Below are 72,089 nucleotides of genomic sequence, written 5' to 3'. Positions count from 1 at the left end.
GAACAGAGGTGTGTGTGTGTCCATATGTGTGTGCTTGTGTGTGTGTGTGTGTGATTAGTAGTCCAGCCACAAAATGGCTTCCTACACAGATAGGCTAAGAATCAGATATACAGAGTTAGCAAATTGACATGAGCCATCGGCCACCAGCCAAAACTTTTTTAATGGCAATTAGAATGAAATATACATGCAAATTTGTATGTACACAAATACACAAATTTCACCACAGAAATCAACATAAAAAACAACTAATTTAGAGTCATTGAATTTAGCTGATTGAATTAAAGACATTTTCAGACTTTTTCAGGACCTGCAGACACATATCAGGAAAGGTCCTGGTCTAGGATTTGTCTCTTAATGAGTGTTGACTCTCTGGTTTCCAGGTTGGGGAAACCAGTTCATAGGAACAATACATGGGCCAAGATCATAGGAACAATACATGGGCTTAAAGTTTTAGGGTGTTTTCCCGTTTAATTAGATTACAGGTTGAGTTTTGGATGCTCCATCTACAGCTTTGACTGGATGGAAATGTTAGCTTCCCACCTCCATGCTGTACTAATACTACTACAATACTAATACTAGTCATACTATTAACAATAATCAGAAGTAGATCTACATTTCTCCCTCTCTCTTTCTGTCTCTCTCCATCTCTTTCTCATTCCTCTAATTGCAGCAGTAATCCGTAGCCAGATTACAGGGATGTGCAGTGTGTTTGTGTTTGCGTGTGTACACGTGTGTGTGTGGTCTGATTGTACGATGCATGGATCTCTCTGAGATTACTCTATCCCTATCATCATCACCCGGGTTGAAACTGACAAGAATCCAAATCCAATTTACTCTCCGAGTGCATTTGCTCGTAGCGGGAATCTGATCCGGAGGCTTCACTGCTAGTCTGGTTACAAGTTCATCTATCAGCTCTAGTATCTGTTGTGGTTTATGATGGCTCTGATTTGAATACTTACACCAAAATATATTTACTGATTGTACTGCAGCTAGATTAGAAAAGTCTAATTCAGAAATGCTGTATATTCATTTGGAGACATATTAGCTATCAGTGACTGGGTTCTGGCTTTCCTTTAATAACCTGCTATCTCTTTAATACAGGTTGGCCTGGTAGGAGCGGGGACTTCTGGCAAATGTTTGAACCTAAAAATAGCAGCGCCTTCCCTCCCTTTCTCTCTTTCTCTCTCTTCCTCCCTGCTGCCCTATGTGACCTGGTTGTCATGTTCCTTCATTTGCATCTATTTCTGACTGATGGTTAACCGTAATTAACCGGGCTGTCTTTTGTTATGGCTTTAACAAGAGGACACAGCGCACCTGAACGTCATTAGTTACTAAATAAGAAAGCAGTCTTCCTCAAAGCTATTGCTATTTTGTAAGAAATGGCCTTGGGTTGATATATAACATCAATGGTATTCCATACTTTGTTTGTTTCCATACTTTCATTTGTTTATTTTGGGTGAGCAGTAAGCCCAGAGGATGAATTGTCTTTGCCGTTACATTTTCCTCGCAGTGGGGGAGCACAGCTGCTAAATACAGATAGGAGACACACTGCCAAATAAATGCAAGGATAGCCAAATAAATAACTGGAGCTTAAAGGGGAATACCTCTCCATTTGAACAATGGAGTGTGTCTTTGCTGTGTGGAGCAATTGGAGTAATTCTGTCTGCATTGGTCAACATTGGAAAAAGAGAGAAGGGTTTGTATTAGAGAACATTAACTACTGTCTCCCAGAGCCAGAAACAATACAGACAGTTTCAGCCTCTTAATCTGTCACACTGATGTACAGACCCATAGAGAAAAGATGGAATTTAAAAAAAAAAAAAAGCTTTTATGATCCTGGGGGGAAATTGGGTCATTGCACCAGAGTGTAAAATATAGATAAGAGTAAAACAAATAGAATGTATTGAAGATGAAGATACATCATCAAGATAACACAGACAACTCCTATGGGCTTGGAAAAATTCCTGCTATGTTGACTGCAGACAGATTTGCATGTTAACAGATGCTTGCACTTTGCAGATAGAAAGCATTTATGCAGGGTGGGCAAATGTGCATTGTTGGCTCTGCACATGTACAGGAATGGCTATTTAGCTATTCACATTATCAGATCATATTTGCAGGTGGGAGTAATATGTGCACAGAGATGGCTCCAGAAATACTGTATGTGCCAGCTCTTGTACAGAGATATGTGGAGAAATATACAAGTCATGTGCATGAACACAGTAATCCAGAGCAGATATGTATGATTTTCTGGGGGTAAAGGCACATTTTCCAGTTCAGAGAAGATGCCACCGTAAAAGCTCATTTGAGTGTAAAAGGCAGATGACCTTTCATTTATGGTTTCATTTGGTTTCAGTTGTAAACATCAAAGAAATTCAGACAATTCTACTTCCGAAGAATATACTTGAAGCTCGCCTGTTTTTTGGAGGCATTAGACTCTCTCGGTCAACTTGTCTGACGTTCAGATAAACAAGGTTGTGCTGTTATGTAGGTACATACCATGCTTATGATGGGCTGGGTTGGAATCTGACTCAGCCATGTTGCCTCCCCTCCCTCTGTCTCTCATGTCACTCGCCACTGTATGTTTTATGTACAGTTTATAACCAAAAAATAATCATCTTAAAAAGTTAAATCCACATGTAGGGTCAATGTTACTAGTTTGAAGCTAAGACAAGACTTTTATCCTGTCATCCCCTTCCTCTTCCCTCCTGTCCTGTTTCTCTCCACTGTGTGCTGCTGTCTAGTGTAGCTGTGATAAGATAAAAATATAAATAAGAATGAGTTGTTCAGTTAGAGAAATACACTGGCTTAGCAGTCAAAATGTTGCGTTGGCTGCTGGCAAAGACCAAAATATTCTTTTTCCATCTTGTGATCAAAACCAAAGCACAATAGATCTTTGTCTATCCAAACTCCTCTGGAGGAGGAGAAGGAATGACTTTACAATGCAAATTTTCTCCTCACGTGGATTCTAGTTTTTGAAGTTCTCAGCGCCACTGAAGTGGTGATGAAAACTAGCTTGGCGTCTTAAATGCCGTGACACAATGCAACCTCACTGTGGTCGTATCTGTCCTTCAATAAACCACAGGTATAGAGTGCTTCTGAGGAGGTTTATCCAAAAATTAGATATCCAACATTTGAAAAAAGTGACACTTGCTCTTGCAAAATTATGAAAAACATAATATATATAGCACTATCTTAAAGGATAGTAACTTAAGCAATGTTTTTTTTTTTTACAAAATACAAAGTTTTTACAGACTAAATCCTATTGAATTATGAACTTCTGGTAATATTTGTTTGCCCAAAATGGATTTATAACATTTTGAACTCATTTAAGATAAACTCATCTTAACTACAAGATAAAGATGCATATTTGGACAACAACCTTGATGTTGCTGCATCATTCTCTTATTACATTGGGCAACTGGATGTTTTAATACTGCACTGTATACTGCATTGCCTTATGATTTGGGTCAGCAATAAGAAGGATTTTCAATAAGCAGGGACACACCGTTCTCAGTAATAAATGGTTAAGACAGCCTGTCATATCAGAGAAGTTACATCTCAGCGAGTCATGTTGGAATGGACATTTATCTGTCTGGCTGGATAGACGGCTGACTGTCTCAGTGCTATGTACCCGTAATTTTGTCTGGCTGGCCCCCACCTTCTCTCTCTCTCTCTCTCTCTCTCTCTCTCTCTCCCCTGCTCTCTGTCAATCAGTACTGGACATCTATTAAATAGTAACAGCTATAAAAACAGAAGAGGTTTTGGATTGATTATTAAACATTTGAAAACGTCACACTCCTCCTGGAGCAAAGTGCAACTTTATATCGTAGTTGCGGACAGTTCAATGGGTAGAGAGTCACGCTCGGTTAGAGGTTACAGTCCTACGAGGGCGAGCTGCAGTACAGTCAAAAATTGACAGTGTCCCCCCCACCGTAATGTATGCAAGGCTTTTGGATTGCTTTGTTGTGTGTTGTTTTTATGTTATTTCCTCGGTCCAATTCCAGTCCAATTTTTCATTTCACTCTCTATCACCAATTGATTTTTCGACTCCCCAGTTCAAAACACTCAGTCTTTCCTTGGAAAAATCCTCTGCTGCACAAAGTTTTCGCATTTTACGTTCATGGAAGGAACAACAGAAATTTAATCTAAATATATTATATTACTGGAATAAATATACAAACTGAGGAGTTAGCAGGAATACTGATATCTCTACTACTACTACTACTAGTACTACTAATAATTGTAACACTAATGCTAATACTTAAACTAATACTTACACAAATACTCATCATGTTACTACTACTAATACTATAGTAATAATAACACAAATACTAATAATAAAGCTAACATGAATGCTAATGCTAATACTCCTCCTTCTACTACCACTACCCATACTAATGCTAATGCTAATCCTCCTCCTCCTCCTCCCCCTACTACCACTAATACCAAAACCGATACCAATAGGCTACAGATACCAATACTAACAGCAGTACTGACACTGCTCCCTCTAACATTACCACTACCGCAGTACCACTAGTACAGTGACATTCCAAAGGCCATGTTTTACGTGGTTATCTCCCACATTGTTTATACGTAGCAGAGTGCTGTTTTGGGTTAAACAAGAAACTACGCTGCATTAATCATGGAGCTGTAACCCCCAACAGCAGCGGCAAAAGCCACCGAGAGACATTTAGGCTCAAACCCGGCTCGGTTTGGCTTTTACCGCTGCAGGGCTGGCGTCAGCGCAGCGTGGGAGGTCGATTTCCCAGAGACTCCAGCCTCGCAAATGCTTCATTCACAAATGAGCATGTAAACACAACCTCGAAATGTGTGTGTGTGTGTGTGTGTGTGTGTTTGAAAAGAAGGTGTGGCCTTTTGCAGATGTGAGGTTAAGAAACAGGTTGTGTGTATAGGATAAACATGGAAAGGTTTCTCTTCTACACACACACACACACACATACACACACACACACAGACACACCTAAGGGTTTTCTCAACTCCCTTTCTCCCTCTCACAACCCCCCCCCCCCCCCCCCGAATTGAATTCAGATGAACTGTAATGGATTCAATTTGAATTTCTATTCAATTCAATTCACAGTGTGCTTTCTTGGCATGACACACCCTCTACATACTGCCAAAGCAGCGACAAAATGACTTGCATTCATTATATAACAATTAGAACAATCCCAGTAGAGATTTACTCCTGTCTTGCTTCCTCTTTCTAGCTCTCTTGCTGTCTGGTTTGTTTTTCCCTCGTCTCCTCATCTTTCTCTATTGTTTTCACTTTATTCTTTTTCTCCAAATTAATTTCCCTCTCTTCCCCTTCCTCTTTTATAATCTTTCTCCACCCTCCCTTTTCTCTCTCTACCCCCTCTCTCCTCATTTTTGTATCCCCCTCCCCCTCTCTCTCTCTCTCTCTCTCTGTCTCTGCACAGACTAGTGACCATAAACAGACAGACAGTTTACTACAAACACGCTTCAGCTAACTGCCCATCCAGCCAACAAGGACAACCCTTCCTCCCCAGAGTGTGAATGAACAGGAAGGTTGCACTTCCTGGTTGCATCACGGTCATGTGTTGTCCTTCGGCGCAGCTAAGATGGCTGCCATAGATCAGTGATAACATTGTGACTGAATTGAGCATTGTCTCATGTGCACAATGAGACTCACGGCTTTCTGCGTCTCCTGCACCAATGTTCACACACTATAACGTTATCAAATATTCTCTGTATATGGAATTCACTTTTTGTGTAGCAGCCTAATGGCCAGTCACAAATTTCAAATTGAATGGGTTTTCCCACTTTATCTGTTCAAGGGCATTCGACCCACATTGCTCAACCATTCATTAAAATATCTGTTGATCTTTATTATTTTGCTTTAGTTCTGTTTCAAGCACAAGTCAACTTAGGTTTCAGATTTTGGGGGCTATCCTGTTTCCTTTCAATTTGTCTTAAAGTATCAGTTGAACCAATCAGAGAAGTATTTCGGGTCTATTTCCTGGTTGAAGTGAAACCCAGATCTTCTGTGCATGGAACATGCATGCTTAGGGGTCTTAAACCCTTCTAGTCCACATGGGGACTCAAATGGGAAAGTTCTGTCTCTCGGTCTGGGAGCCATGCTCATTAAAATGAATTACTCCAGTTGCCATGCAGGGACCAGCAGGCAGTACAGGCCCGGGACCCTTCGGAGGTCACACTGCTCTCTGCTGTAGAACGATAGTCTGCTTCTGTCTCCAGCAATATGAATCCACGATAAACACACTATGATTTAATGTGAAACTTTGTGTATGCTCTGGTTCCCATGGCCACAGCTGCTGTCCTTGAGCTGTGAATGAAATTGTACTGCACTTTTCCTGGCATACAGTCCTTTATGTTCTACTTTTTGCTTTCATTTCTCTCTCTCTTTCTCCCTCTCCCTCTCTCTCTCTCTCTCTCTCTCTCTCTCTCTCTCTCTCTCTCTCTCTCTCTCTGCACTTATAATGAAGCATGATTAGAACTAAAGACATTCCATTCCTGCTCTTTTGACTTTTCCTGAGGTGGAAATACTTCAGAATCAATTACAAGGTGGTTTTTACAGAGTGTACAGGGTGGGCTGACCTGAGAGAGAGAGAGGGAGGGAGATAGAGAGATAGAGAGAGCTGCAAGCTCAGTGGATTCTCTTCCCATGCATTCCACACGTTATCTTTGCTATGAGCAACAGTTTTGTCCAATCTCTTTATCCCAAGCCCTCATGGGAAAAAGTCAGTCCCAGTTTTTATCGGCTTTTCGCCTTTTCTTTTTCGATCGTTGTTATGGAAATGTCGCGTTGAGCTCAAGGCAATCAGTCACCTGCAGAACTGGACTTTCACCTTTCTAACTCTGTCTTTATCTCTCTCTGTCTGTGTCTATCTGTCTCTTTCTCTCTCTCTCTCTCTCTCTCTCTCTCTCTCTCGCACTCCATTCACTATTCCACTATCTTGTCTTTTCCCGTTCCTCTCTGTTTGGACTGTAAACTACACACACACGCACGCACACACACACACACACACACAGACGCACACACTCGGGGGGGAGGGTTCGGTTGTCCATACGACCTACCTGCTGCGGGTGAAGGTTGAAGAGCTAAGTGAAGGAGAGGAAGGGAGGGAGGGGAGAGGATAGGAAGAAAGAGGAAGAGGGGGAAAGTGAGCAAAAGTGAGAGGGAGGGAGGAGGGGAAGCGACGAGGAGAGCGGAACAGGGAAGTGAGCGAGACGAAGGCTCAGAAACCTTCGGCTCAGCACCTCCCCTCTCTCTCTCCCTCCCTCGATCCCCTCCCTCCCCTCCCCCCCTTCTCCCTCCACCACTCACCTGTCCCATTTCAGCCCCTAAGCTCCTCCTCGCAGGGCAGGTGAGCCTGTTTGGGGTATAAAGGTATGCTAATGTGAAGCAACCCATCTGCTCTGCTCCGGGGAGTGAGGAAGACACAGTGAGAGAGAGAGAGGCAGAGAAAGATAGAGAGAGAGAGAGAGAGAGAGAGAGAGGGACAGAGGCAGAGAGAGAGAGTGGGAGAGGCGGAGTAGAAAAGTTGCAATTTAAAAAGACAATTGGATTGACTGTTCTCCCCAGACTTGAACTGCAACCATGGGGCTGGGAGTAAGTATTGGCACTTTCTCCAGTGTTTTGGCTTGATTCCTAAGAGTATTTAGATCGGTATTTAAATCAAGATTAGACTAGTTTTAGTTTAGACCACGTTTTACGTCACAAGTTATTGGTTAAGCATGACAGTTGGGGATTGCCTGTAGTACTTTGTACCTTTATTTCGAAATCTGCTGTGCGAGTATAGCTTTTTTTCTACAGTGTTTGGTGTTTCAGGATTCTTCAGACTGTCAAAGAGGAGATTTTGATGAGTAGCACAAGAATAATTTAGAGCAGTGACAACAATGATTTCAGTAGTTGTGCAGCCTATCTATAAATCCGAGTTTACAGTCTGTTTTCTGTCTTCACTCGAACAAATGGGGAAGTTTCAGTGTCATCTCCCCACATTACCAAGTTTGCAGTCTTCTTCTGCAGAGGACAACCAGCTTATTTTGTCTCACTCTCTCCAAACCAGAAAGGGAAAGATGATTATAAGCTGGCGGCGACCTCGGACGATGGAGGCAAGAAGGGCAAGAAGGGGAAGAAGGATAAGAAGGATATGGATGAACTGAAAAAAGAAGTGGACCTGGTGAGTACACAAACAAAAAATGTCTTTACTGTTTGAATTGGGCAAGTTCAGTCTGACAAGATGTGACTTATCGACTCAAATATTACTTCCTGAACTGGAATTGTGCATACACATTGCCTCACACTTAATGACAAACTTATTCCGTTACACTCTTGGTCACAGCAATGATAGAGTCACAGCAGGGACAAACAACTTCACCGTTAGTCACTTTAGAAATAACTGTCTGACCAGCACTTCTTAAACACTGCTACTTATATCACTGCATGCACCGTCTCATGTCATTAAGCAGCTCACAGTTATTATACTTCACTCCTAACTCCTACTTATCTAAATAGGTTTTCAGCTCTGAGATATTGGGTGAGACGCTGTGGAGTCATTGCAGACTCCTCAGTTGTTGTTTATTTGAGGTCCTTTTACCTCATTTACCCCTAAAGTGTCCCACTGAAGAAAGACTCCATGCTGTAGAAGTAGGTTAGTGACACAAATAGGGTTTGTAGTGTGGTTTCCAGACAAGGGCCTACACATACTAAACATATGCACTATTCTCTCACAGGCTTCTAATTTCCTTGAAATCGCTCCGATCACGTGTAGTTTAATCAGCGGGGCAAGGCTGATTCATTTTCCCTCTGGCGATGATCACTCACAAACTAAAGTCACATCACTGTGCTCAGCCACTTCGGATTTGCAGAACTGTGAAGTCGGATGTGTGCAAGTTAAGTTGGATTTGAAAGTCCAGTTTCCGTTGGGATCTTTCTTTCTTGAATCTGGATGTATAGCTGGCCAAGGTCATTTCACAAAGTCACTGAGGTGCTTTAGGTTCATCTCAAAGTCCAAGAAAAGGGCTAATAAAACTCTTCCACACCATCAACTCTATCTTTAAATGTACTTTAATGGCGTCTTATACAGAAATAAATCTATATTAAATGGAATACTTTGACACGTTGAGACTTCAATTCTCCAGGGCCAAAAGTTATCTTTCTTTGACAAAACTTGTAAGAAAACAGTAACTACCCTGAAAATGGCTTGCTTTTATTGTTAAAATTCAAAATGCCATAGCTGCAGCTTTAAGTAACTTAAGATACGTACCGGTTAGTGTCCTTCACAAGGTCACTGAGTAAGATTCAGGCCTCATGCTCATCTCAAAGTCCAAATAAAACTTCAGTAACAACTCCATGATTAAATGCACAAATAAGTGTATTTTATATGGAATAACGCAGTATAAAGTTACATTAGATATACACCGGTCGCTGTCTTTCACAAGGTCATCAAGTACGGCTGTCAGCCTCCTGCAGACACCTTGTATATTCCACAAGGTTAACTTTTCAGAAACAAGTAAGAAAGTAGAAGAGAGAAGTAAGACTTATTACACAGTTTCAATGCACATGCATGAACGGAGTGGCTTGGTTGTAGTTTTTTTAAACTTTAACGATGGTTTTCAGGAAACTGGCGACATTGCCTGGCCAATGTCATCCACAAAGTCACAGAGCGAGGCTGCGGTCTCGTGTTCAGCCTGGCCCATTAGGTAATAAAATCATGCCTAGGTGACATATTAATGATTATTGTCCCCCATACTACTTAACTATATCTCAAAGTCCTGCCGCCGCTGAAGGACATTCGTATAGCATAGCAACCGTATCATCAGCGTAATTAACAGCGGGCAATGTCTCCCATGTGTGGAAAACATTATAATGAATCAAAGATCGAGCCAAACTGCTGAAAGTGTATTGTGAGTTTTTCTCAGTTCCTCAAAAAAGTTGACTTTTGGAAATACAAACATATTGCACGTGTATTGATGATCTAAAAGGTTCAGAATTTGATAATGTATAAAAATGACAACATGTTGGTCAGTACTAAGGCAGTAGTAAGAGTAATAGTTTCTATGTGGCCCATCTCGTTGACATGTTAATGATTATTGCACCATCGCACAATTGAAAGAGACATCAAAGTCCAGCCAAAGACAAAGGAAACGACTCCCATGGCAACAGCAAGCAGCTGGCGGCTTGTTAAAATGTAACAAAGTCCAAAGGAAACCGCTATAATATAGAAACATATTCACTTTGAAGGAGTCAGGGAACAAGGGCGTGAGCATTCCCCTCAAGAAGAATTTCGTAAGCTGTGTTTCAGGAGTGTGTCCCTGGCCGCATGATTAGAGTGTGTGTCAGCGAGCCTGGGTGTCACAGCCAGGGCCGACATTTCCTCTCCACACTGCAGAAGAAACTGCTGACTAACAGTTAAAAAAAAGAACCAGGAGTTGGGGGCATGTGATAGCACATTATGCATGGCACATTTGGCGTGGCACATTTCGCCTGCATCATTATAATGCAAAGTTGTGGTAAGGCAAGCGGAACCTCGCAGTCACACCCAGTTTCTCCACCAACCGTTGGATAGAGAGAACACATCAGGCTCAAGAGACACACTTTATCCTTCGGCGGTCGAACTAAACTCAGAGAATTCAAATGTAGTTCAAAGTGGCCAAATTAGTATTACGGCACATAATGTCTTTCATACACTCTTTACATATATTTCAAGCAGTGAAAGATGGAAGTAAAATTTCATGCTAGCACAAAGAAACATGAATCTTTAAGAGGTCAAAAGAAAGAAAATGCGTACTAGTGCTTGCTGTTAGTACTGTTAGTATAATAGTAGGGATATCAAACTAAGATATCATTCATTCATTCATTCATTCATGTCTCTCATCATTTCTCACATGCACCAACAGTGGTTGAGGTGAAAGCTAAAATGTATACTAGTACAATAATATCGCAATTTACAAGGGGAAAAAGTCATTTATTTAACAGATAACAATTCTATTCTCATAATAGTCCAAAGGAAAGTCATAATATAAAATGTCTCCAATAATTCGCTAATACATAGTTCATACAAGCATGAGGGGGCACAGAGTGGCATACTGTCCAAGATCTAACACAATTTTATTTAATGGAAAAGTAATTACTGCACATAAAAAAATAATCATTGTAATGTATGTCATGCAATACTGAAAATTGAAAACAAATGCTTGCACACAGGATAAATGTTCCTTTAGTGGTTTGTTCAGCATCAGTTCAACCACAGCAGGCATTTGTCACATATTTGAGGTCAAAATGTTGCAAAAAAGGCTACCAAGGAAGCCTAAACCAGTGGGTGGGAGGCTTTACTGTGGATGTATCAAGCATCTACTAAAGATTACACCACCTCCTTGATCAATGGCATAAAATAATGGCAGATGATATTGCACCAAATTATGTTGCATGCATACAATTTCCCTACTCATTCTTCCACTGTGGGCGAAAACACAGTGTGGGCACACGAATGCGTCAGCCTCTCCGGTTTGATCATTTGCAGATCCACTTTTATTTTTGCATTTTTTTTTTTTTTTTTACATGAGATTGCTATTCGATGAGGCTTTGTTTGGGAAGTACACACTCTCTCATCCGAAAAAAAACAAGGTAGAAGATCAAATGAGCGATGAGGTGGATGCTTTAGAGACAAATTCATGTTGATGATGACTTTAAAAGCTCATCCGTGAGTCTTAAAGAATCAGGACAGTCAGCTTAACTCCTGGGAAAACTCTTCATGAAATATAAGCAATATATTTTGGAGTAAAAATCAATTGGGTTGCATTGATTCCATTCGCTTGTGGCAAAGTGACTGTGTAGATGGGTCTATATGAGCTCATGGCTTAGCTCTCATGTTTGGCTGAGAGTTTTCAATCTAGTATTACTCGAATGTCTGCTTTGACTTAATCTTAAATCACACTGTATGGACACGCATCCATAATCCTCATCAGATTTCTGATTTTGCCGCGTCATCCTTCTATTCCCCGTATTCCTTTGGGGGAAATGACAGGACACATTTTAATCCTCGTAGCCAAAGCAGATAATATCTGCAGTTTTAAAATGACAGGGATTTTGTCTTGTTTTATGCAATGTCTCCAATCTCTAACCCTCTCTCTCTCTCTCTCTCTCTCTCTCTCTCCATAGGATGATCACAAATTAACCTTGGATGAACTTCACAGGAAATATGGAACCGACCTAACCAGGGTGAGTGAGTCTATATGTACGCAAGTGTGTGTGTTGGAGTGTGTATCTGCATCTGCGTGTGTGACTGTATATGTTTTCTACCCATTTGTGTGTGTGCGTGTGTAAGGAAGCATGTCCTCGGACTGAGGCTTGATAGTAAAGTTGTTCTACTGGTTGTCAGTGACAATAACAGGGAAGATGATAAACCCAGAGGCTAAGATCTAGGAGTACAAACTGAGGTCACACACACACAAATTTCTTCATTTATTTATCCACCATTTCAAAATCATAGTGCAAAGCATAGCTTAAGTAGTACAGATGCAGAAGATTTAGCAGCCTGTAAACTGTATATTTACACCCACCCACACACACACACACACACACACACACACATACACACACACGCATACATTCTCACGTGGGTAAACGGACGCTGACGATTTTAAGGGTCAAGGCCGGTCACACTGTACAAATAGAGGACATACCCACACACACACACACACACACACACAGAGAATTCCATTACACAATACAATACGACCCCACACTGACCAAATGCTTGACTGATGATGATTATCTGTTGAAATCTGATCAGTCTGGGTTTACCTCCAAAACAAGGACTTCATTCACACCGCTCCTATTTGCCTACTAACGGAAAAAAAACTGCTGCTTTTCACTCCTGGTCCTCCTCCAAAGACGTTTCAGAGACGCTTTAGGTTACAGCTCCTTTTCCCTCAGTATTACAGTGTAATAACACTGGAACACACACTGTAAGGCAATACACTGACTGGTTTGGAGAATAAAGATTCATTGATAATGGAAACAAGCCATTCCTCAGTCTCCTTCTCTCCTGTCAGTGTCGTAGTTTCTGTATCACAACTCACAACATAATTACCGCATACATAATTTACCACACACTGTATTTTTTTACTGTCTAATTACACTAAACTGCGGAAGTGCGGAAGCGGTAATTTAAAGATTACTCAGATCTCCGCTCCCGTGTATTTGCCGTCTTCTGTTTTGTCAGCCGAAATTTAATCCTACACCTCCGGAGGGAGCATCTATCTGTGTGTGTGTGTGTGTGTGTGTGTGTGTGTGTGTGTGTGTCTGTCTGTCAGTCTGTCTCACCTTTCATCCTGTTTCCCTCCAGTAAACGGGGACAAAGTGAGTAGCTTGAGAGGGGGCAATGAGAGTAGTGGGGCAAACTGGACATACAGGTTTTTCTTGTGTAGTTTTCCTTTGGTTACACACACACACACACACGCACACACAGACACACACACACACACACATTAGTGCTTACCCATTTGTTTTCACAAGTAATCTTTAGATAGTTTCTGCCTTCAGGTGACATCACTTAACTCTCTCTTCTCTTTAATCTCCCATTTTTCCTTCAACCCCCAGGCTGTTGCTGTAAGGAAGAATGTGTTTTTAGTCCACATGTTCAGTCAAACCTCCGTCCTAATTCTTTTTCTCTCTTGTGAAGTGATGCATAACTTTTGGGGGGAAACCTGTATGGGGCAACTGTGCCTGAGGAGTGTATTGCCAATCTTGATTTACTTCATTTCCTTGTTCGTTCTCCATTGTTTCCTGCTCCTCTGACTGTCGTCCTAATTTCACTTCCTTCTCCCTCCTCCCTCCTCCCTCCTCCTCTCTGCAGGGTCTCTCCTCCTCCAGGGCGAAGGAGATCCTGGCCCGCGATGGCCCCAACGCCCTCACCCCTCCCCCCACCACGCCTGAATGGGTCAAGTTTTGTCGACAGGTAAATGCGACTCCTCGTCTCTTTGGGATTTTACTGGAACTCATAGTCGGGAGTGCGACATTTTACATGCAAAACATTTTGCTTGTGAGCATTTTTTTGAATATTCAAATTTGGGAAACTCAAATTCACTCTACTAAGGCACTTAGAGTCCTGTACAATAAGTTGTAGTCAACTGTAGTGGGTATCTGCTGTATGTAGGAGCTACATGTATAGTTTCATTTGATGTCCAGAACACACTGAGACACAAACGCTTTCTGGGCAACTTGACGTGGCAATAAAGTCTTGAATCTTGAATTTATTTCATCTTGTTGTCAGCTGTTTGGTGGTTTCTCCATGCTGCTGTGGATTGGAGCCATCCTCTGCTTCCTGGCTTATGGTATCCAGGCTGCCTCAGAAGACGAACCGGCCAATGATAACGTAAGGAGAACTTTGTTAAATGAAAGAGCTGTCATTTACCTTAAAGCTGGTGAAATTGCTAAAAAAAGAAGGACAATAAACAACTTTGATCATTTAAAACGCTTTCCTTTCCCCTCCCTGCAGTTGTACCTGGGTGTTGTGCTCTCTGCTGTCGTCATCATCACCGGCTGTTTCTCCTACTACCAAGAGGCTAAGAGCTCCAAGATCATGGACTCCTTCAAGAACCTGGTCCCACAGGTGAGATTTCCACATATCCCAGTGCTAGTTTGAGGTAATTGTGTGGCTAAAATAATTGGCCTAGATGGGGAAAAAGCATACTGATGGGGGTAATTGTTTGCCAAGTTCCTCATCACTGTTATTCAAATAGCCGACCCTCACCAGATCTTGACAGGAGGTTTCCAGTCTCCAGTGGCTGCTCACAGATTATCATGTTGAAGGCAGTGATCCACAGGGGAACATTTTGTACCGTGCTGAGGGAGCTGACTCAGCACTGTTGCACTGATTACACATTTGACTCTGGGTTGTTTTGTTTCTTACTGCTGGGAACATTGCCCATCTATGTAGCCCCAAAACTCGTGGGTGTATCACCAAAATTTGGCAACATCTCCTGTCGAGAGAAACAAAAGAATAATATTTATCCAACTTTCTGCTGAGTTAACTCTTAGAGCAATGCTGCAAACAAAAGTTACTCATGATACATCTCAGTCCACCAAAGCAAAACCTATTCAGGCAGTGTAATGATTCTGAAATGTCAGCTTTATAGCCAAAAATATGTTCAGAAATCACCTTTAAAATATAATCTTGCTGTCATTGCTGTCCCATAGCAAGCCCTGGTCATCCGCGACGGTGAGAAGAAGAGCATCAATGCCGAGGAGGTGGTGGTGGGAGACCTGGTGGAGGTGAAAGGAGGAGACAGGATCCCTGCCGATCTGCGTATCGTCTCTGCTCACGGCTGCAAGGTCCGTACCTCCGAGTCTTCCTTCATCTCTCCTGACAGACATTTGTACAGACCAGTGGCTCCTGGGCAGCAAGGCCTCTGAAACAGCTTTTGGGTCATCTGGCTTTAAAATAATCCAATAAAACCAAACTTAATGGTTTGTTTTAGATGGCAACTCTTGTAGGGGAGGTGGCCCAATCTGGCCTTGGAAAGGGGAAACCATGATTTCCTCACATACTCTGTCAGTAAATCAAACTTGCTTAACGTCCGATGATGTTAAGAATGCACATTACTTCCTTTATGTGAAGTTTACCTTTTGACCGTCAAAGCCAAAATCACAATGTTTCAGTTCATATGTTGTCTTGTTTGTTTCTTGGTTTAAATTCCTTTTGACCCAAATGTGTCATCTCCCACACTTCGGTTCTCAATACTGTCCAACGTGCCAGTCATTGTTTTTTTTTTTTACTGTTCTTTCTTCTTCTCCCTCGGCTGTAAAACCCTGAAGACTTCATGTCATTCTTTCCTCACTGTTCATCTGCAGCGTTTCATTCTCGCTGTGCTTCTCCCCCTCCCAGGTGGACAACTCCTCTCTGACTGGTGAATCGGAGCCCCAGACTCGTACCCCAGACTTCTCCAACGACAACCCGCTGGAGACCAGGAACATCGCTTTCTTCTCCACCAACTGTGTTGAAGGTAGAGAACAAACAGGGAGTGGAAGATAGAGAAATCAATGGCACTGGGAAGGGGATTACGGGGTCAAGATTGATTTGTGATAAAACTGGATTAGATGAAATTTAACTTTAAAAATAGTGGGAATGGAAGCTTGAATGGATCCCATAGCCACGCTCAACCTACTGGAGGCTGAAAAAAAGGAATAAATGTCTCTGCTGTGTTATTTTAGCCATGTTACCTACATGGTTGTTGGTAAATTTTAGATAAATGAATCTACTTATGCATGGAGTGAGATGAGATAAAATAAGAGGAGATGAGATGAGGTGATGAAGAGTTTTATTGCTGTGTTTCTCGCAAATGTTATTAAATCGGGAAATAAATGAGCTCATCAGTTTATAGGTGAACTAATCTGAAGGATCTGTGATTTCCAGTCTGTTATATTTGAGCATTTTGTATATTTATTGGTCAGTTTTGTAATTTTTATCTCTGTAAATCTGTTATTTGTATCAACCATTTTGTCATCTTAAATGCTTTTATTTTGTCAGATGTTTTGAGATTTGAAGTCAATTTTTTTAATCAACTATTTTGTGACTCAAAAAAATCTCCCTCGCTGTCCAGGTACTGCAAGAGGAATCGTCATCAACACCGGAGACCGTACCGTCATGGGTCGTATCGCCACCCTGGCTTCCAGTCTGGAGGGCGGAAAGACTCCCATCGCCAAGGAGATCGAGCACTTCATCCACATCATCACCGGTGTGGCCGTCTTCCTGGGCGTGTCCTTCTTCGTCCTCTCCCTCATCCTCGGGTACGGCTGGCTGGAGGCCGTCATCTTCCTCATCGGAATCATCGTCGCCAACGTGCCAGAGGGTCTCCTGGCCACCGTCACTGTGAGTTACAGTGTACTTTGTGTCTCGACTGTTTCAGCTGAATTACATATTCTCCTCGTGTTTCTTCTTTAATAGCTTCAATGCTCAGATAAATTAACTTAATTTTCACTATTCGTACATTTTTATGTCATTACCTTGAGTCTAAGAAGCACACCTATGAATTTGTTTCATGCAAAAATAGTTCATAAATATTTTTAGTAATTTATTCTCTAGTGTCCTCCCCAAAAGAGCTACAGGTCGTTTTGGGGGTGTTTCTAGCCGCCCCAAAAAAACACTGCTCTGATTGGCTGGCAGTGCCAGAGGGTCCGCCCTCTCCCTGCCCTAAACATAAGATGATTGATTGACTCTAGTATAGTCAGCTTTCAACATAACAATCTGAAAATGTTCTGACTGGCCGGTTTTAGTAGCGACATTTTTTCTAAAGACAACCAATTTTTATTTTTTACAAGAACATTCAAAGTGTACAACCTATGAAAAACATGAAAAACTGTTCATTGGATTTATGATAGTATCATTACGTCACCTTTACAAATTATCATGTCCTCCATTATCCACATTTTCCCATTAGTTAACATGACATGTTGGATATCACTGGAAACCTTGGAGTTTCTGCGTCAATTTATGTTTGGCTGCTGTACTTATCACTTTATAATGCCTGACTTGTGCTGATAGAGATATACAGTATATTCAAAGTGAAAGTCACAATCTTTGTTCAAACATAAATAAACATGGACAAAAAGCCAAAACATGGGTGGAGGAGAGGAGACATTTTCATTAGACAATAGATACACAGAGTATTTGACGCAAACACTGAAGATATGATAGCTAAGCACTGACTTCCGTCTCCAGGTGTGTCTGACCCTGACCGCCAAGCGCATGGCCAAGAAGAACTGCCTGGTGAAGAACCTGGAAGCTGTGGAGACTCTGGGCTCCACCTCCACCATCTGCTCCGACAAGACCGGCACCCTGACCCAGAACAGGATGACCGTGGCCCACATGTGGTTCGACAACCAGATCCACGAGGCCGACACCACCGAGAACCAGAGCGGGACGTCCTTCGACAGGAGCTCCGCCACCTGGGCCAGCTTGGCCCGGGTCGCCGGACTGTGCAACCGCGCCGTCTTCCTGGCAGAGCAGAGCAACATTCCCATCCTGAAGGTGCCAGTCTATCCTGCACACATCCTCTATTACAACTTCTAATTAGCAAACAGTATCGTTTTGCTCTCGTTAACCCATTGAGACCACAACAAAAGGTTCTGAATTATTCAACACTGGAAGAAGATATCAATAACCTTGACATGTATAGAAGCTTTGGCTTTTGGTGTAACTCCATCTGTTAACCCTGATTGTAAAGGAGCACACAATATGTTATGACACCAAGCCAAGGGTATAATTTACCCTTATTTACCTCTTGGAACTATTTTTCTTCCCTGGAATTTTTTGTTGAATTGCATACTAGAACTAGCTGATTTATTATTTAGTTGAATGATGAGATGCAGTTACTATGTGGGAAGTGATTGATCCTGGCTTGGCATGATGTCTTGGCATGGAGCAGTTGGGACTGTACCAAACTACAAACCCAGCCAAATTGTACAAACAAAAAAACACAAAACACTTTATATAATTGAAAGTAATATATACCCAAAGCAAAAAGTGGCCAGACAGAAAAAAAATACTTTTTTCTAAATGAATATAGGCAAGTATCCATGTTTTTCAGACTGCACAGTGTAAGCAGTAAGTAAAACAATTGAATAAGTAAAACATTGCAAAATGCTACATAGTTGTTTCAGAAAAAAAATTATCAGTCTGTATTTCAAAAACAGGTCACTCTCGGTCACACTCATCATAAATATAGCCATTTTGTAAGCAAAGGACTTAAGATGACTCATAACTTTAATCGTACCCTGTATTGTGCGTGTACTTTCAGGTTAACAGTCATTTTGTAGGAGATGGTGTCAATTTTTTTCAAATGATGGACATCTTATTTTTGAATGTAGCTCTTAAATTTCAAACTGATCCAAATACTGTATTGTTGTACTGTGCATGTCCCTGTGTTGGCCCATTTATCCACCCAATCTGTTCCTCCTACACAGAGAGTTTCAGTTTGTGAGCCCCCAAACTATAACTCAAAAACTATTATGATGTATCATCCTGGCCAGTCTCAGTAACACAACTCTTAAAGCCAATCCTTCAAAGAAATAACTCATATTGTCAGTGTTCTGCAGAAAATCTTTAGAGATTGAGAAATTGAGGAAAAAAAATCTCTATCTGAAATTAATGAATTGTCAATGGTTTGGTTTCAACTGTATGAATAATTTTTCTTAACTTTGCACACACTGTTGTTTGTCATGTACAATAAATAGTAGAAAAATGAAAGTAGAAGGCTTTAGCTGGACACTAATGCTGTGATGTATGAACTGGGCCAAACCCACTGATCCATATCTTTATATTTTGTATGATTCAACAGAGAGATGTGGCTGGTGACGCCTCAGAGTCTGCCCTGCTGAAGTGTATTGAATTGTGCTGCGGATCTGTCAAAGACATGAGAGAAAAATACAACAAGATTGCTGAGATCCCCTTCAACTCCACCAACAAGTACCAGGTAACCAATCTAGCTCATTTAGGACTATTAGCTGACGGATAGACCACAAAATGGGATATTGTTTAATTCGAACATAGTTTAGCCTCATAATAGGTACCAACAATGTAAGACAATATTCGAAGCGGGCCCCATTTCTTCATCCACAAATGAAGTCCAATATTCATAATGGCCATCTGCTTTTGTTTGTCTGATTGTTCGTCTTAACTCCCAACAGTGTCTTTGACTGACAAATTCTATTTTGACTCCAACCTCCTGTCCCACAGCTCTCCATCCATAAGAACACGACTCCCGGAGAAACCAAGCACCTGCTGGTGATGAAAGGCGCCCCAGAGAGGATTCTGGACCGCTGCTCCACCATCTTGATCCAGGGCAAAGAGCAGCCTCTGGACGACGAGATGAAAGACGCTTTCCAGAACGCCTATGTTGAGTTGGGAGGGCTTGGAGAGAGAGTGCTGGGTAAGGTCCAGCTCAAATACATGGCTAAAACCTAATGTCTGGAATGTAAAGATGTTCTTCCTTTAAATGAAGATTGACGTGTATTTTTTTATCCTCCTATCCAGGTTTCTGCCATTTCAATCTCCCCGATGACCAGTTTGCGGAGGGTTTTGCCTTTGACACCGAAGAGGTGAACTTCCCCACTGAGAACCTGTGCTTCGTTGGCCTCATGTCCATGATCGACCCTCCTCGTGCCGCCGTGCCCGACGCTGTGGGCAAATGCAGGAGCGCTGGAATCAAGGTATGTCTCCGCTGTCTTTTCACGCTTCTGCTCCATCCCAAAGTTTGTATCTATCTCGGCAAAACCACATCACAAACTTATAAACTTTCTGACTCACAGTCCAGGACAATGATTTTCAGCTCAAGATAATGTTCTTCAGTTCCTAAAACCTGCAACCAGCGCAGTATCTGTCAATCAAACTTCAAAGGAATGTGAACAGAGCTGCACTGATTCCCTGTCAGCCAAAACAAATCATTTGAAAATATATTGTAAAAATATAACATTGTCAAAATCCATGCGTGTAAACAGTTAAATCAGCCAGCTTTTCTCAATTCCTGATAAAGTAGACTTTTGGGCATAAGTTTCTGCAAAACCTTCAGGTTGAGAGTCTTGTCTTATCTTGTCCCCTTAAGGTTATCATGGTAACAGGTGATCATCCAATCACAGCCAAGGCCATCGCTAAGGGTGTGGGCATCATCTCTGAAGGCAACGAGACCGTTGAGGACATTGCTGCTCGTCTGAATGTTCCAGTGTCAGAGGTCAACCCCAGGTTTGTACACTCACTGTCTTCAACTCAACATTTCTGTCACTGTGCCATGTAAGACCTGCTCAAATGCAAATCAACTTCATCTTCATCTTCAATCAAGGGTCATCTTGATACATGTAATAAAATAAAATAAAACTGCTTGGAGAAGTTACAGTAACTTAGAATCAAATTGGTCCTATACACTCCTAGCGTCCCCTGGTGGCTGAGCAGAACAAGGCTGCGTATCCGCAAGGATCCTTTCTTCACAACGCTGTTTTTTTTTCCTCATCTACAGTAGAAAGATAGATTTGCATAACCCTGACACAACTGAGCCATTAGCATGTTTTTAGCACTCATGGGACCAAATGCTAAAAATGAATTTGTTTTAAGCAGAAAAGTGCTGTGCTTAAAACTGGTTTTCAAGCAACAGCAGTAGCTATGATGAGCGCTTCCCGTTCTACTGCTGTTTGAAATATCAGAAATTGATGACAAAATAGAAAGTAATATTTCACACTGAATGTACTTCTTCAGTGGCGTCTCCACCATTCTATGTAATATTTTATTCCATTCAGTCAATAATAAGCGCTCAATGTAATAATTTAGTGACTGTCCCATTTCTGGTCACCAAATGTCCTGAGGTCCAATTATCTCTGAAAAAGTTTAGTTTGAGTGACTGCACAAGCAAAAGTTCATATGGGTGCTATCTGGAAGATTGGTAGCCAATTAATTAGTACTAATGGTGCCAAATTAAATTAGCATTGGCAAACAAGATCAGCAATCTGCTCAGCCAAAAAGGCTTTTACCATCGAGTCAGAGCAGACACATAAATCTACATATGGCTCTGCGTTTGCCTCTTCAGCCAGTTTAGTCTTCAGTCATTTACATCTGAAATAATGTCAGTTAAAAGAAAACAGAGGAAGAATTGTTTTTTTTTTATTCTAGAAAAAGCCAGTGTCCTGCAGAAAACTCCTACCTCTCATTTTGCCTTTTTTCTTAATATAATTGACAGAGGATGTCACCCATGTGGGCAAAATATAAAATTTCCCTGGGACCAAGATAAACTATTGAAGGTGTCGAGAAATGTTGGCTCTTTTGAGATACAGGGTTTCAGCCAGACCCAAAGATGTAGAGCCCTCTACTCTAAATCTAGCTTTTCGCTGATGACTCCACCGTTTTCCTCTCAAGGGACGCCAAGGCCGGCGCTGTCTGTTTTCTTATGGAATTTCCTGTTTTCCCTGCTCGCCTTTTCCTTTCATTATTTCCCCTTTGTGTGCCCGCGCTGCCCCCCGATCACATCCCAGCCTCAGAAGCGGGCTCTCAGATCAGAAGTGCCGTCCTAACGCCGCTGTGTTTTCCTCTCCAGGGATGCCAAGGCCTGCGTCGTCCACGGCGGGGAGCTGAAAGAAATGACCGCAGAGCACCTGGACGACATCCTGCAGCACCACACCGAGATCGTCTTTGCCAGAACCTCACCTCAGCAGAAACTCATCATCGTGGAGGGCTGCCAGAGACAGGTCAGCACTGAAGGGCAACTGCAGCCGTTTTCACAGTCGTGGATGAGGATTCAGGGCTTTTGACCTTTTCCGGTCCGGGATCCAGAGGCACTTTGTCTCTCGTACTTGTTTTTTTTCCCCTACAAATCAAATGTTAATCTGTTATTTTTCACATTTTAGAATAATAGTAAAGACGTCAAAACTCTGAAATAACACAAATGGAATTATGCAGTGACCAAGAAAGTGTTAAACAAATCAAAACTATCTTATATTTTAGATTCTTTAAAGCAACCGCCCTTTGCCTTGATGGAAAAGCAAAGGCTTCGGAAAGAAATTCATACATAGGATCAACTTCACTATTTATGTTTGTCTAAAAAACTAATTTCAAGCATTTAAGCATAAACCTTTAGATCAAAATGGCTTTAAGATCATGAAAAACATCAATCAGGTATGTCAAAACTTTTGACTGGTAGTGTACATCCAAATATTGCTGACATTTTTTTTTTTAAATTGGGAAATCACAGTGGCAACCTCCCCACCTTGCAGGTATCATACATTATTACTGCACAATTTTCAAACAATTTCTCTTGAGGGTGGAGCAGCAGTGCAGCGAGCAAAAAAAAAAGACCAGGACTGAAGACCAGCACTTCTCCAATGGCGACATCAGTCCATCTAAACTCTCTTCCCTCTCTCTGCAGGGAGCCATCGTGGCTGTGACAGGTGACGGTGTGAACGACTCTCCGGCTCTGAAGAAGGCCGACATCGGCGTTGCCATGGGGATCGCCGGATCTGACGTCTCTAAACAGGCCGCTGACATGATCCTGCTGGACGACAACTTTGCCTCCATCGTCACCGGAGTGGAAGAGGGTACGTTTTTTTACGCCCGAGGGATCAAGGGAAGGCTTCCTTTAAAAATCGATGAAAGCTGCTTCACTGCCCATGTTGCGTTTGTGTTGCGTTCGATGGAAGAGTCAAGGCTCAGAAAAGTTCAATTTTCGATGGATGACACACGTTCATCTTCATATATTGCATTTAAATAATGAGAAACAAAGATGATATTGTTTGCTTTCTGGTGTATTGACTCATGTAAAAAATCCTAAAATGAATGGCAATCCATATAGGCGATGATGTTCAGTTAAAAAAGGCCTATACATTTTTCAAAGTGACAAACTAATTGTAATTGTAACCTTGTAGTTTGTGTCTGCTCAGCATTTGTTTACAGTTTTATTTTTTACATTATAACTGCCAGATTGTCTCATCTCATCACTTTCTTCACAACATTCATTTCTTCTTCTTGTCTTAAATTACAGGCCGTCTGATCTTTGATAACTTGAAGAAGTCCATCGCCTACACCCTGACCAGTAACATCCCTGAGATCTCACCCTTCCTCCTCTTCATCATCGCCAACATTCCTCTGCCTCTGGGAACCGTCACCATCCTCTGTATCGACCTGGGAACTGACATGGTGAGCTTTTTGATTGATTAATTGATTGATTTATTGATTGATTGATTGATTGAGTTTCTACTGTGTATCACTCTGATAGACCTACAAGGGCTCAGAAATGTGGGTAGAAGGTCGACCTAGTTTGAGAAACGACTATCAAAGATAGGATTTACTTGGGAACAGTGGGTCAAATTTCTAACTCTGTGGCACAACAGACAAACATCATATTCGTTGTGATTATGCAAGTTTTACATATTAAGACAACCATGATCAATTCTGATCTGTGCATAAAAAAACCCTGATATGTGGATGTGGATTCATCAATCACTTGATCTACTCCCTGGCCTTCATCATGTGTTGATGTGCTTCTCGTTGCCTCCCAGGTTCCTGCCATCTCCCTGGCTTATGAAGCAGCTGAGAGCGACATCATGAAGAGGCAGCCCAGAAACCCCAAAACAGACAAACTGGTCAACGAGAGGCTCATCAGTATAGCCTACGGACAGATTGGTAAGAGGGGTCAACTCTTACTTCAGCATTTCCACATATAATAACACTATGTTATCCCTTTGTTGTTTAACCACTGTGGTCTGAAATGAAATGTGTGCATTTTTGTGTTTGAGGTCAAGTAAGATATGGATCTATTCAGACTCTTTCTCTATCTTTCATAATTTCATTGTCAGAAATGCTTTTCCAGAAGATTTGCCAGGATTCTTTCTGACTGGCAAACATCTCACTGTCCCCAAATAGATATGAATGACTCTTGGTGTCTTTTTAATCCTCGTCCCCTGCACAAACAGCTAAAACTGCCTGGGTATGGTTAAAAGCGTGCATAGAATATGTTATTTCTCTGTCGGGAAAAAGAGTAGTTGCAAATAATCCTCAGCCTCTCTTGTTAGCTGCTTGAAGTGCCAGATGGGTTGGGTTTCCTGCATGACAACAAACTTTCTGGCACTACATGTGGTGAATCTGACCCATATGGCCCTGGCAAACCACAAAACCAAAACAAACCATAAAATATCTGCAAATACTGTCTGACCCAAGTCTGCTGCTCTCTCCCTCTGTCAGGTATGATGCAGGCCACAGCAGGCTTCTTCACGTACTTTGTGATCCTGGCTGAGAATGGTTTTCTACCCATGGACCTGCTGGGGATCCGAGTACACTGGGACGACAAATTTGTAAATGACCTGGAAGACAGCTACGGCCAGCAATGGGTCAGTAATGCTGATTTTGCAACACTATGCTCAGTGGACAGTTTACCTTGCTAATGCTAATGCCACATGCTGCACCATGTCAGTGGAAAAGCAATCCATGGTTACAGTTACAGGCAGGCATAGTTGTAATCTATTTGTACTCTCCCTCTATCCACCAGACGTACGAGCGCAGAAAGATCGTAGAGTTCACCTGCCACACGGCGTTCTTCGCCAGCATCGTCGTCGTCCAGTGGGCCGATCTGATTATCTGTAAGACCAGGAGGAACTCCATCCTGCAGCAAGGAATGAAGTATGTATACATGGAGACATACGTACACACAGCAGTGGCTTTCAAACCTGCATTTTCCAAAGATTTTCTCATGCCATAAAGCTGTGTACTCTTGTAGTCAAGTTTTTAAGGGTTTATTCAGCCTCTACCTTACACTGCAGAGTATGGGAAAGGCAATAGCAGCATAAGATACTAGCTAATAGCTTCATAGTTGAATGGCTTGATTACAGTTAAATACCCTCAGCTGTTGAAGCCAGGATCCATTTCAATTCAATTCAGTTTCACTGTATTCTCACCATGCATTCTGGTCAGACTAGAAAGCAAATAATAACTGTGGTTAAGTTTGATTTAGTTAAGTTTATTCATTCTCACATGAAAAAAATGAAAAAATGAATAATAAATAAAAAAAAAATGACAGATACCTGTAGTGCAGGCGAGATAAAACGGTGACATAAGACACCTTGAAAACATCTCACCTCAAAAGAAACAAACAAGCAGACAAAACATTTGCTATTGGTAAATTCAGCAAAGTAATCTGATTGGTCAAATATGGCTTTATGAAGAATGGGATCACTAACTAGTAGTAACCAGAGAGCTATCAAGCATCAGTCTTACTCGCCTATGTTTTTACTTTGATGAAAATGTGAATGGCGTATTCAGCTGTAATTATAGGTATTTTGGTGATCCTAACATTTCTTGGTGAAAGGTTTCTTGGTGTTAACTGGTTGTTGCTGTAACAGTAATCACAGTATAGAGCTTCCATACATGAGTTACTGCAGTAATAATCACATAGATATCAGTTAAATGGTTCTAATTGTATTTTTTTCACTCTTCTCTTCCTCAGGAACCGTATCCTGATCTTTGGACTGTTTGAGGAGACGGCGCTGGCTGCCTTCCTCTCCTACTGCCCCGGCATGGACGTGGCCCTCAGAATGTACCCTCTCAAGTGAGTAGCACACAGACACACACACACACACACACACGAGTGCACACACACACACACACCTCTTTAAAGTAAGTAACTAAAACAAGCATCATTGCCGTGAAATGGAAACTTCATATACCCAGAAAGTAAGCACTTCACGATATTGAGATTGAAATTATACAATAAGCTTTATTATTTGTGATTGCCAAGTATTACGTTTTTAAACTGCTTCTGCTAAACATCCTAGTGTGTTAACAGTAATTCAGATATACCCAACTGAACCCAAATATTATCTAGAGAGGATAGGATACATGCTAGTTAGGATATTATCTAGGATACTGAGGTATGAATACAGCACATCGTTCCCTCTTCACTGTTGGGTTTTGTATGCATTTTGGCCTCATTTTCAACGTAAATACTTGGAATATTCTCTTTCTGTTCATGCATAATGGATATTCATGAGCAGAAATGGAAGATGCATAAACAATTTACCCCGAAAAAGTTGATGAAGTTTGAGTTTCTGTAGGTGGCACTCTTATTTGTCTGTTCAGCTATGGTGGAAATGTGAAATGCATGACTTCCTGAGCTCTTATCTGGAATACTATGTGCACGTAAAACTACTCTATGAAAGTTTTTAAAGAGTCTTTCTAAGTACTCATTCCTCGTAGTGTTCGGTGGATATTATCTTGCAGATGGCAGAACGTCTCAGGTAATTTTCTCCTCAGAAGCAGAGCTGCTAATGAGATTCTCTGCCTGACAGAGAACAGAAAGCAGCGTCAGACCTTTAAGGGCACGTTAAGCTCATTAGCTCTGGAGTTTCACATCCAACGTAAACCTCCTTCTCCTTCTCCTTCTCCTCGTTATTGTTTTTACCGCTTTTCCTCCTTCTCTGGCTTCCGCTTTTCTTCCCTGCCGCCTTTTCATCTGTTCCTGGTGTTTTCTGTCTCCTCTCCACTACCACCCCCCCCCCCCCCCCCACCCACTCACCTCTCTCTTCGGGTGACTGCTGATGTTTAACCAACCTTGGCTGCTGTCTCCCTTTCTCTATCTCTTTATCTCTCTATCTATCCCTCCTCCCAGTCTCTCTCTTCCTGTCCCTATTTCTGTCTCGTTTCTGTCTCTATCTCCGTCCCTCTCTCTCAATTAATATTCAGATATCTGCCTGAAATACAAAGGTACTTATTGCCAAAGGAAATTCAGGACATGCAAGCAATTAAGATAAGAATGGATCTCTATGACCTGAATATTAAGAATAGCAGTGACAGCAAATATTAAACCAATCAAACAGGAAATTAGGCATCATATCAGTCGCCTAGCCAATCAGTAAATTAACCTGTCATCAAACAATGTGTCAGTGTTTTTCCTCAAGGATACACCATATTGTAGGGTTTCATTTCATCATGATTTTCAAAATGACTACATATTTTGGATAATTTGGAGAGGCAAAGTCGGAGATTTCTCTGCTGATTAACCTCTCATGTAGTTTTTTTCCTAACCACCTAAAGAAAAATGTGCGATGATGAGAAAAGATGAGATATACTTCACTAACTAAAAAGTCAGAAAAACACACTCAGTACCAGCATACACAAGCGTAATTACCATCATTTAAAAGAGAAAACACTTTGTGAGGGTCTGTTTGCGTGTATGCATGTGTGTGTGTGTGAGTGAGTGTGTGTGTGTGTGTGTGAGTGTGTGCACATTCCGAGCTTTGTGTCATGGGGTTTGTAAGTGTGATCGCTGTAGGCAGAAAGGACTCGCAAAAACCTCTTCAGCCCAGAATGCTCATATTCAGCACATTATGACTCATTTTGCTTACATACAGCTTCTCAGTGAATTCTAATAGTTGGATAAAACTCAAGAATGGACAGCAAAAAGCTTAATGTTTGCTATCTGTGTGCTCATAAAGAACCTTCAGCCACCCATAATAGTATAAAACTCTCTGTACTGGTATTGCTTACTACCTCTGTCTCTCTAAAAGCCTGGGAAAATAGCTCTTATGGTCTTTGTAGTTGTCACATTTCATTTGTAACTCTATCTTTCTCTATCTATCCATCTATCCATCCATCCATCCATCCCAGGCCATGCTGGTGGTTCTGTGCCTTCCCCTACTCCCTCCTCATCTTCCTGTATGATGAAGCCAGAAGATATATCCTCCGACGGAACCCAGGCGGTAAGACCTTTTACCTGTTTCTGCTTACCTAGTTACCTTTACTGTGAAACAGTGCCTCTGTTCTCTGTATTTGGAGATAGATGTCAAGGATTGGATCATTTCAATTAGGGCTGAAAGATATATATATCATATCACCAAAAGTGTTTCTTGTCCTACATTTTTTTTTACTTTAAAATTGTTTAAAGAAAAGTGATTTTGTTAAACAAAAATAGATGTCAGTGTACAGGATAAGTTTGAGTATGATGAAAGGTTCTCATCAATACTGTACTTGATTCTTGGACCAAAGATTGCCTGGAGCTCTGAAACACCTTGTTTAGAAACCCATTTTGGACGCTGCTCTCTCTTAAGAAATTAATTGCAGCCTCTGCGATTTGGAAATTGCATAAGTTCATATTGCGATTTTGATTTTTTCTCGATTCATTGTTCAGCTCTAATTTCAATGCAGTCAAAGAAGCAGATGTATAAATCCATCCTTTGCCATGCCGGTGTCATGTGGGATTTGGTAAATGATTCTACAAGATGATGTGATGCTTTTACAATATAAACCATCCATATACCATAAATCTAATCTGCGGTAGGCGATTTAATTTTTTCAACACTGGTTTCAGTAAGTTGTGTAAAACATTTTCACACTATATCAGTGTTGCCACAGTACCAGATTTTTGACTTCACCTGATGCTGACATACGCTGCCAAATACAGAGAGCAGAGGCACTGGTAGATTAGGAAGAGAGAGGTCGGTGTATTGGAAGGGTAGTGACAGATATGATGAGGCTGAATCACAGGTGTGTGTGTGCTTATATACATATATGTATATACAGTATATGTATGAGGTTGTGTATGTGTTTCTGTGTGTGCGCATGTGTCTGTGGTCCTGTCTGTTATCACTGGCACTGAGTCTCCACACAGACCGGTGAAGCGTGACATATGGCACGACCCGCTGGGAAATGAACCCACAACCCTGCCATTGTCAACGCTGCGTTCCACCCACTGAGCTGTGCACAACCTGCATGCATGTTCGCTGTGGCACAGCTGCGTGTGTGTGTGTGTGTGTGTGTGTGTTTGTTTGTCTGCTACATCTGAGTCTCGCAGCACAGATCAGTGAACATCCCATTGCCCATCCATGGTGAATAATGTGTTTTGTACCCCAGTTAAGATCAGAGAGGAAAAAATGTCCAAGTTGAATTGAAACAGTTTCCCCAATTTCTATCTTTTTAAAGGAAAACAGGGAGTCCGCTCCTTTTTAAAAATATTCATAAAAATAATTAATATTTATTATTAAGAAATAACTCAAGAATGGGTACAGACATAAGCTGTTTCCACTCTTCACATAGCCCAGATCTATCTGTATTATAGATTATTTTTTACCCTGGTTAACACACTTTCATCCTAAAGTGGTAACCAAGATTTTAGCCTAGTCTGGGCTCTAAATCACATAATTCAAGCTTTGAATCACACTCATTTTCTGCCCAGTTTTATCGAATATGCCATTTGATGGACACTTCTATCCAAAAGTGCATGCATCTAATGATATGGCTGGGAATCAAACCCCAATCCCTTCCCTTGTTAGAGCTCTACCTATTGAGCCACAGGACCAGGTCAACGAGTCCAGCGTCCCCTTTTAGTCACACAGGCGAGTCATTTCTTCCCGGGCAGATTATGGATCCCTGCTAGCCGGCCCGCAGGATGATATCATCCTCTCATGACCCACTGCGAGACAAAAATGCCACAACCTCTCTGTCCGTACAGTCGGCCTGCCAGTCCCCCGCCGAGGGAGAAGCTCCAGGACGAGTCTCTTAATAGCATCATGTCTTGGCGTCCTTGTTTCTAAATTCAAGAAGTGACTCGCTCCTGCTCACATGCGACCCCGTCTTATTTCTCTGAGTCCGTGCATGGCTGGCAGCCGGCGTGGGGGATGATATCATCTCGCGGGCCCGAACGCAACATGAAAATGTCACGGCCCTCTCCCGTTGCACCGCGAAGTGGAACGGCCTCGGGATTTGTCTGTGAAAGACACGGAGGAGGAGAAATCTGCGAGACAAAAACGTCCCCCGAACTCTGTCCCTAATTCTGTCTCCTTTTGGTTTCCAGGTTGGGTGGAGCAGGAGACTTACTACTGAGTCAACGCGACCTTCGCGGAGGGAGCGTTCAGTGTTTCATCGTTATCTTAACTGCCATGTTACATTTCTGTCCAAGCTGTTAGTCAGCGCAAAGAAAACAAAGTATGGATGTATTAAGGACGTCTTGGTCATGAAAATGTCATTCACAATAAAAACTTTTCCGTACCACTGTACACTGAGGCTGCTTGGAAGTTTGTTCCTTTTCTACACGCTCTTCTTGTTCCATAAGAGTTGATTCTCACGGGGGTTTGTCTGATTAAAGCGCGCGCGGGACGAAAACAACGTTTCAGAGTCACGATGCAGAACGAGGACGTTGTTTCAAGGTTATCCTGCCGCCAACAGACGCCAACAGCTACGCACAACGTTACACGATCCATGAGTCGGGTCTGTGGAATGTGATGACCCATTCATAGAGGGATCATCCACATCGATGCTTCACAAACTTCGGTCCCTGGGGGGAGGCGAGGGGGGGGGAGGGGGGATTTCAAAGGGAGGGCACAGAAGAGATATTTAAAACAAAGATCGAGATTGACAGAAAACTCTGCACCCTCAGAGCAGACGAGCCTCATCAAATCCTGCTTTCACAGACGATTACTGGAATAAGTGACTAACTGAAAGAGAGACGCACTTTATGAATATACCAACCAGTGCCTGCTGCGTAAAAAGCGAACAAGTCTCTTGCAAGATTGGATTTTACCTTTAAATGTGTGTGTGTGTGTGTGTGTGTGTGTGTGTGTGTGTGTGTGTGTGTGTGTGTGTGTGTGCATTTCATGTGCATCTCCATTATCTCAAGGGCCAGTCTGCTACAATGGTGTTTGCAATGTATTGCTCTGTTGGCCGCTAATGCAAAGAGGCCCTCAGTGAAAATTAACTGAGACCACTCTAGTGCTATCTGCTTTGTGTTTACCCTGGCTATTATACCCCCTATACACACACACCTTCTCTCTCTGTGTGTGTGTGTGTGTGTGTGTGTGTGTGTGTGTGTGTGTGTGTGTGTGTGGACCCCATTACACACACCTGATCACAGATGGCCAGCTTCGCACACACTTGGGAGACACTCACCTACTAGTAAAAAGGTAAATGTGTCAGTGTGTGTGACAGGATATGCCAGCGTTCTTAGTGACACAGCTGCACACGCTCTCTCCGATTCAGGATGCAAATCAATTCAATCAATCAATCAATGAACCAACCAATCAGTTTATTATCCACCTAAATTTACAGGTGATATCCTTTACACCAGAGGGTGCTAGAGTAAGACAGACAGCAGGGAGGCAAGGATGATAGGGGGAGTAATGGAGGATGTGGGGAGACAGAGAGAGAAAAAGAACAGAAAGAGAGAGAGAGGCAGAGAGAGGGGATTGGTGGTTCCAACACAAATAATTCATCATCTCAATATGGTTTGAATGTATAAACGCTTGTTTGTGGGTTCTGAAAATTGCCGTTTTCTATACCGCCTCGGCAATATTGTTTCTGATAAATCGTCATGCCAATGAAGTAATTGAATTGAAATGAATTCAACTGTCAACTGAGTGGAGAGAAATAGAAAAGGAGAGAGAGGAGGAGACGCAAAGAGGGGAGGGAGAGAGAGGGAGAGAGAGAGAGAGAGAGAGAGAGAGAGAGAGAGAGAAGCAGACAGAGAGAGACTAACATTATCATGCCTTCATCCTTCGTTCACAAGCAGGGCCCCGGAACGTGCCTGTTGCTATGGCAACTCATATGAGAGCTCTTTCTCTCTCTCTCTCTCTCTCTCTCTCTCTCTCTCTCTCTCTCTCACCCCCCAACATCTAAATAAAATCTGGGCTATTTATAGCGCGCACCGGCAGCACGCATGCTACACTGCACACACACACCGCATGGATGTGAACGCACTTCTCAAAAAAAGAAATAAATACATAGGCTACACATAGAAGACAGGCACATATATATATGAACACACACACACACACACACACACTCACCCCCCACACACATACACACACACTCCTCCACAGTGCCGGAGCTTGCTGCTGTGTGTCCATCTGTGAATCAGGTCTATGTATACAGGTCAGAATTGCATGTGAAAAAGGTAGTGTGTGTGTGTGTGTGTGTGTGAGAGAGAGAGACTATTGGAGAGAGAGTGTGAGTGACAGATAAAGATGAAATGTCATCAGTCACGCCGAAGCCAGACAGTGACATGGGGCCGTTGTTGTTTGATCTATCTCGGTGTTATCTTGTCAGTTGGTGCAGAGTGCTCTCCAGGCCGCTGATAAGGCCTATTAGAATGCACAGGGAGCCAGACGCAGAGAGACACAGTCTACCTATCAGGCCGCCGTGGCACTCCAAAGGCCGGCTCGGCCTGCTTCACGGCTGAGGAGGTCGCTGTTACAGCCCAATGATAAAACCCGGTTAAAGCTGTGGACGTCAACGTAATCCAGGGAATCTGGTTTAGTAAAAACTGATAAGATACAACGGTGAAAAACGCAGAAAGAAGAGGGGAGCAGTTGCTGATTCGTGCGGGCAAAACCCCCCAAGAGGCCTATAGAAAAAGATCCCACCTCAGTTGAAACGAAATAATTACAAATTCACTGCCATTTTCTGATTACTGATCTTTATTTACTAGTTATCTTGTCTTCAAAATCTATAAAACGTGAAGTTCAAAAGCCCTTCCTGATGCATACAAGGTTAAAACTTGTGTACTCACATACAACAAAAGTGGCTGAATGGTTTCAGGATGAAAAGACGGAAAGGATGACAGACTAAATGTTGCATTTGTGTCCTGGGATGAAATAGCTAGCATTTCGACTTGTCTCTTAATAACGCGGTACTTTATTGATCCCTGTAGGGAAATTATTTTTTCTCTTCCCCTCCTCTCTCTCCAGTGGGAGGTCAAAGGTCAGTGTCTGCTTCAGTGTTTTGACACTTCAGCAGGGCAGATGCTTGACAACATGGGGGCTCGAACCTGGCCAGTCCCACGGAAGGAGGGCGTCTCTAACAACTAGGCCGCCCCTCTTTGTGTCTGTTATTAGGTCTTATCATTTTACAGCCCAATTGACAGCGGAGACAGCCAAATATGTTATGCAGGGGCTTCGCTACTGGGGAGGGGGGACAAGGGGGAATACTTTCAGGGGGCCCCAGGCAAGAGGGGGGCCTTCAGAAAGGAGAGGTGGGGGGACTGTGTCACATCTTGTCAGGGGTCGTGGAATCCCAAGAGGGCGTCCCTGGTTGGAATGGGAATGTGCTGGTGCTGTGTGGCAGTGTTAACACAGGGAGAGATGAATCTGCTTTTTAAGCCCTGGACTTTGAAGCAGGGGGTTCAGAAGTCGGGCGTCCGCTACATCAGCGCACAGCAACTTGTCAAAGCAGCAGGGGAGCTGTAGGGGAGCTCCTTGCTGTTAGCTGGGTGAGGTGTGTATAAATCAGGGGTGTGTGTGTGTGTCTGTGTGTGTGTGTCTGGGCGGGGGTGAGCCTCTTTTCACAGCAGACTTTACAGAATATAAACAGATTGATATCGGGGTTTTGTCACACCGCCATACAGATTAACCCCCATGAAAGAAGCAAAAAATAAAGTGTCTCACAGCCTGAGATCATTTCAAGTCGCAACACTAGGGATTAACAGGCGGGAGTCACGCAATGTGTGCAGAACACATTGTGTGTGTGTTTGTGTGTGTGCGCCTCACAGCTGTGCATGTACATGTGTGTCTGTGTGTGTGTGTTTGGTCTCCTTGTCGCTACACCATAACAAAAAATCACTATAATATTCCTATAATACTGTTATAGAGACTGAAAGTGTGTCTGTGGCTCCCAATAGTGAGATTATATTATGATATTTTATCTCCTATGATATCATCATAATCTTCCTATTCCTATAATTTTGCTGTGATATCTGTATAGTATCCTTCTAAAATGTACTATAGGATTACTATAGTTCTTTTTTCAGTGAACATCCCATTGTGCATCCATGGTGAATAATGTGTGCTGTGTGTGTGTGTGTTGCATGGCGAGCTGAAAAAAAGAAACGCAATAACGCCCAATAATGGTGGACGCCCCGCCCCCATCCGTGGGGTTACCATGGCAAACGGCGTCTACGTCACAATGGAAGGAACGCCGTCTATAAGTATTGGAGGGTCTGCCGCGGCGGCTCGCGAGCTCGGATGCGTGTCCTGGAGGAGTGACACGTGCGGAAGAAAAAAAACCCTGACATAATAAGGGCACATCCAGGAGTGCTTTTATTTTTAAAGAATTTTGTGTGTTTTTTTTTAATTGTACATACTTTTAAGGTGGATTTTGTTTTCAATTTTTACTTGAACTGGGAAGATTTTTAACTCTACACTCTAGCAAACATGGGAAGAGGAGTGAGTATTAAATTTCTCTTTCTGTGACTGGTAAATGTTCCTAGGCAGACGCTTATAAACTTGATATTAGGACAGGTGGTCGGAATATGTGGAATAAAACTTTACCATTCAAACAAGTGGTTTACTAAATCGATGTTGTCGCCGGCGGTGAGGAGGGGGGGGGGGGTCACATGTGTGTTAAGATAACCAGCAAGCCTCCTCTTTCTCTCAAAATGCCTGCTGTGTGAAAGTAGTTTGGGTACTTCCGCGTTTTAACCCCCAGAACACACTAACCTTTCTAATTTATTCAGGCTTTGGCCGAGAAAGTAACTCCTCAAAATCAGCTTCCATCGCTCACAAAGATGCTTCTCGGTGCCTTTCAAACGGCTCGGTGTCCGGTTACATAACGGGATGTTTTCAAACGCTTCGACTGTCAAAGTTTGTAGTTTGTAAATGGTAGTTTTAGTTACAACGTTGCAGCTGTGCAAATAAAACCGTTTGAACGGAAATAAAACCGTGTGAACGGCTGCGGGGGTTATTTCTTGGTCTCAAACCCTTTTTGGTCTAATTTGAGTGGAAAACGAAGCGAGAAAATACACTCCTGACACGCATACAGTCCTGTTACTTTTGTTAAAACATGATACCATTAAGAGGTTTTTCCACCATTGATGTGCCTTTTGAGGAAGAGACGTTTTTTTGGGTTGACTCTCTCCACTTTCTTCACTTTGTGTAGGGTTGCTGTTTTGAATATTTTATCTTTTAATGTTGTACTTTTTTTTTTTAATGAAAACTTTGTATATTGGCCACTGTGGGAGGGATATGTCAAAAAGTCCAACCCTTTTTTTTTTTTGCTTCTGTTGGGAGAATTTGAGCACTGTGACCAGTTCCCTGGGGCTAAGACAGGGATGTAGTGGAAGATAAACCCCATCTAAAACTCAACAAACCCAGCTTTTTATTTGGGAAGTAGAGTCCACCCACTTTCAAGGCTGACATAAGTGTGTATGATGCAAATTCAGAGTATACATCTTGGTAAAAATGACATCAAACTGACAAATATAGGCTGTTTTGAAGGTGGGAAAATCTTAAATTAATGCTCTTCTGAAAGTGATTTTTGTTTATATTGGTGGGTGTTCGCCTTATGGAGGCTCATAGATTTGCCACCTTTTTATTTACCACTACATCTCTAGGCTTGGGTATTATACCGAACATGAATAAGGAGATTTTGTGTAGGCTTACAGGCTTCTCTCTCTCTCTCTCTCTCTCTCTCTCTCTCTCTCTCTCTCTCTCTCTACCACTTTCCCTTTGCGGGGTCTTGGGCTATAGCTTGTATGCATTGACAGCTGTTGTATGGTCTTTATTTCGTTCACATGTCCACTTTACCTCCAATATTAATATAGACTACCATTATTTCCACTGAGCATATGACTCTATGAGATGACTCTGTATTATTCTGAGGCTGTCATGTCAAAATAAGAGTGATTTAGACTCTACTATTATTTTTAGGAATGACAGCCTTGTTATTTTCCGTAAACATGAATTGTATGGGATGATATTGAACCGTATTGTATGCAATATCAGAAGAGTCGCCACACCCTGCCATGCTGCGCAATAGAAACACTCATTATGGATTCAGCCTACAAGAGATGGAGGGATGGATGGAGAGAGAGAGAGAGAGAGAGAGAGATCTGGCGGGAGATGTGAAGCAGAATCGCTCATTCAGTCTTGCTTCCTTCCTCCTTTTCTCCATGACGCTCCATGATTGCCTTCTTGATCTTCTCTCTCTCTCTCTCTCTCTTGACTCCTTGGCTGCTGGTGTTTCTTTTTTTTTTTTTGCCATATGTGTTGAAAGCCATGCCCTGCCCCCATCCATCGCACCCCTCCATCTCCTCTCTTTCTCTCTCTCTCCTCTCTCCCTTCCTTTCCTAACCCCCCCATCCTCCTCTCCTCTCCTCTCCTTTTGCGCTCTTTGCGTCTTGTCCAATACATTTCACTCCTGGCACAGATGGATAGCTAGACTTGGAAGAGATAATCGCCACTACAGTGCTTTCCTGGAGTGAGAAGAGGAGAGAGAGATGAGGGGGAGGAGAGGAGGATGAGAGGTTTTTTTTTTTTTTCAGGAATCAGATTGAGAAGAAATGGGGGGGAAGCGCAGGTATGAGGAGAAGAGACTGGCAGTGATGGGATTTTCATTTTTTCCTCCCCCAGGTGTTTTTGGACATGCAGCTCCCATTCATTTCTAATCTAACTGCTTTTCTGTGTTTCTCATCACATCCGTGGCACAGGGAAATAAACAGACAAAAGCAAATGAATGGAGAGGAGCGAGACGGGGGAGTGATAGGTGGAGAGAGCGAGAACGGGGGGAGAGGGGGGGGATCGGAGAGGCACCAGTTGCCGCATTGCGAGAGGAGAGAGAAAGAGGAGAGGGAGAGGGGTGATGGGAGGGAGGCGGGGGGTGGGGTGGGGCTGAAAACAGACAAATAAAGTTTTGTTTTTTTTTCAAATGCAGTGTCCATCAATTATTGATACAATAGCATTAAAAGAAATGATCTTTTGGAAAGGATAGTGCGTAACTTAGGTGCTCAGGTACCAAAATGAAACACTTTTATACCCTGGATTCATCAAGAGCTGATGAATAATGATATCTGGGTAATGTTTTGGAAGGCAAGATCAAGTGCAGTAATACTTAATTTATCCAAACCACAGTCAGAGATGTAGAGCAAGGTAAAGTCAATTGAGTATTTCATAATCTTACCTGACTCATCCGTTTAAAAGATATTTCAGAATCTTTCCCCTTTGACTGACAAAATTACAGAGGCTTCAGCCAACAAAAAAAGCTCTTATTGAATCCCAAAACTGAAGCATTGATAGTAAACTCAATTGTGTAGAAGTATTCTTTAGACTAACCATAAATGTATCCTTCAGATAACGCAGTTAAGTCGACTTTTTCAGATGATGGCTGTTTTCAAATTTCATTATTTTAAGATTATGTGGTATATTTCTTGTTGAAGATTGTGGAGGTTGTGATCATTCTGGTGATAAAGAGCAGTGGTTCCCAAAGTGGGGTCTGTGGACACCCAGGGTCCCTGGAGCAGGGGTTCAGGGGTCCTCAACAAAACAAGGAATAGTTTAATATCACTAAAATTTTAATACTTTAGAAATGATGTACAAGGATGACTATTGAAATTGAGAATTTCAGTCTCACTAGTATTATCTCTTCACATACAGTTATACAATTCAATACTAAACCAACAACAGCAACAAAGATATTCCAGTATGGAGATCCATGGGGCAAAATCTCATCAAATTGGAGGGTCTACTGAAGCTGTTGGTCGATCAAATAATTCCAAAGTTTACACAGTTCCTTGTCTGAAGGCTTCGAGCGGTTCATTGACAGCTGTGGGAGAGTAAAAGCCAATACGTAGACAACATTTTGAGGCAATGTTGATGGGCAATGGAGCCAATAAATAGCAACCAATGTGTTTATTTTTTGAAGTTTTCAACTTAAAGGCCGCAGATGGTAAAACTGTTGCTTTCAGACCATGTCTACCAAGCTTCTTCTCCCCAACTGTGGACTCTACCTTGTTATTTTTCACTTTGTCGTTCCCCACCTTAAACTACGCTAGCAGGGAGGCCTCTCTCTCTCTCTCTCGCTCTCTCTCCCCCCTCTCTCTCTCTCTCTCTCTCTCTCTCCCCCTCTCTCTCTCCCTCGCCATCTTTTTTCCATCTCTGCTTCCCTTCCTCGCATCCATTCTTTAAAACCCTTTGTCTCTCTGCTTCCCTCTCTCATTCTCTTTCCCCAATCTCTTGTGCCTGTTTTTTCTCTCCCTCTTTTTCTCTGCTCCCCATCTCTCTCTCTCTCTCTCTCTCTCTCTCTCTCTCTCTCTCTCTCTCTCTGAGGATTTAACATTCTTTCCGCTTGGCAGTCATTGTGTATTAACCGGGGCTTTTGTCACACGCCACCCCATCCCTGTGACAGAACACAGCGTACTCTTTCTCTGTCTCTCTTTCACACACTCACTCCATCTCTGACTCCCTTTCTCTCACTGTTCCTCCCACCCTCTTGCCTCTCCGTGGGCTTTTCTCTCCATCTTTTTTCCTCTTTATTTTTTTCCTGTCTCATGCTCTGTCGCTCTCTGCTATCCCTGCATCTCTTGGTATCTTTCTCTCTGTCCTTCCCTCTCTCTCTCTTTCTCTTGCTTTCTCTTGTTCTTTCCCCCTCCTCTCTCCCCTCCCTGCTTTTCTTTCTGACTCCCTCCCTCCCTCCCCCTCTCTTTCTCTCATTTGTTCACATGCCAACTTGCTCTCTCTCGCTCTCTGTCTTTGCCTCTGTTTGGTTAAGCAGCTTGAGCCGTGCGATTTGTTTTCTGGGGCGAGTCTTTGAACTTTCACTGCAAGCCTGTTGCTCAGCAAAAGTAGAGCGCCCGCATAAAAAAAACAAGCTCCAGTGTCCCCCTTCTCAGTGTTTTTCCTCTCCTCTTTGTCTCTGTCTTGCTCTCTGGCCCTGTCTGTCTAAAATGAGGAACTAATAAAAAATTTCCATTCCAGGAGTCATGGCACAGTCCAGGCGAACTTCTTGTCCTGTCATTTTGCAATAATCCCTTCCTGAATTGAGTTTCCCTATATGAGTCATGATAACAGAATGTAATATTTCAGAAAAGCGAGCCATGCCCACCTTGATGTCACAAAAGTGGAGTCAGTAGCACCTGGGGGGAGCAGACGGCTTGAATATATTTTGAATACTTAGAAAAAGCACAAGGGCATTTAGTTGCTGCTCTCTGAAGCACGGGGAAATTTTCAGTGATTTGATAATGTAACAAGAAACCACAAAGTGTTTTGAATATTTGAAATAAATACATGTGAAACACGTCGAGTTTTTCCCCCCACTTGGGGGAAATGATGCAACTTCTAGCAGCGTGTGTGTTGGAGGTGTGGCCAGGGCCAGGAAGTAAAAAAGAGCCGTTGATTGACTGATTCATTCATTCTAGAGCACAAAGTCAGACTCCCATTCACTGTCTTTAGAGCAGCTCCAGGCTGCCTGTTTAGCTCTAAAGTGAGCTAAACAGGCAGTGGGTTTTTTTGGGGGGGGGGTTTCCCACATAAAAGACAATGTGGAATTAAGAGTTTAATTCCAAAATTAGTTTAGGTTTCAAGTTTATTTGTCATATATGTACAAATAAACTTGAAACTTGAGATATTCATCTTTTGAATGAAACTGACACTTTGGAATATGGTTGAAGACTTTTGCTAACAAAATAGTAACACTTTTATTTATGAAAAATGAATGAATTTCAGTTAGTTTTACCAAATGGATATGGGGTAATTTGGAATTAAGCTCTTCCAATACCTGATAAAATTGATAATTTGTGCTTGCACAAGGCTTTTAAAAGAATTTGAATCCTGCCTGTTCTTTGCTGAGGGCTTCTGACTGGACTCAAGTTCATCTTTGTATTTGCTCATGAAAACTGTGCGTCTCGAAGGCCCCATTGCTGTTTGTTAGCAGCAGGGTGGCATATTAAGCAGGGAGACCAGCCTTCAGGCAAAGGCCCACATTCAACCCTGTGACAACAAGCATCCGCCTGCTGAAGTGTCCCTGGGCAAGACGCTGAATCCCTTCCAATTCCAGGATGCTGTTCTCTGGTTGACCCTGACCTTTGACCTCTCCTTGGACAGGGAAAAGTGAAAAGAGAATTTTGCTATGGGGATCAGTATGTAAACAACAGCAATAGGAAATTCTTTCTTTGAAGGCTCTTAATACAAACCCAAGGAAAATCCATAACACTATTGATTGAATTTTGTGAATTGTTCATTTGAGAGTTAGTTTTCTCTTGCAATCTGTTCAGCTCGGACAGTAAAGCCGCAGCCATACGGATATGTCAGAAAACGAACAGAATTACTAACGGATAGATTTCTGTCTGTTGGGCTGTTTTGGAACATCAGTGCTATTTAAAAAAAAAAAAAAAAAAAAAAAAAAAAAAAACGCCTCTGATTTGCGGTGATGAATCCGTCCGTCCAGACGAAGTTCAACTGGGTTGAGCTTTCTGTCCGTCAAAACGGACGGAAATCTGACGCAGACGGACACGTCATCAGCGTTGCCCGGACAATGGACAGCTCTCATTGAAAATGAATTGAAATGAACAGAGACGGACAGACACAACGGATCAGTGTGGCTGCGGCCTAAGGCTGGACCATTCATTAGTTCACTATGTCAAAGTGGGTGAAGATATTTCCATTGACTCCCATGTGTACATTTTACAGTGTATTGTCAATGATGTGGCTGTGTCTCATGGTCAGTGAACAGTTTACACACTTGAGTCATGGTGACAACTCTCAATTATGGTAAAAGAATAATACATTTGGAGTTGCAAAGTGTCTTAGGGACAGTGACAGTTTGTGAATTCTTCATTTGAGTGGTGTTCCCCTTTAACCCAGCAGCGATGAAGTGCCTGCGACATTTCAAACAAGGAAAGGCATTGATTCATTCATCGGCTTTTGTTCTGTTTTGGGAATGCTGAAAGTTGCTCAGGACGTGGTGGGAGTGTTAAACACGGCCCCATGTAAATTAACACACTGCTTTTCTCTCTTCAAACAGAAGGAGGTAGTTAGAGGAAATGAAAGAAGGAAGGAGGAGGGAGAGAAACGTGTGGGGGCAAGGAGGGAGGGAGAGAGTGTAAGGGAAGGAATGGAGAGAGAGGGGAAGGGACGGGAAGAAGGAGAGAAGGGAGGGGGAGGGGCTGAAACATGTGACTGTCCATTCACATATCTCAAGAGGTGTGGCAACGGTCGCCGGTAGCAACCGGCCAAAGTCCCAGGACTGTGCGAGAGTGTGTGTGTGTGTGTGTCAGCATGGTTGAATGGGCAGCTTGTGTATTTGGCAAAAGACCGAGGCACTGGGAATGACTGTTCATAGGAATTCAAGTCCGCCTGTGAAAAGTGTGTGTGTGTGTGTGTGTGTGTGTGCTTTAAAATATGCGGCCGCTTGACCGAACGCTCTCTTCTGATGTTTGTTTGAGCCTTAGGACGTTGTTCTCTCAGGCGAGAAAGAGAGAGAGAGAGAGGCCTCCTCTGTTCAGAAACTCTTGGTTGAGTTGCTTTTTTTTCCCCTTCTTTTTTTATCATTATCTGTAGAAGCTCGCTTGTTCATTCAAAACTTGTTCACTCTCTCACTTGAACAGCTTCTCTCTCTCCTTCTCACACATGTCCTTGCTTCTCTTTCTCTTTCTCTCTCTCTCTCTCTCTCTCTCTCTCTCTCTCTCTCTCTCTCTCTCTCTCTCTCTCTCTCTCTCTCTCGCTGTTCTTCAAATGCACACACTAGCTCGCCCTCTCTCTCTCTCCTCCCATTCGCAACAAAAATCCAATTACCCGTCATTCAGTTTCCTGGTCTCCTCTGAGCGTTGCCAGAGAAGCCATGTAGCCTCTGCTGCAGCCTGTAGAGAAGGTTCCCACACACTGTTCAGCTGCTCCAGGACCCATTCACTTACACTTAAATCTACCCAACATCACATTTTAAACCGCTTCTCATTGGCTAATGTTTAAAGCCTTCATTCTTTAATTTCATCTATTTGTTCTCATTCAAGATGGAGAGATGAGACACAAGCATTTTTTATGAAAAGTGTTTTTTAATTTTTGCGACTTTGAAGAGGAGAACATACTTCCTGAATTGGTTGAACTGTGGTGGAAAATTCAAAGTGAATCAGTGACTCATTGGGGTTTGACTCCCAAAAAACGTGAGAGGAAAATACCATCAGGTGAATACTTTCTTTTAACACATAAGGGCCCCCTGTAGAAGGAATGTAGTGTCGGTAAGGTAAACTAACCAGAGCCACAACATTTTTACGCACCCTTTTTTAGCCAATATGGGTCTCAATGATGGATATTCATAGTTCACCTCATAGTCAATGCTATCAAACCGATCTAAGTTACCTGGTAGTATGGTGCTTTGGTGAAAGTTCAGTATTACTCTCCTGAAAATACATCTTTTATCTTCTTTGTGGGTGTTTGTCTCATTGTAATTCAGTGGAGTTCATGGTTTGCCCACCTTATTTTCCCCATTACATCACTGAATATGGCATTCCAGTCTGCAATCTGCAGTAAGAATGCGATCAGTTTTAGCTAAGCTCTGTAGCTTTATTGAACATTTCTGGATACAGATAAGCTATTTTGCAAACAAGGGTAGCCTAGTTTTTTCTTGGACTAAAAAAAGTTGCCCATGTGTCGGTGGTCTTAACAGTCACATGAAACGATTTCTCAGCCTTTTCTCCTGTTGTTTGTGTGTTTGATACAGACTTTGTGAAAGTGGTACAAAGGGCCATTGTTCTGGGCCCAGTACTGCGTGTGTGTGTGTGTGTGTGTGTGTGTGTGTGTGTGTGTGTGTGTGTGTGTGTGTGTGTGTGGCAGTGAGAGATTCCACACCAGTTTGTTAGTCACTATGTTGTCTTGTTTGTTTTTCAGAGCAGCAAATCCCTCTCCACTTCTGACATTTTCTCTCTCTCCTCTAGTGCATCCTTCCATTTCTCCTTTCAGTTTGTCCTTCCTATCTTCCTTCCCCATCTATTCCTCCTTACATCCATTTCTTCCTCGATCACTTTGTCTTTCTGTCCATTTATCCTGCCTTATTTCCCAAATCATCACCGATTGTTTTTGTTGTGATTGTGGCAAATTGCTGCTGGGGTGACATTGTTGATCTTGAACACGAGTCTGAATAGTCTGTCTGATTGGAAATGTCACACAGTGCTGCCTGCTGCACAGTGACAATATAGTGTAAACCTGCTGTTAGTCTGACGAGATGATGTCCCGATAATGTGTATTTTGATATTTATCATTTGACAAATCGGAGAGAAGCTGCTTGCTAGTGTGGTTTGCTTTCATATTTCAGATAAACGGATACTGCTAACCACAAGCTAACATGCTAGGCTGTAGCTAGCGGTAGAATGTAGCTTCAATGAGGAATACTATAATGACAACACACCCTTTTTCAGGGGGATTAAATGAAGTGACTGCACAGAGACTTTATCCCCACACAAAGACAAAGAGAGAGATGGAAAAATAAGACTTGAATGTCACTTGAAGTCAGTAGAAACTCAAAGCTACTGCAGCCAATGCTGTGATTGGATCAACGGAGAAACAGAGAGAGAGAGAGAGAGAGAGTCAGATGAAGACAGAAAAGTTTGTCTCGGGTCTAAAAGGAGACATCTCTTTGAGACAGCTCAGTCGGACAACTTGACTTTCCAATTTGCTCAGTCTGTTTAAGGAAATGTCAAGTGCAGACACAGGGACTGTGCTGCAGGTTAGGCCGGCTGTTTTCAGAAGTAAACAACTCTGTGGTGTAACATGGCAGCAGCCTTCCAGAACAGCAGTTTGTTTGACTGTTTGAATATAAACAGCATGAGTCTGTAGCCGAGGATGATGAGCACTGAAATTGGTTAATGGTGTTTTTTTTTTTTTGGCCTCCATTGATTTTCAGTGTACTTGAAGTGGTATACTTAAAATGTGAGGTATTTGGATCTTGAGATACTGATTTTGTTGCTTGCTATGCAGTCTCTTCTGGTAACCAAGGAGCTAGTAAGTGATATCTCTCGTTTTCTTCTGTTTTAGTATCTTACTTTGTTAAAAACAGCCTTTTCAGTCAGTACATGTGTTGGTAACCTCTGTATAAAAGCCATAATACCCTTGAAAACGTTCTTTCCTGTGATAATGGGTACTTCAGAGATGTTGATGATCTGCAGGTCCTGTAAAAGTGTTAAAATGTCTTTTATTATATTAACTAAACTCAAGGCCTTCTTAAAGGTGTTGAATTACAATCAATAACAACAACAGTTACTGTTTTCACTTAAGTTTCTCATAAATTAATCATGTTCTGTTTGTTTTGGGTTTTTTTTAAGTTGAATGTCATTTTTACCTCCATCCCTGCAAACAGATGATAGCTTATCAGTTCTGTTCACCTCTGCGTCGATATTAACCCTCCATGCACCTTCACAATGTTACAGATACCTGCGGGAATTGTAGATTAAGTACTCAAGGCCGTTTCATTTTTCAGCCAGTATCACCACCATTTAATCTTTTTTAAATACTCTTCACACATATTCATTACTGTTAACTGTGGATCCTCTACATGAAAACACCATCGCCCAAAATCCAACCTTAGGGTTCATAACTTATTGTTTTTATATCTAAATATCGATAGATATATCTCAAATATGTATGACTTTGCGTCACTTGCTTTTTGGTTGGGAACTCATCTAAAAAAATGCACCAAGACCTGAAATCACTTTAGAGTGTGTGTCCAGAATTGGATAAGATGTCTGTAACTGAAAAATTGGTGTCAGATTTCATTCTAACTGGCAGTAAAAAGGACCTGAAGTATTGAATTTAACTTGGTACTCCCATTTCAGTGATATGGTGTAGCTTATATAGCTACATTTCAGCGCAGGACAAAAATCAGTGAATGTAGTCTCGTCTTGGTATCAAGACTCAATAAAACAGACTGGTACTGTTATCGCCATGTGAGGACCTACCAGAAACAAGCCCACAGCCTCTCTTTTATACAGCTCCTAAAGTGTTTGCATAAAGCCAAAAAACCCCAGGGGCCCTCAGGGGTCCAGAAGACAAGATCTGGCCTCGCTGATCCAGAACCAGGCCCGGTGTTTTCCCAGCTTAGCCAGCCAGGGGGCCGGAGCAACAACAACAACATGTGCTGGGATCACACACACTGCTCTGCTAACTCCCTGGGAATCTTTAAAGGGCTAATTCACTTCAAATACAATATTGTTTTTTCATATTTTCATGACCAGGGATATGTGCAACAGAAGGAATCATGTTGATGTGTGTGTGGCCTCCACTTGGGTCATGCTGTGTCCAAATTTTGCCTCCTAAAAGGGATTCAAAATGGCTGCTACACCGTTTGGTGTTGCGTGCGGACAAGCAGCTCATTAGTAATCATTTGGTGATTGTGTGCATAGAGATATAACAGATTGTGTGGCCTCTCTCTCTCTCTCTCTGTGTTTGTCTCTCTCTCCCCCTCTGCCTCTGCTAACATGCTAACACCTCTGATCCCTGTACATGCTGAATTATAGATGAGAGCTAACCGCTAATCGATGTTGGCTTCTAGTGTTGCACTCTCCTGTTACCGCCCAGTGCACGCATACACTTTCTCTGTCTCTCATACACACACACACACACACACACACACACACACGCACACTCTCTTTTACACACAAACACACTCTCTCTTTCACACACACCTGGTCCTGCTCTGATTAGCACACACTAAGTGCACACTTTTCTTCTTTTGCAGAAACATATTTTCAGGCTTTCCCTAGCGAACGCTCCCTCCCTCCCTCCATCTCTCTTTCTCTCTTTCTCACTTTATCTCTGTCACTCTCTGTCACACACCCTCTGGGTTACAGCCGTCTAGGAGACACAATCTTTGCCCGGGCCTTTGTTGCTCTGTCAGCTACAGTGGCAGAGCTGATAATGAGAGGGGTGTGTGTGGATGGATGAGAGAGGGAGGCAGAAAAAGAGAGATGGAGAGAGAGACTGTCGTTCTCTCTGCCAAAGTGCCTGATGATATGATAGGGGACGTCAAGCCAGAGGAGAGAGAAAGAGTCAGACGAAGAGAGAGGCAAAATAGAGAAGATGTTTCTGTAGCTGCTGGAGTGTGTGTGTGTTGCTTTGTCAGGACTTCTATTTTATCACTTAAATTATCTCATTAGGACACAGTGGAGAGACTTAACATGTGTGTGTGTTTCAGGTCTAAACTCTAAATATTCTCAGTTCATTTAAAAAAAAAAAAAAAAAAAAAAAAAAAAAGGGGAAAGTTTGTTTTGAAAATCAGGGTTGGACAGTTAAAGTTAACAAAATGTCCCCAAAATGTGATTACCAGAAAATGACCGGTTTATTAGTCCACACAATGGAACAAGCTTCTTTTATGGCGGAGGTATTTATTGGGTAAGGTTAAGTTTGGAGAAAGGGTTAGGGCATGAATGAAACTCTGTGTATTTTTGCCTGAGACAGAGACGTCCTGTACTGCGAAAGTCGTGTGTGTCATTCAGCTCAATTTTGTTTTACCCAAAGCCCCTGAAATTGCCTTACCATGCAAGAAATGTGCTTAAGTCCCCATTTACCCAAAACCACACACACACACACACACACACACACACATACACACGCTCTCCTCCCCTGGGTGTCATTATTGACACAGACGGCCAAAGTGTCATTCTTTAACTTGATTGATCCCTTGAACACTTTTTATTTCAATGGCTAAATGTGTTGTAGATTTCCATCGATTGGAAAAATATTCTGCTGATCTATCAAAACTTAGTTTGCGGTTAATGAGTGGTGAGCATCATGAGGTGAAAAGATTAAGAGTTCAGTTGTGGATGTGAATTTTATTATCCTATCTACAGCTACATAATGCTCTTGTTCTAGACTTTTGCTTGTAGATGGAATACTGAATATTCAAAATACAGATGAACACCACAATGGGGGTTTGGGGCCAGGCTTGGTGTAAGTAATAGTTGTAAATATAAGAGTGTAGCATGAAACTATTGCTCTTTATAGGGTCACACACACAAACCTAGGGGTAAAAAAAAAAAGACCCTGAGATGGAAGAAAATGAAGGAGGGAAAAAAATAAAATGGATCCAGGAACAAAAACAGTGTGAGAGAAAGACTTTCTTTTTTTTTTTTTTAGTAGTAGTCTAGTCTTGTAGTCAATATTGTTACCCTGAAATAATAAACCAGTCTACTGGTCAAGTGAAGCAATATCAAGGTGGAGTGAAAGATGGAAGGTAAAAGGTGTACAAAAAGATATCCTCACAACATCTCCACATCCTCCCCAGAAGTGGTTCCCATTCCAGTACTGTGTGCAGTGACAGATGGGATTGGTGTCCACAAACCCCCAAACTGTTTGACAGGCCTCTCAACACCAAAACGTAACAGCATGTGACAAGTTAAGAGGTGATTCGGTTTTTATGTAACGTCTCAGTTTAGGTTTATGGCAGTTTGTCTCCCCAATTTAGTCCACGGTTTTCCTGGTTTACGCTAGCCGTGTTTACTCCGTTTTTATCTCGTTCTAAAGTGCAATGACCCAGATGGGGTCCTAAAAAGATGCACGATGACAAAATGTCTTGTGGCATTTTGAGTCATCGTCAGACACGCTCACGTTGCACCAGGCACACCTCAACGTTAGTCAGCGCGTTACTTTTGCATGGTCTCGTTTGTTCCCACTCAGAGAAAGTTCCAAAACTCGACTTTCGGCTCGAGGCCCGGGGTGGATGGGAGGCTTTGAATATGATTCACATTTGTATTGCAGTTTACGTTTTTTGCAAATTGTTAAAACAATGGTTCACAAAGTTGTTTTGTGGCCAGGGGGAGACTGGGAGCTTCAGGCTTATTTTGTCCTGTCTTTTTAAAATAGCACTTGTTTACAAAAAAGAAGTCCGTTCATAGGATTGTCTGTGTGCTGTTTTCCAAACAGTCTGTTGCTCTTTCTCTCCATCACTTCAGGAGTCTTATCACACAATTTTGTCTGCTTTTTTTTTACGGCTATGATGCGCAACTTTCTGGACAATTCTGGCGGACAACATTACTGCTTTAATCACACACAGAGTTTTGACCCCGTGTCTCACTTTGGTACACGTTGCCGGGAGTATCGCCCGTTTAAATTGCTTTCAGAGCTGCCAAGTATCCCAGCCCCGCCCAAAGGCCATGACACATGAGCAACGTTTAGAGGTAATGGAGAAGTGCAATTCTGCCAGCGATTACGGCCACCATTATTTTGTCAGTATACTCAAATGTAGCGATAACCCAGGACCTTAGAGGACAGCCGAGGACCGTCGGCAGCACCGGAGTTCCCATAATCACAGTTCAGAATATCCTCATGTGTATCGTGGCTTTTATACAAAGGTTACCAATGTGTATAGGCTGAAAAGTTTGCTTTAAAGCAGTACATAAGACTCAGAAACAAGAGAAAACGAGAAAGATTGCTGACTAGCTCCTTGGTTGCCACAGGAGTCGGCATAGCAACAAATAAATCACCTCTTCGACCAATCAGATTGCCTGGTTGAAAGCACCTGTGGTATAATTCTTCATCGGCCACCTTTTTGTCTCAGTTGCCAGTCTCCATCTCTGCTGAAGGCAATATTGCGCGTCTCTAACATCATCCACATATCGCCACCTTTAAGATAATGGTAGGTTAGTGTGAGTTGTAAGTATGGGGACAGATTTTCAAAGCTAATCTGTTAAATGGTTTTTATATGGGTCACTAAACAATGTTTCTGTCTCTCTTCTTTCATTTACCTTCACCTTTTTTTATTTTTGTTTCATTCTCCTTTCTCTCATTCTTTACACTTTCCTTTGTTCTCTCTCTTGTTTTTTATTTTTCTTTCTTTTCCCGTCTTTCCCTCCGTTGTGTTTCCAGGAAGGACGTGAGCAGTATGAGCTGGCTGCGACCTCGGAGCAGGGAGGCAAGAAGAAAGGGAAGGGGAAGAAGAAAGAAAAGGATATGGATGAACTGAAGAAGGAAGTGGATATGGTGAGTCTCTCTCTTACCTACTCTTGTCTTTTGTTTTGAATTTGACTCACTCCTTTTCAAGTTCTGCCCTCCTCCAGTTGTCCCTTTCTTTCTGTTCTCTACTGTAAGGTCTTTTCTCCTCCCACTCCTCTCTTAATCCTCCTCTCCCTGTCACCTCTCCCTCTTTCATAAGACCAAAATCTGTAATCAAAACAAGAACTCAAGGCCATAAGCCTGAAAAAGTATTAATGTCTTGAATACAGCAATTTGAGGCCTATGCAGGGTTATTTTCCAATTAAGTGATATTTAGGGTTAAAACAATATGCCAGACACATTTTGGTTTCATCACCTCTGCTTTAATAAACACAGTTGGGCATCATATATCTAATACTGCTCATTTAGAACTTCAGAACTTTAATTAGCTCCTTGTTTTCATCCACCCATCTTCTCATCTTTCTCTTCCTCCTCCTTGTTTTGTCTTGTTCCTCCTCCTCCTTGTTCTTCCTCTGTCTTCTTCTCCCTATCCTTTTTCTCCCTCACTCCTCTCCCTCCCCTTTTTACTTATTCTCTTTCTGTCTCCCCCCCCCTCCCTCTCCATTCTGTCTATTGTGTGTTCTTTCTTTCTCCAGCCCCTGTGGCTGTTTCTCTCTCTGTGTGACAGTGTGGTAGTTTCACCCCGTGAAAGGTAGTCATTTTAAAATTGAAAGGTCAGAGCACAATGTGCTGTGAATGTCACCGGCTTTTGACATATGGAACACACACACACACACACACACACACACACACACACAGAGGACTGATACCGCCTTCTTTTTTTCTGTGTCCTAATAGGATGATCACAAGCTGACCCTGGATGAGCTCAATCGCAAATATGGAACAGACCTCAGCAGGGTAAGAGAGAGCGAGAGAGAGAGAGAAATATCTACTGTACTGTTTGTGCTTGTGTGTCTACGAACGTGTGTGTGTGTGTCCACTTGTGAGTGTGTGTGTTACAGCTGAGGTGCGTCTCACCTGCTGCTGCCTGCCTGCCTGTTGTGCCTTGAGTGTTTCAATCAAACTGTCCACTAACAGCACCTTAGGTATTACAGAGATCATAAGAGTGGATTTTATTAGCCATGCATCCTCACTGTCCGCTGTCGATTGGCTGAATTTAAGTGATGCTGATAACAGAGACGGCCATTAGACAGATTTCATGGCACGACATGATAGACAGTGTTTCAGGAGCTTTGTTTTTTGATTCGATTTTTGTTTTTGTAGCAGTTTGTAAGTTTGAATTGTTATGAAGATCATCTTTAATAGCATTGGTATTTTCTCTGCTGTGACCAGTCTAGTCACTACTGAGGAATGAGAACTCTCCCAATTAAAAAGAATCCCCTTTTTTGTTTCAACACAATTAATTAACCCACGCATTCAGTATTAGTAAGACTAACATGGTCTTAAATGACTGTTATTGAAAGTCCTTTGTTGCTCAGTGGGTGGAGCGCTGCCAGCTCATACTAATATCAAATGTTTTCACTCATGGTCCTGTGAGGTGATTTGGATTAAACGGTCCATTTTACAGCATTGTGTCCCCAACCTTGTGTGTCATTGGAGTAAATATCAGTAGCTGTTTGCTGTTAACTTCTATTTTAGCGTTTTTTATTATTCAGCTCTGTCTCTGATAGTTGATGTTCAGTTCGACTGAAAATTCTGAATCTCAGTTTAAAGTCAATGAATGATTGATGAGGCTTGGATGAAATAATCAGAGGACTTGGTTTGTTGTGTCTTGAAAGAGAAAAGACATTTCCTTCACATCATCAAGGAAGAGTTATTGATTGTGTGATCAGCTGCCACAGGCTCGGCTATCCCAGGGTTTATTAAAGAGCGTCCATCGATCAGAGGGAGGAGGAGGAGGAGGAGGAGGAGGAGGAGGAGGAGGAGGAGGAGGAAGGTGGCAGGGAAATGGAGGTGGCTGGAGATGAGAGGAGGGAAAGCGATGGATGATTTTTTTGTTTCTCGTCCCACTATTCGTTTCTCGTTTACTGTCTTTCTAACACGCCCCTCCCTGCTAGCCTCTCTCCTCATGCAAATGTGCTCTTGGTCATGCAGGAGAGATCAAGGAGAATGGTTAATCAGTTCCTCCAAACTCGGGTCTCCAAGCTCTGTATTTGTCCGTCTGTGTGTGTGTGTGTGTGTGTGTGCGTGTGTGCGTGCGTGAGCAGCACTACTGAATAATTTAGCAGCTCCAGAAGCCCCTCTGCCCTGGTTTCATAGATCCTCCTCGCCTCCTTTTTTTTCTCCTCTCCTTTCCTCCCGTCTTTTACTTCCTCTCTTTTAATCTTCTTCTTCGTTTTCGTCCCTCCTCTCCCTCCTCCCCCGTTTTCCTCCGCCTACCTTCTGATGGAGGAGATGGCCCTGTTTTTCTGTTGACGCCCTGTTGCTAGGCAACTAGGAGCACCTAGAGTCCCTCCAGAACTTGCATGCGTGTTAGCGATAGGCTTGTGTGTGTGCGGGTTTGTTTGTGTGTGTGTGTGTGGCTGGCTGGCTGGCAGGCAGTGTGGTTAAAACTTGGTTGAAAGTTCTGCATCGATGAGGTCTCGGATATTTATTATTAAAAAAAAGACGTAGCAGACTATTAAGATGTTATCCTGCTTCCCCAAAGAGGCATTTTGTTAATTAAAATGCAGAAGAGGGATTTGTTGAGTAATTTGATGAAGAAGCCAAGTCAAAAATTTCTTTCCAATGATGCTTCCTGCCTATGATGTGGCTCTCCATCTGGCCAAATAATCTCTCAGTTTTCACTGCGGCACTGCGTTCAAAAGATATTTTGCCTGTTTGCCATTGGATGATTATAGAATGAAGTTCCCGCACACTGCTCTGGCAATGCAGATGATTATTTACCTTCATCAGAGCAAGAATAATTATACAAGCCTTGTTGTTTATTCCTAAGCACCTATACTAAGAGGATTGCTTATGTAACCTATCTGCCATTGATTGAACACATCTTGGAACATCTGGGAAAGAATCAGAAGAGTTTATTGCCAAGTATTAGTGATTCTCTCTCTCTCTCTCTCTCTCTCTCTCTCTCTCTCTCTCTCTCTCTCTCTCTCTCTCTGTCTCTCTCCCCTACTTTAGGGTCTGACCAGTGCGAAGGCGGCAGAGATCCTGGCCCGTGACGGACCCAATGCCCTCACCCCTCCTCCCACCACCCCAGAGTGGGTCAAGTTCTGCAAACAGGTAAAATCAAAATCTTTGTTTTGGCAGGAGTTGAATGTTTTAAGGTAAAATGTTTGAGCCCGGAAGAAACTGTCAAATCTTAGTAGTTTCTTTGACACAGAGGTTCACTCTCCTTTCTCTCTTGTACAGTAAGTAAGCGAGTGCCTTTAAGGGTTTTCGCCTCCTGTGTAGCGCTTAAGCTAATGAGAAGGTACTCGATCAAGTCTCAGAGACAGAAGGTCACTCCTTTTCCTCTCATTCAGATGTTTGGCGGTTTCTCCATGCTTCTGTGGACCGGAGCCATTCTCTGTTTCCTGGCCTATGGAATCCAGGCTGCCATGGAGGACGAACCAGCCAATGACAACGTAAGAAAAGACCCTTAAAATATACTGTATATGTAATGTTTTGATATGACAATAAGTCACACGTCATAAGTTGATAAAACTCCAAGAATGACAAGTATTTATTGTGATTATTTTGTCATATGTTGATATTTCAAGAGGTCCTTTGTATCCATTTGTCCATCTGTGTGTCTGATTAATGTATTAATATGTTGATATTATAAGACTCTCTCAGAATGACAGTTAGCAATAATGATGTAATGAAGACCAAAAATATCACAGTTCATAGCGAAGTAATTATCTTTCAAGATTGGACAGCTAAAGATTTCCAGCTCATGCTTGAGGCTGGCTACAAGTTGAAATGTTGCATTAATATTTTGCAATATGCAAACAGATTTTTTTAGCTCATGATTGTGCAGAATATTATGGCTGATATAATATTATGGCACAATATCTCAGAACAGCTGATGATGTATGGGGTGATGTGTGTGTGTGTATATTGAAAAGTGAGGAGAAAGCGTCCATATCATTCCCCAAGTTAATTTTAAACTCATCATGCCTTGAGTGCAAATCTAAATCCTGTTATATTTTTACTTCCGCAGTTGTACCTGGGTGTTGTGCTCTCTGCTGTCGTCATCATCACTGGCTGCTTCTCCTACTACCAAGAGGCTAAGAGCTCCAAGATCATGGACTCCTTCAAGAACCTGGTCCCACAGGTATTACCCCATGCATTTCAAAAGGGCAACATCATTTATCCATCCATTTATTTTCATTTTTCAATCTGCTTTACACAGAAGAAATTACAAACTGTAGATGAATCCTAATTAAAATACATGAATACAAAGTAACATCTTACCTGTTTTGAGTTACAAAAACAATGGAGTCCTCTTGACACACAAGTCTCACTCGTCCTGTTGAATGATTTGGAGATTATTAATGACAACTGCTTTCATTGTAATAAGAGATAAGGCATTACACACAGGAAATGGAACTGGAACCAATTAAAACACAAAAAATAGAGCTAGGAGTGTCACTTTCTCCTTTGTCTTACAAAAGTGTTGCTAATCTTGCCGTCGTCGCTGTCTCATAGCAAGCCCTGGTCGTCCGCGACGGTGAGAAGAAGAACCTCAACGCCGAGGAGGTGGTGGTGGGAGACCTGGTGGAGGTGAAAGGAGGAGACAGGATCCCTGCCGATCTGCGTATCATCTCTGCTCACGGCTGCAAGGTGGGTGCTTCCAGCCCGGGACGCATATTTAAGAAATTTAGTCTTAAAACGTTCCTCATCAAAACATTAAAGGGATCTTCTTAAATTTCAGTATGCTGTTGTGCTTCACTCTGTACTCGAAAAAAGTTTCTATATTTGTTCTACAGCAACTCATGCCTTGTCACGTGAGGTTGTGACTAGTAGTCCACTATGGGGACAGAAACAAGTCTGTGACCCATTTTGGGTCCTGAACTAAACTCAGAGACCCAAGAGCAACACTTGACGCAATTATGCCCAGTGCCTTTTCATCAACCACTGCATCATTCATTGTTATCTTGCCGCCCACCTCTGCATCATTCAGCGCTGCTGTCTCTCCATTATGGACCCAAAGAGTGCCACTTGACCCAAATCTGCCACACGCCTTGTCAGCCATCTGCCCCTCAGTTGTTGTTTTAACCATAGAGAGAAGGCAGCAACAGTGGAGGAGACAGTAGCTTAAGTTTCCCTAGTCTGGAAGCGACACACCTTCCAGACAGATTTAACACCTTTAATTCTTTCCCCCTAAAGTGGACAAAGCCACATTGTTTCTTTGTTTTTCATTGATCACCTTCTATGTGTCATTTGTTGGTCCTTTCACTTTTCCCATTTCCCAGGTGGACAACTCCTCTCTGACTGGTGAATCGGAGCCCCAGACTCGTACTCCAGACTTCTCCAATGAAAACCCACTGGAGACCAGGAACATCGCTTTCTTCTCCACCAACTGTGTTGAAGGTATGATTACAGGCTGCATCAAAACAAGGTTTTTCCATTATTCATTGCCAAGGCTACATTTTGTTTGGATGTTGGGAGGCTTGGCAGTGGGGTTAGAGTTGTTTTTGCTGGATCAAGCGAAGTTGGGAGTTATTTAAACATCAACAGAGTAGAACAGAAAGAATGACTTGTGAATTTGTAGTCTTGATTGTACTTGTAGGAACTGAAGTGTTATTGTCATACCCAAAAATATGTACATGTGGGTGTTGTCTCTAATGATCTAATCCAATCTTTGCTGTCATGGTGTTCTTTACCATCTTTGCACCAGGAACCGCCCGTGGTGTCGTGATCAGCACCGGAGACCGTACCGTCATGGGTCGCATCGCCACCCTGGCTTCCGGACTTGAGGTCGGACGTACTCCCATCTCTATCGAGATCGAGCACTTCATCCACATCATTACCGGTGTGGCTGTCTTCCTGGGCGTGTCCTTCTTCGTCCTCTCCCTCATCCTCGGATACTCCTGGCTGGAGGCCGTCATCTTCCTCATCGGCATCATCGTCGCCAACGTGCCAGAGGGTCTCCTGGCCACCGTCACTGTGAGTCCTGGTGTGCCGTGTGTCTTAAAGGTCCAATCCTGGATCCAAAAGAAGAACAAATGTCATGTTCCACCAATATAGCACACTGATATTTGCCTGTACTATTTGTTTGATTACAAACACCCTTTGTCCTGATGAAAAACTTATGGTCCAAACATATTGGCTCCAAGCCATGACAATAAAGGCTTTTTAGGTTTAAAGCTTTAAGGCACTTCCCTCCTTATTGGATTTAGAGCGCCTTGGACATTGTACAGCTTAAAAGTACTTTCTTCGCACTGGAGGTTCTCATTCTTAGAGCTAGTATCTCTTTTGTTGATTTCTACAAATCTGGTTCCTGTTTCGATTGAGCACCTATCAACTTAAAGACTTTACTTTTTTCTTAATCCAAAATAGCACCATGTGTTCCTTCTGTCACCCTTTGTTTGCCTTTTGAAATGGCCCAGTGGTGATGTGATGGAATGCTGATAGATTTTTAACCCTAAAACAAATCAAATAAACCATAGTCTGAGGTAGATTTTGGCTTGTTGGGTTTACCTGCACTTTACAGACCCGAGGAAACTACTGAGGAAATGTCTTTCCTTTGACATTTGCCAGCCCCTTTAACTGACCCAAGCTCCCGTCTCCAGGTGTGTCTGACCCTGACCGCCAAGCGCATGGCCAAGAAGAACTGCCTGGTGAAGAACCTGGAAGCTGTGGAGACTCTGGGCTCCACCTCCACCATCTGCTCCGACAAGACCGGCACCCTGACCCAGAACAGGATGACCGTGGCCCACATGTGGTTCGACAACCAGATCCACGAGGCCGACACCACCGAGAACCAGAGCGGGACGTCCTTCGACAGGAGCTCCGCCACCTGGGCCGGCTTGGCCCGGGTCGCCGGACTGTGCAACCGCGCCGTCTTCCTGGCAGAGCAGAGCAGCATTCCCATCCTGAAGGTAAGCTGCAACTGAATTTTTTCTCCTGTTTATTTGAATTAGTAAGCCAAATACTAAGACCCTTCTAAGACAATAAATGTCAAAACTTATTCTACTATTGAACTCTATTAAACTAATATTCCAAATAGAGGTATGTTGCAATGTGACTGTCAGTTTTGAGGGGGAAAGATTTCATAGGTCTGTATTGTCTATGAGGCTTTGTTCAACAAGGAAACAAAATAACAAAAGAATTTTACCCACCGTCCTACTCATTTTCTACTCTTAGTGTGCCCTTTTTCAGAAGAATTTCAAATTATAGAGCAACAAAATGATTTGGTTTTTGGATCTTGGCTATTTCGTAAAAAGCCGACCTCAGACATACGGTAGACTTTGCCAATTTTGAAATGTCTGAGCTACTTCTGAGTGCACCTTCATATCAACAACGTCAAATTCTGCCGAGACAAAATGACCCAATGCTGTAATTACGATTTTATTTAGTTTCACTTCTGCTGAGATGTTTACCACTCCAGCAGGGTTGTTTTCCAGCTTATACCACTCTCCCTTGAGTGTACACACACACAAGTTTTAACCACATCATTATTCCTAACCAGCCCCTCAAACACACACACACACACACACACACACACACACACACACACACACACGTCTCTTGGCTCTTAGAATTTCCTTGGAGCCTCGTCTCAGCCACGATGTCTCAGCCTCATCTGATTAGTGCAGGGTTTCCACCCTGCATTAATCACCTGTAAACATGTGCGTGTGTGCACGTATCTGTGTGTGTGTGTGTGTGTGTGTGTGTGTGTGTGTGTGTGTGTGTGTGTGTGTGTGTGTGTGTGTGTGTTATTCACCTGTAAATGTCTGGCTGGCATCATGGCTCTAATTGCCACCTATTCTCTCACTGCTCATTACTTTCCCCGAGTCACTGTTACAAGAACGAGAGTAGGGTAAACACGGGTTTTGTGCTTATAAAGGCCAGTAATTATGTAGAAAAAAAATCTAGAAAAGTAGCGTTTTTCTTTTTAGGGCCAACTTCCCAAACAGACCACACTCACGTGCTATTTCTGTCCAAATACAGATTTGTTGCATTGTAGGTGGGTACAGAAAGGCATGTAACATGCTGCACCAAGACATAAATTTTGTGATGCAAATAGGATCATCCAGTGGATTAAAGGCTAGGGAAATGATTTGTGATGGACTGTTAAGTAATTTAAGTCTAACATTAGCTTCTTAGAATGTTAGTTATTCAGTCCACTCTTCCAAAAAAAGTAAGCTATATAATTTAGCTAAAAATGCCAAAGTAATTCCAATTGGTGAACAATATATTATCCATATCAATCTATATCAATGTGTACAACTAGTTATTTTCTTTTTGAAATATCATCTTGCAGCCCCTACACAGCATGGTTTCATGACAGTGTGATTGGTGCCTGCAATTTTTAAACGATTGATGTTCTCCCCTCCTGTTCATCTTCCGTTACCAGAGAGACGTGGCTGGTGACGCCTCCGAGTCCGCTCTGCTGAAGTGTATTGAATTGTGCTGCGGATCAGTTGCTGAAATGAGAGACAAAAACAGCAAGATTGCTGAGATCCCATTCAACTCCACCAACAAGTACCAGGTAATGGCAACTGGTTAGCTTGCAGCTAGTGGGTTTTCTTTGAATCGGTAGGGAATGCTAAGAAGCCATTTTTGGGGTCATTAAGGTACAAGTGCAAGCAGCTTGGCTTTTAAATGATTGTACTTTTGTTTTTCTATCTGTTGTTCTTTTTTCTCTGTAAAGCACTTTGTAAACTCTTGAAACTTTTGAAAAGTGCTATATACATGTATTATTATTATTATTAGTATTATTATTAATGCATTTTTTTTGCATCCCCCAGCTCTCTATTCACAAGAATGCGACACCTGAAGAAGAGTCCAAGCACCTGCTGGTGATGAAAGGCGCCCCAGAGAGGATTCTGGACCGCTGCTCCACCATCTTGATCCAGGGCAAAGAGCAGCCTCTGGACGACGAGATGAAAGACGCTTTCCAGAACGCCTACCTGGAACTGGGAGGCCTGGGAGAGAGAGTGCTGGGTAAGGAAGGAAGGATGGATGGCTGGGTGGGTGGGCAATTGGAGAGGTGGGTGAGGAGATAAAAGGGAATGTCTGAGCTGGGATTAAAATTGCCTCCCAGAGCACCTACTACCCATAAATGGGTGGCTTGGGAGAGTGTGTGCTGGTTAAGGAGTCAGGGATTGAGAATGATTACCTGTGTGCAATGTGATCAGTAGAAATGAACCGATGGAGTAGAAACGTCAAATAGCCACACAGGAAATCAAATGTATTGCCTCTTCTGTACCTCAGCTGCTTCTCGTCTTGCCTCCTATCCAGGTTTCTGCCATTTCAATCTCCCCGATGACCAGTTTGCGGAGGGCTTTGCCTTTGACACCGATGAGGTGAACTTCCCCACTGAGAACCTGTGCTTCGTTGGCCTCATGTCCATGATCGACCCTCCTCGTGCCGCCGTGCCCGACGCTGTGGGCAAATGCAGGAGCGCTGGAATCAAGGTACGCCCTGAAGCTCATACTTCTTATACCTAGAGCCAATTCTTTCTTTCTGTATATTGTTGTTTGCCAAATTGTACAAATGACAGCGCAACACCAGAATATCAATATGATATTTAGGCTTAACTCAAGTGCCCTCTTTTGATTCCTCAAACTCAGCAGCACAAACCCTTGATCTCTCTCCTTCCCTCATAGGTGATCATGGTAACAGGTGATCATCCAATCACAGCCAAGGCCATCGCTAAGGGCGTGGGCATCATCTCCGAAGGCAACGAGACCGTTGAGGACATCGCCGCTCGTCTGAACATTCCAATCAACGAAGTCAACCCAAGGTACCGACTCTACTGAAAAGCATGCATGCACAAGTACAAGTACAACACCAGGCGAAATGTGTGTTCCAGTTATCATGATCTCAACAAAAATCAATACAGCTTCTTGTCTTTGGCAGCTCTACTTCTTCCACAGTTTGTCAGTGGAGTACCCCAAGGTTCTGTTCTGAGCTCCATTTTGTTGTGTGCTAAGAAAGCAGAGTTATTGTCTTATTCAGTGATGTCCAATCTAATGTTCTTCCAATCGACCACTACACCAGGTGATTTCACTAATTAGTTGCTCCCTCTCTGCTTGAAGGTGTGCTAATTGGTGAAATCGACTGATGTATTGTTTGGTTGGAAGGAAAACCTGCAGACTCTCATGACACCTGATTGGACACCACTGGTCTAACCTAAGAGTAGCACTTTTACCTACTCCATATTCCTAACCCAAGGTTATAGCTATTTCTAATTCTGGCAGATGCTTCTGGGCATTTTCATTCCATCCGTGCTCTTGTAAGGGATTTGGGTTCAGTGCCAAAGTCCATTTCTGATATAGAGAGGTGTTTTCATAGTGTGACTCCCTTTCAGGAATGCTGAGGTCTGTAGTATGTCAGTGTATGAGAGTGTCCTCATGGCGTTGTATTCTCCTCTCCAGAGATGCCAAGGCCTGTGTGGTCCACGGTGGAGACCTGAAGGATCTGTCTGCAGAGCAGCTTGACGACATCCTGAAGCACCACACTGAGATCGTCTTCGCCAGAACCTCTCCTCAGCAGAAACTGATCATTGTGGAGGGCTGCCAGAGACAGGTAGAAACACCAGTGAGGGTGTATGTGTCATGAAAAAGAGTTTACTGCTGTTATGAGCCTTCGCAATGTTTGTACTTGTGTTTTTAGTTTGGCGCTGCATGTTTCCGAGCCATAATGTGTAAATTAATTCAGTGAATATTTGATATTCCCTATCCCCCGTTGCTTAATTATGATTATCAGTTTGGTCTGATGACTAACTTCATGGACGAATCAAGCATAGCACCTGTCATGCTGTGGGCCCACCCCAACACATGAATATTCATGAGAATATCATTAGGCTGAGCAGTCATTTTAACGTTGTGTGGACCTAACCTCTTTTCCCACTTCTAGTTTCTTGCTTTCTGAGATCACTTGTGGTGATTGAAGTAGATGTGCAAATACTGAAAGAACAGTATTTCTTCTGCAGAAAACTTGCAGAACAAATAAACTTGATGTATTCCAGTGTTTCCCACAGGTTGTAAGTTTACTTTGCCAGCGGCAGGAGGGGCGTTATTGATGACTTGTTATTGACATTTCATTTAGCGAGCCCAGTAACTCATATTTCTTTCAGTCACTAAAGTCTTGCAACATTAGATACTTCTATTGGATTATTGAGGCTACGTTTCAAACACACAGTGACTCAAAGGAGCACAGATGCACTGTGTCATAGGTGCAATGAATTATGGTCATTGTAGTTCATTAACACGCTTTTGTTACTTGGCAGCATTAAATCTTGATTGTTTGCAAACTACACCGGCAAGAACCGCCAGCTTCATGCACCATGGCACACAAAATGAATCCAAAACAAAAATGGAACAGAATATTATTCTGTGTGAAGAAGTGTGAATCAAGAAATGGGAAATGTCACTCAAAACCAAGAATTGACTCTTGTTTTCTCTCAAAGGAAGAAGCACTCGTTACCCCCATGGAATAAGATTTTTATACACTCCTCTCCTCATCCAGATGGCTTTGTAATCTCAACTCAAACATTTGATATGCTAAGAAAAGACATTCTTTTCCCCTCGTTTTCACTTTCTTCAAAAATAGATTTTTATAAAAGCTTCTCTCTGTCCTTTCAGCATGACTTTCCCACCTCAGTCAAATCATTTTTAGTGCTGCCAGCCCTCGGTAGATAGTGAATGTTTCAGTCAACATTGGCAGCTGAGCCAGCTGGCGAGCAAGTTAACATTACAACATTCTGTGGTCCTAAATCAATACACAGTTACAAAAATAATTCTATTCATACACATGCTTCCTACGGTTACCTTTCATCTTGATTGATGGGGGATGATATACATTTTTTTCTCTCTTCCTCTGTCTAATTTGCACACAAACATTTTTTTTTTCTCTCATAACCCCTTTCTCTTCCCTCTCTCTGCAGGGAGCCATCGTGGCTGTGACAGGTGACGGTGTGAACGACTCTCCGGCTCTGAAGAAGGCCGACATCGGCGTTGCCATGGGGATCGCCGGATCTGACGTCTCCAAACAGGCCGCTGACATGATCCTGCTGGACGACAACTTTGCCTCCATCGTCACCGGAGTGGAAGAGGGTGAGAGAGCCATACTTACAGGATGAGACAAAAGACTTTCAACTGGGGAAAAAATTAAAGATTAGTGTTTACCTTATTTAGGTTGGGAAAGTCCAGACCAGCTTTCCAAACCTGAATGAAACGATGAATTGTGGGTACTTTTATTATAACGCATCATCTTCTTGTCAGGCCGTCTGATCTTCGATAACTTGAAAAAATCCATCGCCTACACCCTGACAAGTAACATTCCTGAGATCACCCCCTTCCTCCTCTTCATCATCGCCAACATTCCTCTGCCTCTGGGCACCGTCACCATCCTCTGTATCGACCTGGGAACTGACATGGTGAGGACCGACAAATGTCCTGTTGTTGCATTTCTAAAATACTGTAGTGTAACATTTTAAGTGAGAGTTATTAAAAATCAACACAGTATTCCTGTAGTCTTCCTATGATATTATCCTCTGGCAACATTGGAGTATAATAGCTTAGGTTTTATGAATTTTAGCCTTAGGTTATTTGGTTTCAAGACAAAGAAGTTGCAGTGTGTGTTTCTGAAACCAACCCCTGATGTTTACAAGAGCCGGAAACATGGACTGGTGATGAGATGATGTCCGACCACGATACCTAAAATTCAGATTTCTGTGGAACATATTTGCACATTAACATGGAGTTTCTTTCACATTACGTGTACATATGATGTCATTTTATGTCTTCTCGTTGCCTCCCAGGTTCCTGCCATCTCCCTGGCTTACGAAGCAGCTGAGAGCGACATCATGAAGAGGCAGCCCAGAAACCCCAAAACAGACAAACTGGTCAACGAGAGGCTCATCAGTATAGCCTACGGACAGATCGGTAAACACTTCTTTAAGTTCTTTGAACCTCGAAACGGTGGCAGTTGGTCTTTTTTTAAATTCAAGGCCCAAATTCACCAAGGGCCCTGCTGAGAACTAACCAGAACTTATTTATGTTCACCGTTTATGTTTAAGACATTTAGCTGAATCTGTTCATTCAGCATTCAGCTAGGGTCCATTTTCTTTTTTTTTATAAAACGTTTAATGCCATTTAAGTTGCTTGGAGTTGGCCTCCAAGTCTTTGTGCCTTGGAGGATTTTTCCAGAAAGGCAGGTCAGTATCTGGGTGGTCCTGAGATAACTGGAAGAGAGGCATGCACTAGAAATAGGCTCCCACTGATAGAGAACTGGGTCTCGTGTGTGTGTGTGTGTGTGTGTGTGTGTGTGTGTGTGTGTGTGTGTGTGTGTGTGTGTGTTGAGTGACGATAGGCCAGTGCTTCTGGCTTTTGATTTTTCCCTCTTCGGTAATGAAGCCAAGAATAGGTTTGACCTTTACACTTCCTGAACTGCCTTATAAGAGCCTGCTCCACTGGCTTAATACCCTGAAAAGAAATCGCCATCTTTAACAAGTGATTTAATGTTGTGTTCAGAACTTAACTCTTTTTTTTTTCCCCACTCAACACAAGTGATAAAAACATCAGCTGGAATGAGACAATTTTAAGTTTCCGTGCACTGTATTTTGTCATGGATTTATTTTGAAAACAAGAAGGTCAAGTCTAGTTGTTTTAATAAAATCATGTCACTTGTTGTAAAAGTCCTTCCCTTGTTTTCATGACATGAAAAGAATTGAAGATTGAACACAAGTTGAAGTGGTTCAGATGGAAATGTTTTTGCAGCCTACCCAGGGGGACTGGTTGTGAGAGGAGACTAGGGGAGCGCAGCTTAAATAGCTCAGCATGGCACCCGGTTTGGTAATCAACAGGGGATCCAGCTGATTGTCTGTCTGTTTTTAGAAACAAGCGCTGTTTGGCAAAGTGACAACATTTTGACCGGTCTACACTTTTGAAAAAAGGGTATTTTGGGGTTTGTGCATCTAAGGCAGGGATACTGAAATATCTATATACCCAAGGGCCAGGGGTCCCTTGTTAAAATTGTCTGTTTTTGACTGACTATCTGTAGACCGCTCTTATTGTGCATCTTGCTAGCCAAGCAGGTAGCGCAATCTAACTCCAGCTTTAGGGGTTATCCATTCGAATCCATTTCAATAAAATTCTATTCATTTATTTATTCATTCTGATTAAGCCTCAAATTCCTCAAAAAACAAAGTAATCTCATACATTTATTTACTCAGTTATTTATCCACTGATAAATGATTCAGTCCCCAAAATCCATCTTAATTTCCCCGAAAGACCAGAAGGCCAATTTTCTCTTAATTTGTTTATTCAATCATTTATTGATCCTTAATTTGATCTCAAAATTGCAAACGGACTAATTAATTGCATTTATTCAGTCTAAAAAAATGTCTCAAAAGACAAACTAATCTCATTCAATCATTCATCAAAAGCTCATACAATATAAAATTTGATTCTGTCAGTCATTCATACCACACCATTTCCCAAAAGGCAACTCGGTCACAATTAATTACAGAATTAATCACAAATTAATTGATTTATTCCATCAACTGAGAAATATTTTGCCATCAACTGAGAAATATTTTGCCATCAACTGAGAAATATTTTGCCATCATCTGCTCATGTATCTCTCCTGCAGGTATGATCCAGGCGCTGGCCGGGTTCTTTACCTACTTTGTGATCCTGGCTGAGAACGGCTTCCTGCCCTCCACCCTGCTGGGCATCAGAGTGTCCTGGGACAATAAGCATTGCAACGACCTGGAAGACAGCTACGGACAGCAGTGGGTCAGTAGTGCTCAAATTGACGCTCGAGCGTTTACAAATGCCAGTGTTACTACTTATGCTACAAACAGGAGTGGGTGAGTTGGGCGAGAATGCGAACACGTGCATTGGTCATATGTGTAAAACCAGCAGATGTGTAGAAACTTCTCAGTGGATATCAAGAGCTGAATCTTAAGAACCCAGTAAGCATTTCATGGATGCGAAAAAAAATTATATTAAAACGGCTTTAGAAACTGTTTTGAACTGATATCAGACCTTTAATCATTTTTGCAAACCCCAGGAACAATTCCTTACAATGCTTCATTTTTCCCCCCCCAACAAATTGCCAACCTTCTGTTTTCAAACGAACATTGGTATTTGGTTTGTCCGTCACCGCCTGGTTTAACTGTGCTGACGTGCGTCTTCCCTCTCAGACCTATGAGCAGAGAAAGATCGTGGAGTTCACCTGCCACACAGCGTTCTTCGCCAGCATCGTTGTCGTCCAGTGGGCCGATCTGATTATCTGTAAGACCAGGAGGAACTCTGTCTTCCAGCAGGGCATGAAGTGAGTACAGCTACACTTGTCGAGTTTTTTAAGCACGTCTTAGTGTATTTCTAGTTAAAACACCCTCATGAATGCATTACATAGATCAGTGTCGTGTCACAACTCTTTGGTTTGATCTGTGAATTCTGGTTGGAAAGTGTTGAAGCGCAGAGCTGCACCTGCAAATTAGTTTTCATCATAAAATACTATTTTCGGCGACTGAGGCGAACACAGCTGCCATTTTGTATGTCACGCCTCCTTTCCCGAATGTAGTTCTTCTTCTGCTTTTCTGGGAAGAACTCCAGCTAACCTCTCTATATTTAATTTGGGCTCAAAACAAGATGAATTGTATAAAAAAAAAAAATTTTTAAAATCACACTTCAGAATGTGTTTTCTGTGTCTGGGCTCGGTGTCAAGAATATAAAATCCAGAGGTTGACTCCCTGAAGAAGTACCAAGGAGGTTCCCGGAAAAATGAGGAATAGTTCAATTTCATACCTGCTTTCGAACACACACACAAGACAGTTTTGGGCTCAGGTTTCAATTTCTCCACTGTTATCTCCCAAATTACAGTGCAGACACCTGAAATTGAACTGGAAATCGTTTCTAGCAACTGAAATTGTGTCAGATTTGGGTCGCTCAAATCAGACAAAATGGGGGTCCGAGGCCTATTGGCTATCTATTTAGCGGTCTTTGACAGAAAGTATGGGAAGCCCTATATCCTATATAAGGAAAACTAAGTGCTCTCCTCTCTGCTATAGGAACAAGATCCTGATCTTTGGACTGTTTGAGGAGACGGCCCTGGCTGCCTTCCTCTCCTACTGCCCTGGCATGGATGTCGCCCTCAGAATGTACCCTCTCAAGTGAGTAACACACACATGCACACGCACACACACACACACACACACACACACACACACACACACACCTCAGAATGTACCTACTTAATTAAGTCGAGTGCATATCTCCCTGACTGTGTAATCCCGCTTCCTGCAATACGCACCACATGTTGATCCATCCAGGCTCGGGGCGTTGGATCAGTTCTGGACTGTGATTTCTCATCTCTCTTGTGTGTGTGTGTGTGTGTGTGTGTTTGTGTTTTTCAGACCCAACTGGTGGTTCTGCGCCTTCCCCTACTCCCTGCTCATCTTTATCTATGATGAAATCCGTAAGCTGATCCTCAGACGCAGCCCGGGAGGTGAGACCAGAATCCATGCTTTCATTACACTCCCTTCTTCCTCCTCCTTCCCTTCTCTTGTTGTGTTTTCTCCACTCTTGCTTTTTCTCTCATCCAGTTTTCTCCTCTACTTTCTCCTCATCCTGCTTTCTCCTGTTTTTCTCCTGTTATCCTCCTCTCTTGCCTTTTTCTCTCCGCTCCCCCTACTCTCGTTTCCCCTTTCTTCCTCCCTTCCCTTCCCTTCACCTGCAATATTTCTGATCACCCATCGTCACTCGAGGCGTCCAATAGGTTGACGCTAAATCCTGTTTGTGTTTGTTTTCTCTCCCTGTGTGTCCAGGTTGGGTGGAGAGAGAGACCTACTATTAAGACCCGTCAGCCTGTCAGTCAAGTCAGCCCGCATCTTCTCCTCCACTCCCGTCTTTGCATGAATATTGTCTTGCTGCTCGGATTAAAATTTTAACCTCTGTGAAAAAATTGGAACGTGTTTTTATATTAGGGAATGCTTGATACTACTATTAGACAAACACTGAGATGGAACGTGCTGATGATGCTGATGATGATAAATGATAAATGCTAATAATGACATGAACTATGAACATTGACATGACTATGCGTGCCTTGTTTCTGAAACAGGACCAATTTTATACATGTTTTTAACAGTTATAAACGTTCAATAAAAATGCGCTCGAGTCAGGTCCCACAAACGTTTGCACTGCTGTTTTTTTTTGTGTGTGTGAGTAAAATTTGTGTGTTTGGCATCTATTGCACACACACAAGTTGGTGTGCCCTTGCTCTGTAAGTGAATGGTCACAGGTTCAATTACCCCCAGCCAAATAGTGTCAAACATGTATCAGATCATTTTTTTCCTGATTTATTTTCCGTTATTATTTTCCATTACTGGCTTGATGTCTTTAATTTTAATGTTAATTTAATGTTGATTTTCATGGTCTGCATTTGCCTTTTCATGGTAATATCAGGAATATTTTCTTTATTCATGTGTATGAAGATGCATAGCTTACCCTGAATAAGGCTTTTAACACATGTAGGATTGCCTCTATATCTTTTTTCTGTTTGTGTTAATATTTAGAGATTTCTTCAAGACCAGTGGTGCTACACTGTATGTTCCTTCAGAGCTGCTTTTGATGCCGTGTTTCATTGCATCCCTTCGCAGCTGCTTTGATACATAATTTAACAGTCTGAGGGAAGGAGTTTCATCGATTTACTGGGAGTCAAACCCTGCAACTCCTGAGCTGAAGTAGAAAATTAATGTAATTTCACTGCGATGAGAAGATCCAACATGTAGCATCTTGAGACGAGATAGGAGTTTTTATCCTCAGCGCTGGATGTCTTCACTCATTGATTTTCATCAATAAGGCGGCTTAGGTTGGATAACACCACAATGCTGCTGCCTGTTACCTTGAACCAAGTGAGCAAGAAAGCATGCAAAATCCTCAATGTCTGTGTGCGTTGAGGATGTGAGAAAAAACGGTTGTGATGTGTGTTTTTCACCCCATCTTCTAAGCGTGTGGGACGGCCCTAATTAGAGTTGAACACAGTGGAAATCCATGTTTTGACCCAATTAAACAGTCCTACACAGATTCAGAGGATTAGGGGCCCACATCCTACTTTTTCCTCAGATGTCCCTTCTCAGTTTTTCCTCATGAAACGCAGTTGGGATGGCAACTTTGTGCTCAATTCCTTCAAGAAATGCACAAGAAATCTTTCGTCCACGCTTTAGACAAAATCTTGTATCTGAAAATGTGACATAGAGGAGTGTGAAACCTTTTTAGGTCTTAAGCAATTCAGGTTTTACTTCCTGGATCTAAACTGTTCCCAAAACTCAGTTTCCTGGCTGGACTTGGGATTTGTTCCCTGCTAACATTAACTTACCTCCCTGCTAACATTAGCTTACTTCCCTGCTAACATTAACTTACTCACCATTCTATCTGGATGTGTTTGAACACATTGGAGCCTTCAGCGATTTCTTTTCTAGATAAATGGCTCTCAATCTAGATTTCCTCTGTCATTGTAGAAACATAGGCCTGTTACGTATCACTCCATTATGAATTCCTGCAGCTTAATAGTCCACTGTAGTGATTAATTTACTCTCCTTCAAAAAGTAATTGACCTCATAGCAAACCTGTCAAGAGTAACCTGTTTCCATTCAGACTAATAAACTGATAGGACTAATTTGCTCTTATCCAAACTGATCTGACCACATGAACACCTCATCAGTACCACACTAACTGAACTGTGCTGATATGCAGCCAGTTAAGCTATAAATAGGCTACAAATGCCCTTAGATAAATTTCTTGTTTGTCTACCTCCTGTAGCTAACAGCCGACATCAAAACCGTGCCGCCATCTTGGCGAGATCGACTCACTGGTCAGACTGGGCTGCTATATGTGTGTGTGTGTGTGTGTTTTATCAACAGAACAAGGGCAAGTCTTATCAGGCAGCCCCTCTCAGTCGAGTGCTACTGGTTGATAGCATTCCTGTGGTAGATACAGTCTGTGTGTGTGTGTGTGTGTGTGTTGCTATATAAGCTAAAGTGTTTCTTCAACTGTGGGTCGGGAGCCAAAATGTGACAAAGTCCTGTTTCTCCCATGGGATCACAGCACTGTGATGTTTTAATGAGCCAGAGTCCCAGAGCGAGACTAAATGTGATGCGTTTGGGCTGCGGACTGAAAAAAAGAATGGAACTGATGCCTACGCTCACTGGCATGAAAGCCAAGCACATAATGGCCGACTACTTCATTTTAAATCATATGACTTGCTTTCAAGATAGTTAAGTTTTCAAAGACAGAATCATCCGTGTCTTTGAAATATTGACAGATTAATTCCAGGTAGTAATTTGGGATATATTGCACTTTTGGAATGAAACCCTTCAATTTCTCCTTAAGAATAGTAACGCTCTGAACCACTTAAAGAAATTCTCAAATTGAATTACAAAGCATCAGTGATTCAACACTTCAGCATTTGTCCTTACTACACAGAGGAAACAGAATTAGAACAAATAGTTGAGAAAAAGCACCCTGAACACAAAAAGAACACAATAACAAGCACTTAAATGGCACCTACAATCACATCACACCTACAATTCACTTTCTTTGGCCTGAACCATAGTGGAAAACTTTACTTTTTCTCACACTTTTCATTCATATATTCAATCTACAGTAACTATTGTTAAAATGATCATTCGTTTAAATTTACCATTCGCTATATTTATATATTTATTTTCTGTTTTTATTCTATTCTATTTCCAAAGTAATGTAAACAGATCGCCAAAGAGTCAGCTGGTCAGGAATTGAGGAAGAATTGTCTGATTGAATGGATTTACTAACTTAGCCTGCTAAAACTTTAAATTTAACAAGTACTATAGATAGATAGATAGATAGATAGATAGATAGATAGATAGATAGATAGATAGATGATTCATAACCTTGTGTGAACTTTGCAGAAGCAGTGCGATGTCTGTGTGTTGTGGTGGGTGTTTTGGTTTCCTAAGAGGCACTGGAATGCCTAATCCAATATCCAATACGCTTACAGCTGGGTGTTTAGAGCAGCTATGTGGTCTCTATCCTCCCACACACTGCTTGCTGAGTCTTGACACACACACACACACACACACACACACACACACAGAAAAGGAGATGAAGTGCGAGACTTTAAGAATAAGAGAGAAAAACGCTACAGCTCAGCACACTCCCACCTCTGAACGCACTCTTTGAGACAAAGAGAGAGAAAGATTTAACATAAAAAAAAATATGTATCTTATTTATGAGCCATATTCCCACCTTTTGATCTCGCTGCTGGAGAGAAAGAGAGAGAGAGAGAGATGATTGGAAACGTTTCGCCCAAAGCTAGCGATAAGCTAAAGCCATTGGCTCAAGCCTGGCGAACTCCCACCTCAAGCAGAGAGAGAGAGAGAGAGAGAGAGAGAGAGAGAGAGGTAGACTCCTTTAATAACACAGAGAGCTTTCATTTATGTCTTTTTTCATGTTTTTGGCCCCTTTTGCGCTGACCAAAGTAGAATGACACAGTTTGGTTTTATCCATGTATTCTTTTAAGTGGTAATCCTTGAGTTCCTTGTTGATTTTTAAAGGCATACTGCATAGGATTGCTGGTTGTGGCTTGTAAACACAACTTTCAAAGTTGACCCCTCCTCCCTGCGGTTGCCAGAACGGTAAAAAACTGTAAAAAAAAAAAAAAAAAGTACAGTGAGGTAAAATGCCAAGCAGACAAAGTACTTTCCAAAACAACAGTGAATCTGGGGTTGGCTTTCACTCATTCGCGAGTATTGAAGGAGAGGATGGGGATGAAGAGCGAGGCGGAGTCGGCCTGTTTTCTGTTGGACAGGTAGCTGCCGGCTAGCTTAGCTATCAGCTTTTCTACTACGACGATGCTACGCTAACAGAAGCTAGCTGCCAGCTAACGACACACACTAGCTCTGACCAGAACTCCAGCTGCTCTGTATTAGAGTTCAGGACCGCTACCACAGCCAGCGTGGCTTTTAGATATAAAGCGATTCAGCCCTGGTTAGTGGTTTTGGTTGCAGGCGGACACACCTGCTGCCAAAAGGATGACGCCCAGAAACATGCCGAACATTCAGAAATAAGAAAATCCAGGCAGAAGACTCTGCAAACACACACACACTGTCAGACTGCCAATGAGCCATAAGTAATGACTGAGTAGGATCATTTTTGGATGAGTTTGTGCAATTTCAAGGGGGAAAATCCTGCTCAATTTATTTTGGCGTTTGGTGCTAAGCCATCATCCTGGTAGATAAACAAGCAGCCGGTGACACCTGTCTCTCATCCCAGTGTAACACCCTCATATAGCATCCTCCTGTGTATCCTGGGACCTCATTAGAAGAAAGATCTGATGATGTATTTGATGTCTAAATGTAGCCTAGGTCTAGGTGTGACGCACAGGCACACAGGTGACATGTCGTCGCTGTCAGGTGAAAGCCTAAAATGTCAACCTTTCAGGAACTAGGAAAAACAGCCTTGGTGTCAGTTTGGTGGCGATGCATTTTTGAGATTATCCAGTAGGGATTTGAAAGGGTTTCATAAACCAAAAAGGTGAGAAAAGGGTCTTAACCCATACAGCAGCATGTAAACTTTAATTGAAGTGAAAACATGAAAATCACAAAAATTGGAGTTACAAGGTTTTTACAAGACAACTGCGATATGAAATCCTTTTGGCCTCATTTATAAAAACATACTTGGATTTCATCTTTGACTTGAATCATAAAGCCATTTTTCTAATAATTCGATTTTTCTGATAATTACAACTGAAGAAAGCAGCACCAACTCTTCTTCCCTGCCTACAAATCCAAAAAACATGTCCACCCTTTGAGTACAAGCACCAAACACATCATGAAGTCTGTCATCATCACTGATTAAAGTGCTTGTTGTTTGGTTTATTCAGTAGCCATGCTGCATGTTAAATATTGTATCAGCTTTCATCTAAACATGAAGCCTTCTGAAGCCCTGGACTTGGACTGGCTGAGCTGGGAGCTTCTTTACCATCCCAGATTCATAAATAATGACACTGAAGTGAATTTCTTAGATCAATTTTGACTCTTTTAATGTCTTTTAATGCAGCCTTTAATTTTTCAGTTATTTTAGAATAGACAGCCGAAACTTAATATGTAAAGTTTCAACATTTACTAACAAAATGAGGGCATGAAGCTAATTTACTTGATGTTATTTAATAGATCAGGCTTAGGGTTAAGGTTAGTTCATGCATAGTAAATCAGACTATGATGTTATCCCTTAATATGAAGTGTTTTTTAGTATTTTTTACATTTACATTTCAAACTTTTAGCTGGTGTTCTTATCCAATAAGTGCAACAGTAGAACACACTTTAAATCCTATATCACCAACATTACAAGCAACCAATAGTAAGGAGGTCAGAGGTCAAAGGTTTGAGCACCTTGACAATATTCCTGTAATGTTAAAATGATCATGTGAGAGAGAAGTCATGGGGAAAAAAAGAAAAAAATAAGAGCTAAAGAGAGATTTAGTATGGATTTTTTCTTGAAGTTTATATCTCCTTTGGGCAACTGTACAGTATAGGTAAGAGCAGCTTCATAACAGATTCATAAAGAATTGTCATAATACATTATAACACATGTAACTTTCTAATTATTATAGTGTAACAGTAAGGCCTATAATAACCCATTTATAATACACTTATGATGCCTAAAAATGCACTTCAACTAAAGTGTTACCAAATGTTCTATTAAAGGCAGACATCACTTCAAGTGGAAAGGACACGTATAGTCTTTACATACATTCACACACATACACACACACACACACA

At 42.2% G+C, this 72,089-nt stretch overlaps 2 protein-coding genes across 2 annotated transcripts; both read left to right on the top strand.

Moving 5' to 3' along the window:
• The first annotated feature begins 7,430 nt into the window (after positions 1-7,430).
• LOC139663153 (sodium/potassium-transporting ATPase subunit alpha-1) lies at positions 7,431-30,523 on the top strand. Its single transcript, XM_071541714.1, has 23 exons — positions 7,431-7,612; positions 8,070-8,183; positions 12,164-12,223; positions 13,863-13,964; positions 14,280-14,381; positions 14,505-14,618; positions 15,206-15,340; positions 15,894-16,011; positions 16,609-16,877; positions 17,727-18,035; positions 19,345-19,479; positions 19,743-19,935; positions 20,040-20,215; positions 20,608-20,744; positions 22,084-22,234; positions 22,912-23,080; positions 23,524-23,678; positions 24,041-24,164; positions 24,723-24,868; positions 25,027-25,157; positions 25,981-26,082; positions 28,140-28,231; positions 30,322-30,523. Exons 1-23 carry the CDS (start codon positions 7,601-7,603, stop codon positions 30,348-30,350), a joined length of 3,075 nt encoding a protein of 1,024 aa, XP_071397815.1. The 5' UTR covers positions 7,431-7,600; the 3' UTR covers positions 30,351-30,523.
• Positions 30,524-34,459: 3,936 nt separating this feature from the next.
• LOC139663154 (sodium/potassium-transporting ATPase subunit alpha-1-like) lies at positions 34,460-66,480 on the top strand. Its single transcript, XM_071541715.1, has 23 exons — positions 34,460-34,681; positions 49,076-49,189; positions 50,000-50,059; positions 52,283-52,384; positions 52,627-52,728; positions 53,307-53,420; positions 53,795-53,929; positions 54,562-54,679; positions 54,987-55,255; positions 55,882-56,190; positions 57,669-57,803; positions 58,063-58,258; positions 58,556-58,731; positions 58,924-59,060; positions 59,695-59,845; positions 61,206-61,374; positions 61,543-61,697; positions 62,082-62,205; positions 63,914-64,059; positions 64,470-64,600; positions 65,340-65,441; positions 65,685-65,776; positions 66,096-66,480. The coding sequence occupies exons 1-23, from the start codon at positions 34,670-34,672 to the stop codon at positions 66,122-66,124; spliced, it is 3,078 nt and encodes a 1,025-aa protein (XP_071397816.1). The 5' UTR covers positions 34,460-34,669; the 3' UTR covers positions 66,125-66,480.
• Positions 66,481-72,089: the final 5,609 nt, after the last annotated feature.

The sequence above is a fragment of the Centroberyx affinis genome, unplaced genomic scaffold, assembly GCF_046629955.1.
Source record: "Centroberyx affinis isolate AG114_WGS23_722 - 3 ecotype Tasmania unplaced genomic scaffold, CSIRO-AGI_Caff_v1 ptg003932l_1, whole genome shotgun sequence".
Taxonomy (NCBI): domain Eukaryota; kingdom Metazoa; phylum Chordata; class Actinopteri; order Beryciformes; family Berycidae; genus Centroberyx; species Centroberyx affinis.
The sequence above is the reverse complement of the archived record's forward strand: the minus strand, read 5'-3'. Positions and strand labels throughout refer to the sequence as shown.

Excerpts from the sequence above, each read along its gene's own strand:
- LOC139663153 (XM_071541714.1), top strand. Across the intron at positions 15,341-15,893 it reads TCTCTGCTCACGGCTGCAAG|GTGGACAACTCCTCTCTGAC; the intron begins GTCCGTACCTCC and ends TCCCCCTCCCAG. Across the intron at positions 23,081-23,523 it reads CGTCACCGGAGTGGAAGAGG|GCCGTCTGATCTTTGATAAC; the intron begins GTACGTTTTTTT and ends CTTAAATTACAG.
- LOC139663154 (XM_071541715.1), top strand. Across the intron at positions 55,256-55,881 it reads GTCTCCTGGCCACCGTCACT|GTGTGTCTGACCCTGACCGC; the intron begins GTGAGTCCTGGT and ends TCCCGTCTCCAG. Across the intron at positions 56,191-57,668 it reads GCAGCATTCCCATCCTGAAG|AGAGACGTGGCTGGTGACGC; the intron begins GTAAGCTGCAAC and ends TTCCGTTACCAG.